This window comes from Cinclus cinclus, chromosome 6 (genome assembly GCF_963662255.1).
Source record: "Cinclus cinclus chromosome 6, bCinCin1.1, whole genome shotgun sequence".
NCBI lineage: Eukaryota > Metazoa > Chordata > Aves > Passeriformes > Cinclidae > Cinclus > Cinclus cinclus.
Window position 1 is genome coordinate 24,701,762 of NC_085051.1, and position 71,012 is coordinate 24,772,773.

Sequence of the window (71,012 nt, forward strand, 5' to 3'; positions counted from 1 at the left end):
CTCCAACAATCCTCTGCTTCTTCTGAAACAAAGATGGTATCTTTACTAATGGTTACTAGTGGCTTTCTCTTTCCCCATGAATTGGCCAAGTCTTTTTGAACTCAAACTGTTAGCACCCACAACTGAGGAAGAATTTGTCACAAAGCTAAGCAAGGTGTACACTTGTTCAATCTGCCATCTTGTACTTTAATCAAATATGCCAAATTCTAAATATGAATTAAAACAATGAACAGTCATTCCCTACTTGTCACACAGTTTTACCCACCTTTATAATTTCAGTTGGGAAAAGAGGCCAGAGCAGATTAATCCCAGCCTACTTAAAAGGTTTCTTGAAGGAAGCTTTTCTCTTATCTTTCTTTGGCTGGCCTGATGTGTCTGTGTCATTCCCAGTGCTACTACTTGAGCTGCAGCTCTTGCAAATACCACCATCCATATCCCAGGTACTGACAGAAACCTTGCAAATGTGAACTCCCCCACGTCCACAAAACCTTCTAGATCACTTAGGAGATGTAGCCTCCCCTCTCTTTGACTATTCATTCCCACAGATCCAGCCCCAAAGATTCAATTTAGCAAGTGAAATAATTTGGATGACAGCAAAAAGAGGGTTAAAGACATCTATAAAAAGTTTTATTTACAGACCATTGCCTAAGCATGAAACTCTCCAAATGACAGAAGTCACAATTTCTGTAACCTATGTGTACAAAGTGCATGTCTTTCCCCTTCCTTCTCTCTGCAGCAGAAGGTGAGGGTAGGGGAGTATCTTTTTTTCTTTATAGCCTTCTACCCCCAAGACAATGGGAGTAACAGCTGGATCATACTGAAGGGGACAAGACCTGTTGATGACTGGGTTAGCCACCAGGCAGATTATGAGTAGTAGTTTAGAAGAAAGTAAGGTTAGGAAAAGTGACTGTTTACTTGTTCACAGTCGGCCCAGTGGATTCTCTGCGGAAAAAGAACATAAGATCAATGACCCCAGGAATGAGAAACATTATTCAGCTATTCATTAAATTTATCCACAGACTCAATTCAACCACTTCAGGTTTCTCAGGTACATTCGACTCAAGTTTCTATTCGCAGCCCTGTTGCTCTAAGTTCAAACACAGGCTCCAAAACTGAATCTGATTATCCCAGTGGGAGACAACTCCTGTACTCCCCAAGCAGTTAGTTGCATAAGCTCACATATAGCCCCAGACTATCAGTGTCAGGCAGGGACGAAAGGTTTTGGACAGCAAATGAAAACAGTGCCAATAGCAGCCCACTGCACAGGACGAGTTACTCAATCTAATTCCTCTTGGAAACAGCCACAAGAGAGAATCTTTTGTAGTACTACTCCTCCTTGCACTCTTTGGTGGCAGGCAGAGGCGATCTGCCAGCACTGTGCTGACCTGACAAGTAACAGGACCCAGAAAGGAGTGTATGGTTAAGAGCCAGGAAAGCTTCACAATCACCTCGCTAGGTTACAAAGCACCAGCATGAATGCAAGTGGCAAGGAGGAGCAGTGGGCAGGTACAGGAGTTTACTGTGTGGAAATTAAAAACACAGATGCCAATACAGAAAAGAGCAAACAGAATGAGCACTGGACTCTGAGCTCGAGGAAGACTCACTTCAGGCAGCTGATGTGTAAGACATCCTCTATCAGTATGAGGCAATGCACAAGCTACACACCAGACACCATTTGAGAGCTCTCATTCAGGGAAGGAAATGTTGTAGAGTGCTGGGCCCAGGTGTAGCTTCCTTATTACTTGGATCAGATCTATTCTGAGATACTGCTTTACTTCTATCAAGGCATAATCTTATTCTCTGAAATATTCCTCCTTCTCAGAGTCACACAATCAGCTAGGTTGGAAAAGACCACTGAGATCGAGTCCAACCTATGACCTAACATCAATACGTCAACTAGAGCATGGCACTGAGTGCCACACACAATCTTTTCTTAAACACCTCTGGATGGTGACTCCACTGCCTCCCTGGGCAGCACATTCCAATGCCCAACCATTCTTTCTGTGAAGAGCTCTTTCTTAAGGTCCAGCCTTAACTTCCCCTGAGCAGCTTAAGACTGTGTCTTCTTGTCGTGCCACTGGTTGCCTGGGTAAAGAGACCAACCTCAACCTGACTACAACCTCCTTTCAGGGAGCTGTAGAGAGTTTCTCTTACCTAGATGTCAAACAGCTCTGAAGCCACCCATTCCAGGCAATTGCACTATGGCTTACCTTGCAGCAGCAAGGTTCTTTCGAAGGGAAAGTTTTAAGTGCCTTTCAAGTGTATCTATTCTTGTGCTACAGTTTACCTTCATTTTGTTTCCATCCCACGTAAGCATTACCTTGATTTACTCAGAAAGCATTTCCTTCCTTGTCAGCCTAGCCCAATGAAAGAAATACCAAGTTTTCCCTGTTCTCTGGTAGGATGGGTACTCTTTTTTTTGACAGTGTAGCAGTTTCCTTCTTAACTCCTACTATAATTTGAATTAATCAGCATACATCACTACCAAGTACTATTGATGAGAAAGGATGTTCACTGTTCCTGAGATGTGCAAATGCTGATTCCTACATCAGTGCATCAAGTCATGTGCACTGAGCCACTGTCAGAAAAGAAAGATACACCTGGGATTGAGCAAGTTGACAGAATGTTCTTGCCCTCTTCAATGTGGGCAGATTTTGGGCATGGCTGAGAAGAGATGTATTTGGCTCTCTGGAGACCAGAAAGCCAAATATTCCCAAGCACAAGTAATGCAGTGCCCTTTTGTGGCAGCTATTGGAATTACACAGTTATATGAGACCCTGGATTTTTCTGTTGCAGATGGCAAGTTCCAGTCCCTCTGTGACAGGAGTTCCTACTCTTCTGGTCACCTCTTCAGCACTCTCCCTCTTCACTTGCAAGGTGCTTGTTGCTGGCTGTAGGAGAAATTAAAAGAAAGAATTTGCCTTGACCTCCCCAGTCATACTGAGAAGTTGGCAGAACATGTGACCAGCTCCTTCCCCCCTGGGATCTGGAGCATTGCAGGCAGATGACCGGACCTGCTTGCTCTCCTGCTCTAGCCCATACCCTCACCAGACAGGAAAACCTGGCTGTGAGCCCACTCTGGAAGGAGAAGCAGCCTCACAAGGGCAAACTCACCAACAGTTGTGCTCTGTGACAGCTCCAGCAGCAGGGCACCGCTTTCCACCAATGGACAACAGAGCTAACAGTGTGTTACACAAAATCCAAATAACTGGTGGGCACACCACTGTTGTCCTTCTGGGCTGTGGAATTACACTTAGGAGCCCTACACATCCCTCCATAAGGAAGTCCATTTTGTTCATTAAAATGGTGGGAGTAAAGATTAAGCCTTGTTGGCTTCCAGAAGCAGGTAGTTTAAGCCAGATCACACTAGGAACTACTCACAATCATGAACTCTTCCCAGGGATCTCTGAAGCAGGGAGATCTGTCACTTTGGCTCGTTTGTACAGTTCTTCAGGGCATGGCTCTTCTGCTCCCTCGTGTTTGCGTTTTGGAGAAGCCTGGTCTGCTTGAGACAGCCTCACTGCTGCAGAAGGAAGAACAGTCACTGCAATGGTTTCCTCATGTTTAGATGGCCTCACAAGTACACCCTGGCCTAATCTGCCACAGAGCTTGGAGAAAGAAGACTGCACAAGCGCAGACACATTTGGTCAGTCTCCCTGAAAACTTTTACCAAAAAATCTTTGTTAAAAGCAGAACTAAGTCACCCAGAACAAACACAAAAGTATCTTCCTTTGATAGGGGACAGCTTAATTATACCTGATTAACCATATAGTGACCTGCACTTCTCCTTCGAGTGGCTGGCTGCATATGATCCCATACAGGCAACAAAAGATTCACATTAATAAGCTCTTACTCTTCAGGCCTTTTAGAAATGAAGGCTCACTAGGGACTTCTGAAGTGTAAAGGAATGTGAATGTAATCTATGTTTTCCTAGCTACACACCCTCTTCTTATTAGAAAAGGATCGTCTCCTGCCTATAACCTTTAAGGTGAAAATCAAAAGTACACAAATAGCTCCAACTCACCTGTAGTGGTGCTGCAGCCCTGCCCCAAAGCTGAGTCTGTAACCGGGCCACTGAGATCTTCCACACATGAAGGGACAGATGCCAGTAAACCTAGAGAATAGCAAGAGGATCTTAGTGAAAAAACAAAACACACCTGAGCTGGGAGAATCTTTTCACAGAAATACCTTCACGATCACCAACCACGACATCCATATCCCACAGCAGGAGGAGTTCCCAGTGCTGACTAGACACACACCATGATCCAGCAGTGAATTTATTTCCTGTATACTGCTTAGGTTTTCTTACAAAGTGAAAAATGGACCATTGGTGGTATATGGATGGTACCATACTATCAGCAGCTCTCAGATCTAAACAAGCTCCACTCTTAGCTATCTGAGAATATAATGGAGCTCTCCCTGGAAACTAATTGAGCAGGTTTGGCAGGCACTGCTTCCTCTTGCAAGGACAGGCCAGAGAGACAAGTAACACCTATTTTAAATCATGACCTTTCCTCACAGTATTTTATCTCCTATTGAAGACACAAACTTTTGCAATTGCTGGTACTTACAGAGGCCCCTATAGCGTGACAGCTGCTGGTAGATCTGCTTCATGCGCTCGATGTTCAGTCGGCTGGTCTCTGCGTGGTTCACCATGGGTTTGGGGTAGTCCACCCCAATGATGCACTTGGCTGCCTTCTGCACAGACTCTGGGGCATTCCATGGTTCATAGATATATCGTGAGGGGAAACCCTTTAGTTTGGGCAGATACCTCCTGCAACACAAATAAAAAGCAGTGTAGCACACACAATGCACAGAAAGCGCCGTGCACCTGTGAACCACTAACTGACTTCATCTTACAGACCCAGAAACAGAGATCAGCTCCAGTAACATCACTTACTTCACATAGTCACCACTGGGGTCTGTGCGACGTCCGAAGCCCACAGGACAGTAACAGTGGAAGAACTGCTGGAAGAACGCGCTGCACGACAGCCACATCCAGCTGCCTGCATTCACGCTGAAATCTGCATCCAGCAACAGTTCGTCAAACACCTGCAGCAATTGGAGGAAAAGGCACTGAGACCTTCCCTGGGCAGGACTTTGTGGCAGTAGGACCCAAGATGCTATTTCAAATGACAGGCACTGAGCTATGAGAACAGAGCAGCAGCACAGAGGTGATCTGCTGGCTGAAGTCAGCTGGCTGGTCAACGTATCTTACTTCCTGAAACTTTCACTTAGGGAGGCACGATCTGCTCACACTGATAAAGTGCTGGCTTATCTCTCATGCAGCTACAGACTAAATCACTACCCAGTGCTGCAGCAAGCTTTGGCTATTGATCCTAGCCTGGCAGGCATAACAAGAGTAAAGCAACAACCTTGGGAAGGAGAGGATGCTACACAGAAGAACAAGCACCAAAGCAAGAAGAAAAGAACCCCTCTGAAGGTCCCAGAGCACACTACCACTGAGAGGCAGAAAAGTTTCAGCAGTAATTCACTCACATCCATGCAGAGATGCTATGCTTTCAGCTGCATTTTCAATTATGCTTTTTGCTAGCTTTGTGATTAGATGTCCCTGCCTCCACTTATTCTGTAGGGCAGTACACTGGGTAGGCTCAAGCCGTCTGTCCCTTCAGATGGCCCAAGAGGAGGGTCTTTTACCTCTTTCCTTGAGAGACTCTAGACTCAGATTTCACAGTCATGGAGCGCTCCCTGACCGGCACAGTGATGGATTTTATAATGAGGAAAAAGGTCCAGTTAAGAAGTGACATTAAACTTGCAAAGAAAACAGATGGACTGAGAGAATTTTTACAAAAAAAACCCCGTAAAACTAAAAGGCCCCCCCAAAACCCAGAAGTCTGTATTTACCAGTGGGTCCCAAACACATCTAGTTATGGTTACTTGAGGCTTGTGATAGTCAGAGCCTTGCAGTGGAATGCAGGAAGGAATCAGGCTGTTGGCTGGCCAAGAGCCTGCTAGCAAATCCTCTCTTCCACGCACCTTTTACACATGAAGCAAAAGCCATACCTGTGTGCCTATCCTTGCAGCAAATGCCAGGGAGACTTTTGTTTACCTTATGGTCTTCTGCAAATATCTGAAAATGCCAGGACTCACCCTGACTCCTGACTCCCAGCTGATCCAGAGGTCACCCCTAGTCAGGAAGCAGGCCACTGCGTGCCTGGCCAGATGGTGGATCCACCCTTCTTGTCTCAGTTGGGTCATGATTGCATCGATCCAAGGGAAGCCTGTCTTGCCTTCTGCCCACTTTGCCAAGGCTTCAGGGTTCCTGTCCCAGGGGATTTGTATGCAGATGGGATTCCCCTCCATGCGATCAAACTTGGGGTTGTTGGTGGCTGCTGTGTAGAAGAACTCCCGCCACAGAAGCTGTCCATACAGAGACAAGGGGGGTGTGCTGTTCCGCTTCACCTGTGAAGAGGGAACACGGCTGTTCACAAGCACAGAAGGACTGGCTTCATGAAGCAGAGCTGTGAGGCACCCGTGCATTTACACACATTTCCCATGTCAGCTACTGACCACTGCCATAAAGGAGCTCAATGCCAGATCACCCCTTATCAGAAAGCCCAGATGGCAAAGTCAGAGCACTGACACAGGTTTCCTCAGTACAATGATAAGTGACTGGAATGATGTAAAACTAACAGTAAAAGGCTCTACATGGCTCATAACACAGAAGTCCAGACTGAAGAACAAGGTACCACCAGATTTAAGGCCTGAGTGAGTACATTCAGGAGAATTACTTTCTTACCCAAAAGCCTCCTGTTGTAGTAGCAACAAATTCAACCCAAAAATCAAATGCTAGGGAGGCAACTGTATCTTTTGCACCAATTCTGGCACAGTCTGGCAACCAGCATCATGCTATATATGCTCAAACCCCACCTGCCCTCCAGCTGAACCTTTTGCCTTACCTTCTTATACAGCTCCCAGAGACGGTAGTAGAACAAGCGGCAGGACAAGCAGCCAAAACGCAGGTAGGGACTGAGTCCTGTAGGGCTGGCCAGCAAAGAATTGGCATTCATCCTTGGTCGTTCGTAATTTGCAACCCATGCCTAAACAGATTCAGGAGAAATGAGCCAAAAACCCCTTGTATTTGTGGGACACAACTAAAAGGCAAGCCTCTGTGCAGGTGGTGAGGCCACTCACATCTGACAGCCAGTCTCTTCTATTCATTTCCAATTACTGCTGGGAGAGATCTCCAGCAAGCAATCCCAACCCCCATGTCCCATGCACCAAATGTAAAACCTTTGCTCCAGGATTTAAACCAGTCAGTTATTTTGCCCAAGATTAATTTGCTTTGCATACAGGAGTTAACAACCCTGAGAGTTCCTAGGGATACAAGCTAACACAACTGTTTATGTCCAGGTACGTCCATCTCATTTCACACACTGAACAAGAAAACTGGGGAAATTCCACCCTTTTGTGGAGCATTATGTTGATATTTTCCCTATTCAGCACAAGCATTTATGTTTTGATTTCCACAGCAGACATCAAGCCACCCAGCATTAAAGAAGTACAAAATGGTTAAAGTTAAGTCATGCCTTGGCAGCTGGGTCACCTTTCATTACTTTGAAATTGCTTGCCTTGTGCACTACAATCAAGAACACCAGCACCACTGAAAAAAATCGGAATATTTCAACAAGGGGCTCAAGGAATGCCAGCCAGTGAGACAACACATTAAGAAGCTGATAGACAAGGGGAAGGCATTCTTCTATATGCATCTACTCACACTAATACCTCGGGTAAAGATAAGAAGAGATGTTGTGCAGTGTGCAGCAGGGTCTGAACAACTTAACAGGAGAATTTCCAAGTTTGCACTCCTCTAAAGGAAACTGAGAGGTAGAAACAAGTGTGCTTCAAACAGCAGCATAAATAATATACTGTTCTAAATTTTTGGACCTGAGGAAGCCCATGAGCTCCCTGCTCCACACAAAATCTAAGATCACAGGAGTACTCCAACAATAGCATACACTCCTTTCCAGAGGTGAATGCTATGACCACTGCTAAAGAAGAGCAGGGGATGGGGTAATGGGCAACACTACATTTTTCATTTGGAGGCACAGTCTGCAGGAATCACCACTTAAGTAACGGGTTACCTTTCTTTCCAAGTGTTTATCCAGCCGTGCCAGAGCTTCTGTCTCCCCTCCTTGCCAAACTGCAGGGGCAAGACCATCTGTAGGAAAGCCTAAGAGAAAGAACTTTGTAAGATTTGAAGCCATGCCTAGACAAAGGGTGTATAGATGGGATTATGCATTAACAATAGCAAGACAGTACATACTACAGTTGCTAAATGTGGCTTACTTGCTGCTCTAATCCTTGTACAGCAGGCAAATCATGTAGGATATGGGGAGAGCCTGCTCATGACACTGCATTTCAAGGGCTTCTCCCTGCAATGCTTCAGGCAGCCTTATGGTGACTTTCCCCACTGCTCACAGCCAGCATTCTCTCTGGTGTGTCAGCACTACCCACAGGGCTCTGCTCCAAAGGCCAGAGCAGTTGGCAATGAAACATCTGTTCCACAGCTCTGCCTTACAGAACACCTTGCCATTGACATCAGCAGCTCACTAGGTAGCCCAGCTGCTCCCGGTGAGGCTCCTATTCTGCTGGGGCTGGTGCTGGGGAAGGCACTGGATTAGTGCAAAAGAACCACTGCAAAGGGGGAAGCAATAATGCAGTCTCCCTGCACTGCTCTGGGCAGACAGAGGAGCTTACCCTGGCAACAAGCAGAGCAGTGTAAAGTTACATGCAGTCTCACATTTGGCCAGACAATAAAGGAAGTAGATCCATGCAGGACTGCAGCCCTTAGGATACTCCTGTTGTGAAGCCCTATGCTTTTACATGAGTGTTGAAACTCTGCCTTAAGGCACCAGGAGATACTTCTTATAAAGGGGGTACCGAGTCTCCAGTCACAGACATGCAGACAGTGTTCTGCATTAGTCCTTTCTTCCCCTGCATTTAGATTCACTTCCTTGATGTAGGTCTTGCATTCTTCACACCTCAGCTATTAATTCTCCTTCTTCAAGTCTTACAGGACTGTAAGGCACAGCAGGGTGAGTGAAAGAGATTTTTGCAATACCTTTTGCCTTGTTAAGTTCCCAAATTGGTGCTGCTTGGCAATAAGTGAATTAAACGATCTAAACGTGGTATACAGTTAGTTTACCTTTTCAGGTCTGTTACACAATGTGCCTGAGACTGCAGTAGGAGGAAAGCAGCTGGTGAGGACATGAGATCCTAGTACAGTGGTTACATGCTCAGTATAGCAGAGAACACAAAGACAGATGCAAAGCACTTCAGAGCAATGCTAAAGGGGATGCTGGGCATCAACAGCAGTGCAAGGGACACAAGTGTGTTATCACAAGGTCTGGCACTTGCTGAAAAAATTAGGCCGTTCTATGGCTAGAGGTATCCCATGTCAGGTGAGAACATCTGCCAGCCACTGGAAACAGTTCCAGTAGATCCTGTTTCATCTGGCAGTAGTCCTTTCCTTCACTCTTGACACATACCCAGCTCTTCCAGGGATGGGACCCCATAGACATCGTCATGGTTTTCCTGGATGTCCACTTTACATGTTTCCATCTGCTGACTTATTACAGTGCTCACTGGCTTCTTTGGGAGCTCCATACGGCTAATGATGGCCTGGAAGCGCTTGTAGGTGAGGGGTGGCTTGTGGCCATTCAGCTCAATTATTCTGGAGATAAAATAAACAAGGTGAAACAACACAGCCTCACCACAGAAGACACAAGGAAATGACATCCAAACTGGACCCTGCTATCTCTGCTCAGGATAGTCTTTCAGTCTGGATACATAAATCATTACAGACCTACATTTCACTTGATGCATCCCTCAAAGGGATATTAAAACCAACCAACCAAAATCCTAAAATACATCAGAAGACAAAACATCACATACTTCCTCATCTCTGTAGTGGAAAAAAAAAACAAAAAACAACCAAAACAGCTCCAGTTGAATCAAGCTGAGCATCACATCTCTCTCCTGGAGCCCCTCATCAGACTCCTGTAGGAAATATCTATCTGATTTCTGCCTTTCTGTCTCACCATGGTGGCAAATCCTAGACCTGCATCTATTCTCCTGACATCTTTTGATATCCTAACCTGATTCTCACCTTACTTCCTTCTTGTCTGACACAGAAGACTAAACCTGTTAGTGACCCCTCCCCCACCTATCTTGGATGAGACAAATCCCAGTTTGCATCACTCCTCTCTCTGTGATTAGAATGATCACTATCCTCCTCCACACCATAATGTCACAAGCAGTCCTGTCTCATGGTAATGACCTGTGTCAGAACACACTATGGAAAAAGACAGTCAAGGTTCCCCATCCCTCTACTTCACCAAGCATCCACAGCCTGCTGGGGCCATGGAGTGTTATTTTTCCTGGGACAGACAGCTTTGATAAGCCCCCCCGGGCAAGGTAAACTTCCCCAGGCCAAAAGATGCCATTTTTAACGCCTCTTCTGCAGGGGTGGAAGGAGTTAACAGCAAAGCCGCCAGCACAGGGATCGCCAGCATTGCATAAAGCGGAGGCAGGCAACCGCACAGCTCACACAGGCGCTGCAGCACAGCAGCCTTTCTGTCCATTACAATCAACAGCTTATGCAAGGGGCCGGGCTTAAAGCCGAGTGTTCCGGCGGGCGCCATGTGCCGGCCGTTCCCCGGGGCCGCACGTGTGGCGGGGCGGAGTGACACGCCGGCGCCGGGCGCTCCCGCACGTGTGCTCCGCGGTGACCCGGCTTCCCCGCCGCACCGGGAGCGGCCCCGGCCGGCAGCCAGCCCTCCCACACACCCCGGCCCAGGGAAGCGGAGCCTTCCCCACGGGCAGCACGGCTGAACGGATTAAAAATTAAGCCTCCTGCAGTTTCCTCCCGGTTTTCTGCTTTTAAGTTGTAAACACTGGGAGATAAAGACATTAACGAACAGGACAGGGAGGGAGGGCCATCGGGATGTGCACGGAGTGCAAAGTACCGCACATTTTTAGTGCCGGGCAATAAACATGGCCACGGTGTGGGCACAGCACTCTGACATAGACATACACAGAGACAGATGTATTTGCATTTGCCTTACAGCCAACACGTTCTGTCCTGCATCACCACACCAGACTGCATCTCCTCTGCTTTCCTGCATACACTTTTTCACTGTCTCAATGTTCTACTCCAGAGATGGCAAGAAATGACAGAACTCATGAATACACCCACCACACTCTTCTCTGTGGCCGCTTTGTGAGTACTCAAGCAAGACCAGCCAAAGATACACAGAAAATGAGCACTTCCACTGGATGAGAAGCGAGGCATTTCCAGTTACAGCACTCTAGAGAAGCTCGCTTGTTTCCAGGAATTCAGAGCTTGGAAAAGTGACAAAGCTGCACCGTGTTTGCCCTGAGGTGCTTGGAATGGGGGCAGTGAAGTTACTTCTTTTTTCAGTTCCTGCTAAAGCTGTTGTTCAGTCTGAGATCCACACGATTATACAACATCCACAGCTAAAAACTCTGTGGACACCTAGCTACTTCGATCAAATCATCGTAACTAGCAGATGGATGCCAGTGTCTGTACTTGAAATCCTCAAGGATGTGAATTTGTGTGAAGTTACCTAGTACGGCCCCTGAATTTCTAAAGTTATTTGACCTGGGACACAAATATTTTAAGATAGGACTAGGACAAGTTGCACATTTCACAGCACCTGACACTAGCATTATGCACAAAATCTGGACCTTTCACAGTACTGCCAGGAAAAAAGTATTGAACATTGGGTATTGCACAATATGGAATATTGTACTACACTTATTGGGTACTGTAGCACTGTTCAGCCTTCTGTACAAAAAATTGTACAGGAAGCTCCCCAAGCAGGAGTCCTCTCCTTCCTCATACTGATCTTCTAATCCAAGCCACATATTTTTCACAGGACTTCCAAAAAATGAATGACAAAATGACAGAAAAAGGGAGGTCCCTCCCCAGGATTTAATACTTCATCCACCTCCCCCAGCCCAGTTTGCCACATGTGGCAGTTGTTCTAGTTTTCTTGAAGTGGAACAGATAATCACCGTATTCATCACACAGAACCTAACCTTAGTGAGCACACCCAAAACTGGCTGTGCTACCAAACTAGCATATGCTGCCAGCATTATCTGACAGTAGTACCTCGATGCCAGAAGTCATGAAGGTCTGTTTGACCATCAGTCACACTTCATCTCAGGAAAGCAGGCAACCCAAACCTGACCAAGCAATTCCAGCACTGCTACAATTATAAGGTATCCTACAGTCAGTCACCTGTGACAGCAGAGTGTCAGCAGACTCAAATGCATGCCCTCACAGGTGTCAGCTTCTGAATCATCTCCCCAGCAGTGCCCCTGCGAGATGGCTAATGGGCTTAGGAAAGCTGCTGGCCTCAAACACCTGACACCTCAGCTTGCTTGCAAACGACAAGGCAGGCTTCTGGCAATGGACTGAATGTGCTCCCCCACTTCCTTGCAGAAGGAAGAGCTGGCTGCCAGCACTCAGCACGCAGGCTGCCCAACACACCCCACTACCAATTCACGCGGACTATTTAATTAGCCTTGCCAGCTTATGCAATTGCTCTTATCCAAAACTCCGCTCCACAGAGCTCATGCAGGGCTCTGTGTACGTAGAACAAGATTCAGATTTCTACAGATTCTGAGGAGGTGGAGAGGTAACCAACTAATCTCTCCATTCAACAGATGCTGAACAAAGAACAAACAATTCAACTTCTGCAGAAACACATTTTAAGATGAGAGATAAAGAAGTGACTTGATGACAGGCTGGGTATCAGCTGCTGGCCCCAAACACCTAACACCAGAGAACCATGCAAGACAGGAGAGGATAACAAGATGTGGCAGGCAGAAGTTTGAGTAAACCTTCTTAGAAATAACTCACTTTTTTGGCATAGTGTACTGAACTGCAGAAGCACCAAGGCATGCATGCTTCCCCATGCTTGGTTCTTTTAAGTTAGTACGTGCTCCTGTGAGAACATATTCTACTGTCATTTTAGCCTCAGACAAGGGTATTTGAGGAGAAGCTGGTCCTGGTATATGCTACAAACACACAAGATCAGTGTTCTTTTCTGACCTAAACACTCCAACTGAACAACCCAGCCTGCCTGGGACTACAGAAACCACAGTGCTGACCATCAGTAAACACACTACAAAGGATTTAGATCCTAAGGATGAGAAAACAGGCAGATCCAGGGAAGAGACAAAATAATTGTCAAGTAAAGGCTTATGAGCAGGCTAAGATGATACACAAGAGATTATCTTTCCTGTCTGGCTTCTACAATCTGAACATTGCTACTCTTGACTGGGAATTCCCTGATTTTCTTAGGAGTATTTTCCAGCACTGATGTTCATTTTCTATAGCCCTCTCCTTGTTTTGGGGAAGAGGAGGTGAAAGACGCTCTGATAATCACACAGCTATGCTGGCAGTGCCAACAAGGGGCACATTGTAATCTTCCTACTGAGTAAAACGGATCAAATTCACAAGTTAACTGAACAGGCTCTTGCAAATGTTTAAAAGGAGATGATGGAGGTGGTAGCAGGAATACACTGCAGGGGACAAGGGAAGTGCTGGATTCATTTATGTAGTAGCAAAAGACTGTCAGCCCAGTTGCAAACAATTTAGATTAATCTCATCAGAAACCTGATTAAAGAAAGATGAGAAGTTGGATGCCACCACCAGGTATTATTACCACCTGCTAATTATGCTGGAAAAACATTAGGGTGAGCAGAGGGACAACACACACCATGAGTAAGAAGTCTGGGTAACACAGCTGGAGGAAGAGATACTCCAGGACTTCCAGGAGAAATACAGCATCAAAACTGTATTACCACCTGCTGAGAAATCTCAGAGATGCCAAGAACCAAGAAATGTCAGAGTAACTGGAGACTTCAAGTACATCCACACAGACTGGGTATCCATCACACTCCATCTCCTACCCAAACCCAGCTTTCTAGTTGCCATAAGTGACTGCTCCACGAAACAAAAAATCAAGAACCCACAAGGAGTGTCAATTCATGATTTAGTGTTAGACGCTGCTAAGGTATAGCTGAAAATATTAATTATCACTTGCCTGCTCTGTGATTTTAGCATGCATCAATTTAACACCCTTCCAGGAGCAACAATACCAGAGAGATGTGGAAAAGTATTTCAGAAAGATCACAAGAGTCAAAGCAATTAAAGAATATCACCAGCTAAGACAACAGAGGCAGAATCTTTTGGAATAATGAAGACAAAGATAGAAACCTACCAAACTTTGGCAGGTTAAATTAAAAACCACGGCCTTCTTGCACCTCCTAATCTAAATGAAAGTTTGAGAAACCTTTTAAAAAAACCGTCAGTAGTAAAAAAAAAATCAAAACCATCCCATTTACAGACACTTCAGGATATTTATAGGGCCAAGAGGTGATCTCATTAAAGAAAGAAGAGACTGTAATAGCACAAGAAAACCCCTGCATATATTTTTGCAGGTGTACTCACTATGAATATATCTAGGGAGGTTATGACTCTTGTTTAAAAAAAAAAAAAAAATTCTATCATATGCTGTGACAGACTGGGAGACCAGAAAAAGGTGCCACAAAACAATGCTATGCTTGAAAAGCTTGCCAGGGACACCAAATATTCACCAAGAAATTGTAAAGGATACAGTGAAATACACAAATTAATAGCTGCTGCCTGTAATATAAAACTGTCCAAATACTATGAGGGAAAAAAGAAAGTAAATACAACTCCATATTTTAAAAACATTTCAGAGGCATCGGAGGGATAAATGATAGACTGATATGAGCATTAGGCAGATGGGTAGAAAATACAAATGGAAACAGTGAATGCATGGATATATGCAATATGCTGGAGGGTTAATTTGGCCTTGGTAAAAGCGAGGTTGTGCCTGAAAATCTATTAGAGAAATTTGAGCCTGGAGCAAGGGAGATTCAGTTGATACACCCTATGTGAATTTTGAGAAGCCATCTGATGAGATCCCTCACTAAAAAAATTAAAGAAACCACAATAATTTGCAATAAAGGAGAAGGTCCATGCAGACAGAAAATTCTTGGATCTATAGAAATAGAGAAGGAATCTATCCAACAAGAAGAGAAATCCTACACAGAGCGAAGTTGGGCTTGTGCTGCTTAATACTTTTTTCACAAAAGATCTGGGAAGGGTTAAAAAAGAGCATGATGATAAAGTTTACTGATGCAATAAGTTATCTGGGATGGTTAAAGGTAAAAGGCAACTTAAAAATTTCCCTCTATACCACATAACCAGCTGCCAAAAATACTAGATGAAATTGCAATGTTAGCCATATTGTTTCTCCATATGCATAGCTATGCAACCCCAAACTTATTTATACAGCAACAGCCTTTCATATAGCTCTAACCATTCTGGAAGGAAGCCCTGGGGCATCAATTTAATGTTTAGCAGCACTCAGAAAAAGCAGAAATAATGCTAGTGACTGTTAGGAAAAGACAAGACACACAGCACTCTAAAAACCCATGCTGCTTCTACATTTTGCACACTAGTCGTTTTCACCACTGCTCTCCACTTCTAAAAATACCCAGAAGTATAAAGAAAGGTGATGAAACAAGAGATTTAGAACAGATTCCACCCAAAACTCTCCACTTTGGAAAAGACATAGGTGACATGAAGAAGAAGGCAATGGCCATTGACAGTGGAGGGGTGAGGACATAATAAACATTGGTACTAAATGTGGTCTTCTAATTCAGAATTAGAAAGCAGCACCTGCTCACAAGACAGGTTCAAGAATCCTCCTCACTCAAGCAACAAACATTTCCACATAGTATGTGCTAACTGCAAAGCTGCTTCCCATAGGAAATTATGGATGTTAAAGATTTATAGGAGAAAATCTACATTCAGCATTATTGACACAAGTCACATCAGAAAGAAAAGGGAAAAAACTAGGTAAGGAGAAAAAAGCAAGCAAACTGTAGAAACACTGTACTGACTTTGAAGTCAAGCATACCCTAGAGTCTTAGCTGAAAGACTGTCACCACCATTTAAAACCAAATGTATATAGAGAGATTATACATATAAGTAAATATATAAAAGCTCAACATCAAAACAAACACAGCAAACACACAACAAAGAGAAAGCATTCCGGTTTTAGAAAAAGGAAAGTTTGTCCCCATCTACCTTGTTTTACTTCTTCCAGCTGTCCTGACACATCCATCATTTAAAAGCCCTGCTTTCATAATCTGTTTGAGACAACAGCTCAACTACCTTTATTACAATGAAGAAAGAAAAAAAAAAAAGCAGCCCATACACTGAGAACATGCTTGAGGAAAGCAATCAATAGGACACAGCTGAGCGAATTAATTACACTTAAGTACAGAGTTTAATAAGCTTGAGGCAACACCTTTCTGTATATTCACGTCACTGTCAGCACTTTGACGTGCTCTAATCAAAAGTGGAGTGTGCAGAGTAATCCTTATAGGCTCACTCAGGATGACAGTGATCAGTGTAATGGAAAAGACTGAAGTCTTTGCAGACATGACAATCCCAGCCTAGCCCAGGAAGCACCTCTGCCCTTTCTCTCCCCATACCTGTCCAGGTCATAGAGGGTGTGGGAGTTCTCTATCACCACCTCCACACCAGCCTCCTTGGCCAGTTTGATGATAGCTGCATCTCTCTCCTTTCCAAATGGCTCCGAGTCGTATTCAAAGGTGAGACGAGTGACTCCCCATTCCTGCAAGAAAAACAATACACCCAAGCTGTCAAACAGAAGACTTTCTAACCAGCACAATTACAAATTAAGATTTCAGAATTCCTGAGCAGTTTGAAGTTCTGGAAGCTTTGAGAGTGTTGCTGTGAGAAACAGCAATCTGGATTTGAAATAACCAAAGAAGCAACAATTTTATCAGCTCTAGCAAACATCACATCTTCTATGCAAATTTGTAGATGCCAGGTTTAAAACACATCAGAGGAGGTTCAGTTCTGATCTATTACTGTTCTTAGGTTTCAGCTCAGTCCCTGAGCCAACCAAGACCACATTTTGTTGCATGTGCTGTCCTGAAGTAACCTTACCATCCTCTTCCAGCATTTGCAGAAAAAATTCAGAAGTCTTTCAAGAGAAGTCCTGCTCAATCCCCTGTGTTTTTATGTCGTGACATTAAGTAAAACAAATACATTCTCAATTTTTTTCTGATAACTCTTTAAAAACACCACACAATAGGAAACCAATGTCCAACCCAAACAGAAAGAAACAGGAAACTGCAGGACGTAGGACAGCAACCAAGTGAACCTTTCTGGTGTGCACAGTAAAGTATGATACTACAATTCAGATTTAAAGTCCTGTCTTTTTGGCGTTATTTTAGAATTGTAGAATTATAGAATTCTATATTCTATATAGAATGGGCCAGAAGGAACCTTAGAGATCACCTAGTTCCAAGCCCCCTAGTCAAGCCATGCACTTATTCTGATCTTCATATCTTTAATAGATCCATCACAAATTACATGGCATAGGCCTTATGAGGAGCACTCAGCCTCTTCCAGGCTTTACAGAGAACAGATTGTTCTCAAAGTCTATGGCCTAGTTTTCCTCAGAAAATGAATCCTATGAGAAGTGGTTTAATGGTTTCCACAGCGACCCTCCCAAGACATCAATCGAGCAGCAGCCCACAGATTTGTTTAGTAAACACAACCAGAAATCTACAGACATTTAAAAAAACCCCTCACACAACTAAGAACCACATTCTCCAAGTGAGAGAGTCTAAATCACCCCTGTATATACAAGAGATTTTTCTCCCTGCAAAACAGAAGCAAAGCATAAAGAACAAATGTGATTAGTTCCCTGAAGACCATTAAAAATAAAGCCAAAGATGGCAAAGGGGATTTAGAAGCAGAAAACAACTGTACACATTTCTAAACTTGCAGGTTCAGCCCTAAAATTAATTTTAGGAAGGACAGAGAAATTAACCAGTTACCAATGAATGTATATCTTAAAAAGATCCTCCACCCATTTTTCAAAGTAAGAACATGACAGCATCTATAACTCAGAGCAGGGGTCAGACAGACACATTCCAGACCCTGCCCTGCTCCTACATGATTTAACAGCTTTATTTTAAACTTTTCTTTCTTCTGTAAGAAAGCCAGTATCAACTGGAATGCTTGGAAAAGATGGATTTGGTCTCAAAGGAATACACATTACTACCTGGAAATAATAGAATGGAATAAAAAACTACTAAGGCTAACAGGAATTTTAGGTAAGCATCCAACACTTTAAATTCACGTATTTCCTACGGTTTTGAGAAGGCCACTGCTCTATCTGCTGCAGTAGTACATGGGAAGAAGAGCACAGCCAACCAGAAAACCTGTTACCTGTATGACAGTAAATTGCTGCAGATATACAAAAGAAAAGTCATGATTGACAACTTGCCTTTTAGTATCTAACCTAGAGCAAAGAAAAGCTGTAGGGGAAAAAAAACACCAAAGGGATTGTGAAAACACTTCAGTGAGCAAACAGTGCACTTTTATAGAAGAGGTAAAACTACAGATATTTATTCAGAAGAAGTGAGACAAAAAACTTCTGCAAAGGCTAACACATTGCTAGCAAGTACACTTGTCATGGTATCCATGCACAGTAGTGCCTTTGCAGTGTCTGTTAGTGACAACATAGCTCAGCTACTGGGAGCAAGAGCAGAAATTACATTAGGTCTAAGTATTGCAGTAGCAAATGTGACATAACTCTCCTCTCCACAAAAGCTGACAGCAAGGCACGAGCTGCTGCTGATTCAGTGTTCAGTGCAGCAGCTCTGCAGAGGCCTCAATCCCTACCAAAGACAAACATTTATCATGTAATACCATAAACTTCCCCCTACTTTTTTCATCTCTGCTACAGCACACCTGAGAAATTCATCAGCTCACCTGCCCAGACAAAACAGACTGCAGCAAAAACCAGTTCTGGCTGATTACACAATCAATCTCTCCAAAGCAGACTCTGACAACTAGTTTTTGTTCTTTAACCAAAATGAGCAATTTTCTCCAATAAAGTTTTAATTATCCTGTTAATACCCTGAACTAAAGAGGGCATGAACTACTATCAGCTGGAACTTATTTGCAGATCAAAAGATAAAAATAATCCAGACTCTGAAAAGGCTAAAACCAGCACACAGTTTGTGTCATGTGTTAAGATGCAGAAGCCAAAATAAGTATCAGTGCCCCTTCTCATCTGCAGAGTCCAGTTCCTCTCCCCAGTACTAACTACCCTCCTCCAGAAAATACACATCAGAACCATTTACAGAAGGAGGGTACAGATTCAAGTTTACCTCTCCTTCTCAGCAGCTGGTCTATAGTAGGATTTGGGGGACACTACTTTTGTACATATGTAAGGCACAGCTCACACAACAGCCTGAAGTCATAGGGCTATTGGGAGCCATGTTTTTTTTTTTTTTTCATTTAGTTCTGTAACACTATCAAAGACACGGTCAAAAAGCTTCAAAGACATTGGGAAATACAATCTTAGAGCAGGATGGAGAAAAATGATACTGTATGAGAAGCCCTGATATTCACGGAGATGCTTGCTAGCCCTGACATCTGCAGCACTGACATACCACTTTAGAAATGTACCCCACTCATCCATTATTGATCACCAAGGTAACTGCATATTCCATGTCCTAAACAGTACATCAGCAGGAATCTTGGACCCAAGCTATATCCATTCTGCTGCTGAAATGACTAAACTGCAGTCTTGAGCACAAAAAGAAAAGGAAAGTCAGTCCTGAATTTTGAAATTTTAACACAAAATCCCATTTGCAATTCACATACAGATCAGTGTGCTTTCTTCTGTTGTCTGTGAAGGTCTATGGACCCAGCAGTCTTCCCAAGTAAAAAGTGCAGTAAGCAAATAGCAACTAGAGGAGGAAGCTCTCAGCAAAGAAGGGTCTGTGTGTTACAGAGCAGCCCTGTGAGAACTGGCTTAGAGAAATAAAGTTCAGGACCACCATCCAAACAGAGAATTTTGAGCTGCCTGATACTAGGGTTACACCCTACCACTACATTTCTTTGCAAGTCTGAGTTTAGGCATCTGGCCCTTACAGATAGTAGTTAGTTAGCTGTAGTTAAGGAAGAAAGTTTGCTATAGTGAAGAACTAGTTGTAGTTAAAGAAATGCCAAGGGAATCAACAATCATTAGGGAGTGAAAGCAAGTTTAGCACCAGGTCATGAGTTTTTCTTCATGATACTCCAAAAATTATTCCCTTACTTTAAAGAGTCTTGGGAAGACATCTGTTGGCTGCCCTCGCACAACAAACAAGCGCGAGTTCAGTTTCCTTAAACTGTTGTCCAGATCTTCCAGGGACTGGAGAAGAAATCTGCAGAGAAGAAACAACAGCAGTTAGTGTCAGTCAGATGGGTTACAGCTAAAAGGCAAATGAGAATTTGCATGGAACCCCAGCAAACCTGCATCACCAAATCAAACTGGAAGCTTGGACAAGAACCAGAGAACAGTAATTCATATTTGTCTCTGGTCTGTCTAACAACTTTATGAGATTGCGGCACTAGCCAGCTCCCATTCACTCATATGGAATTTGTGCTTGTCCGGATCCAAGAGGTTTCCAGGATTTTCCTCTTACTGCAACCCACTTCCCACATTCTCCCTCAGAGGTGGGAGAACATCCTTGTCAACTCTTCTCTCTACAATACATCAAGAAAAGCATAAACCATGTAATTCCTTACTGTACATTTTTTCACAGCTTTTGGGGCAAAAAGGGGTTTTGCACATGAAGTAGAAAAATTTTGATGCGTTACTCCAAGGAAAGTAATGAAATATTGTAATATCTCTGCAGGTTTTACAGGTCTAGCTACAAATACACCATGTCACAGCAGAGAAATGTACTCTCCTAGCTCATCAGTAACACAAGATTGAGCACCAAGATCTCCCAAGGCAAGAATCATCTGTACTTTGAATAATTGCAAAGAGAACTGCAATTCACCTTGCACCATGAAGACAGAGATGAGAGCATACCAAGACATTCACCTATTCCCTCTCACCCCAAAGCTCTTAAAAAGCCATGCAAGTGCTTTCTGCATTTAATGGTATGTTGTACTGATCCCCTACTAAGCTATCAACCACCAAATATATATTTGGTATAATATATAATATTTGTATATTTGCTTTCCCAGTCAAATATCACCCCATCTACATAGTAACTTCATTTTGTTTGACTCTGCAGAAGACACCAGCTTTAACACTTTAGCATCTCCACAGCACCTGGCACTGCTGGCAAACACACAACCCTCTATAAGTGAGCCTGCCAACCCTTACCTTTCCCTCAGCCCCCCATGCCCCACTCTGCAGTGTGATCTCCCAGAAGCCAGTATCCACCTCAGCTCCCTAAAGACCACCCACGGCTAATGAAAGCCAAGTCACAACTGCACTGCAAAGCGGCAACTTCTCTCTCCTCGGCTGCACCGCCCATAATGTGAACTGTGAGCTTCCAGATAGAACAAGGTCGCTCTGCACTTCTGGAGAGATAAAAGGGTGCAGGGTTCACAGAAGAAAGGGCACTCTATCACAAAGGAGAACAACCAGGTCCAGGTAACCTAAACAAAACCCTTGAGCCCCAGTCCACTCCCCATTTATTGAGTATAAGCATTGGCTGTCCCAGGTGTTCTCAAAATTTAAACAAGCATTAGTCCCATATGGCTCACACATGCTGTGCAGTTAAATAACAAGGGATTTTCAACATAATAAATTTGTGAAAACCAGGTAAAACATAAGCATTTGCCTTTGAAGAACAGAACTCTGAATATAAATACCCAGATTAAAAAATTAGCAAAACAAAGCCAAGGCTCACAATGGAAACGAATGGAACTTTGGCCAACATAAGTAACTTGTTAATATATTTTCTGCCTAAGAGCCAGTGGTTCTCGTTTTCTGACATCTACAGTAGCTCCACACCGCCAAGAAAACATTATTTTATAAGACTTTGCTTGCTCATATATTTCATGATTATAACATAAAGAAGACCCCTAACTGTTTCCCCTCCCTTCACAACGTTGGTGGAAACAAACAAGGATTAAAAAGATGAGAAATTTATCTGTTGTGGCACCACTTTGGTTCTTCCAAATGAGGACAGTCAGTAGCAGCAGCATGTGAAAAGCATTTTTGTCTGCTGCTGCCTGTAGAAAGTCTGGTCTGTGGCAAGATCAATTCAGACTCCTATAACAGAATTACTATTTTTCTCTACTTTGATGATTATACTGATGTAACTTCTGCACATTTACAATTTTTAAGCTATCCTCTGCTGTGGGATTCCAGGAGCACGTAGAAATGACCCATACAATCCCATTCCTTGAGATGAAGCTAAGGTGCACAGCAGAAGCAAGCAATTACAACTACAGTTTCCCTAGTGCACAGCCACGTGACATTTCCAAGAGCCCTCAAAGCATCCTGAGCCAGGCGGTTGTGTGTCGACTTCCTCTGAGGGGGTAGTGGGAGATCTGCTTCACTTGTATGCAGGGGTCTTGCCCAGGAGAATCCCTATCGGGACTGGGGTACCAAATGTTTAGGCTGTTGAGACTTCACACAACAACATTATATAATGTTACTGGCTACAGATACACGAGGTCTTGATGTTTGCACAGACATGACTCACGCTATACATTTTTCCATTTGCAGAGATGAAGAAGAGCCCATAAAGCTTCATCTCTAGTTTCGTAGCAGCAGCCGATGTGTATTTTCCTGAAAAACCTGAGTGATGTGAGGAACGGAGCTGCGTGCGCACATGCCTACGCGCGCCCGGCAGCCCAAGGACACAGGGGAGGGGTGTGCAGCCACGAAGCTGATGAGGATTCTTTGCACTCCTCTCTAAATTCAAGGCAAAGGGTTTCCCAAAGCTAAATACCCATCGGTGGCTGCTCTCCTACACTCGCCCCACAGATAAAGTCTAATAACATTACGTAAAGCTGAAGGCATCCTCCCACACAGTCGGGCAGCACCGCTGAGGAAACCGCGGCGAGGCCAAGCGGACAAGGCAGAGCCGCTCTCCTGCGGGAGGGCCGAGGGGAGCAGTCAGTGAGCCCTACACGGAAACGCGCGCTGCTGCGGCCTGGCCGACACGGCCCACACCGCGCCCAGAGCGCTCCGGTGCCGCGGGAGCCTCCTCGCCCCGCACGGTCCCACCCGCGGCCCGCAGGCCCGGTGCCACTCACCGCCAGCGGTTGATGCCCACGGCGGAGGAGGCGGCGAACCAGGGGTCCAGGATATATATACAACGGAGGGACGTGGCGTCCCGCAGCGCTTCCTGCAGCGCCGGGTTGTCGTGGAGCCGCAGTCCGCGGCGGAACCAGTGCACGGAGCGACACAGGGCCGGCGCCGGGCCCAGCGCGGCCGCCGCCATCGCCGCCGCCCGAGCCGCAGCCTCCGCCCCGCCCCTCCGCGTGATTGGCGCGCGCGGCGACAGCCAATCAGCGCCGCGGGGCGGGGCGGGCGGGGGCACCGCGCTGCCCCCCAGCGGCCGAGGCCGCAGCTGCCGCCCCGGAAATGTCGCTGCCATCCCCAGAGAGCCTGAGAGCGACCCCCGAATTTAGTCAGCAGGGTTGGCCGTTACAGGTCAACCTTAAAAATCTGCCTTTCCATTAAAAAAAGAAAACACAACAAAAAATGTTCAAGGATCCCATATGGCTGCCTGCATCGAAAAGGTACCCGTGGCCATGAAACCTGGAACACCCCCAAATTCAACAGGAACATATTCTGGGCAGAAATGGAGTGTTCTTCGGTAGCTGTGACCAGACATCGCCCACGGGGCACGGGACATCATGTAGGATCCATGGAGCAGGATATGAAGCAATGGCATGGACTGCCCAGGATTGCCACCTGAGTAACTTCATGTTTAAAAGGGCCAGGGATTTTGAAAGCTGGCGCAACATCACAGCTTGCCACAGGATGTTGCTCCTAACCCCAGCAATCAGAAATCTAGACACAGACATACTCTAATTGCATAGAACCAGACCGGGGGGGGGGGCGGGGGGGGGTGGTGGACAGAGATTCCTGCATATCTGTTCAGCAGCAGGTTCCAAGCAAAGGGATTGATGCAGTTGAGCAAAACTCACTGCATTGAAGGGTTCACCGAGCAGGCCACTGGGATGTTTAAAAGGAACAAATGGAAAGGCACAAACACTAGAGGAGCTACAAAGTAAATATGGAACAAATCCCCTGAAACCAGGGAATGGGTAACAACCACATTTTCAGTACAAACCCACCCCCTACAGAGAGGGTGAAGAAGTGTTGGGAATCCCCCAGTGAACTGGGATCCCCACCCTAGAGCAGCAAGTGTTTTAGAGTAACTTTTTTGCTCCTGCCTGTCACCAAGTGACACAGAGACCAAGTTCACTCCTCCAGGAGAAAGGCCGCTCAACAGAGCATGCTCTCCCTCACTGGACACAAGGCAGAGCGAAGGAGAAGTTTAATTCCTGAGTCTTAGCATGCTTCCTCAAGATGAGAAACTAGATGTAAAGCAACACAGGATAAAAACCTCAGAAGGGCGTGATACTGACTCTTTGGAAAGGTGTTTTGGAGGCACTGCTGTTACTTAGACTTGTACATAGCCAGAAGGGAGAGAATTTCCATCCTCTGCGCTGAATGGAGCAACAGGAAGAACAGCTGTTGCAAAAACCTTATACAGTAGAACAGTTTACTGAAGCCTAACCCAAACAGTCTGGCTACTTGCCTCTTTCCTTATCTGCACGTTCAGGATTTTATAACTTCAGATTGCATTCATTCTGTTAATTCTAGATCCCTAACTTCACAAAGCTCCCATTCCAGTCTTTGCCTGATATGAGCCCACCCCTCCCCTCCCCCCTGAGATGCAAATTTCCCAGATTAGGTAAAGAACAACATCCATTTTAAAAAACAATCACAAAAATCCCCAGTTGATCTCTACAACACATGCTTTCCCCAACTCTGACACAGGGTGAGATAAAACGTGATCCAGTCAGGTCTTTGGCTCTGGTTCCTGACACAGTTCCCCATACACTTTGCAGGTGATTTTTTTTCCTGCTCCTTGCTCTTCTCCCCAGGAGGAAAGGAGCACCAAAGGTTATCCCCCCCCAGGCCCAAAAATAGAGGCACAGGAGCTGCCTACACACCAGTCTCATTTCTTTCACCGCTTTTGACATTAGGATCCTCTTGCACCTTTCTCATCTCCAGTCCTTTCACCCACGTGTAAGCGAAGGAGCCCCCGAGAACCATCAGGTTACTTGTCCACCACAAGAAGCTCTTTGTCTCCTCAAAGTAGATAACAGCCAGCACTGTTTGTGCGCAGGCCTTGGCTGTCCCTGACACGTTGTGGGTCAGTGGGCTAGTGAACTTAATCTGAAGTCCAGTCACGTACCCAATGGCAAAGCCAAACACTCCCCCCAGGGTCATCATGCCCCAAAAACTGGGGCTCCCCAGCTTGTCAAAGTGGTAGAGGGTGCGGAACTCGCCCAGCAGCACCATAAGGGGGAAGAACAGGACACAAGCGTTGATGTTGTTGTAGAAGGTGAGGCGCCAGATGCTACCATCCACCACAGGCAGCACCTTCTTGGTGTAGATGGCATTGAGAGAGACACAAAGGCTTGCTAAGATCCCAAAGAATATACCTGTCCATGACAGAGTGCCCTCTGCTCCTTCCTGGTCAACACCCAGCCAGAAGCCACCTGCAACCAAAGAAATCAGGCATCATCTGAACAACTGCTGAAAGGCTCAAAATATACAGTCAAAGATTCATAATTTACTTTATAGTGAACAACAACAACAAGAGAAAGGCTTAAGGGCTTCCCCTTCTATTAAGTGAACCCACAAAATGTCATGACTAGTGTCCTGGGAAGATTTATTTTGGGAGTGGAGGAAATTTACTGTGCAGGTAATTTGACCTCAGAGGACTAATTCCCACACTGAGCAGGCAGCACTAGTTCAGAAACTACTATTCCAGCTAGTCTTTGCACATACATAGGCAATTTTCAGATTACTTTTTTTTTTTAATTGAAAAGGCTGAAAACTGACACACAGGTAGAAAATATATTCTTCAAAGTTTGAAAAAACCCTATCTTTATAGACTTTGCTATTAAGAAGAAGGGAAATATAGGTCAGAGAAGAAGATGGAAATATAGTAGAAACATGGATGTAATATTACGCATGATCAAAAAAAAAAAAAAAAAGACACAAACTGTGTGCAGTATCTTCATGCTAAACTTTGATGGGCAAAGCACTGTCTAACCACCTCCAAAACAGGAGCTACAGGCTTTGCATCTCCAGGGCAGAGAGAGAGAGAAACACCTCTCCCCATGCAGCTCATAAGCAAAACATAAAAGGGAGATGAGATACTGAAGGAGCACTGCACCACATTTCCATTAGCTGTTTCTTGTTGGAGGTTGTCTGGGAAATTGCCTGAAAAGCATCTAACATGCTTGAAACTAAGCCCAGCTACAAATGGGTTTGATGCACAGACAGGAGGGGCTTTGTGTCAGGCCACAGAGGATACTCAGCTATGCTGCTACAGGCACATAGACAATGCTCTCACAGCAAAAGGAGATGGAGCCAGGAGGACAGAGTCTTCATCTTAGAGAAACCTTGTCAGGTTGCCAGGCACCACACTCCTGAGCAATGCCTAAACAAAAGATTAGCTGAAGGCAACTCCTTGCATCGCTTGTAGAAAATACAGAAGCTTTCTCTGTTCCTCTTCACCTTGTCTGTGGAGATGAGATTCTCTTATTTTCATCTGATTCCACCCAGTTGTTTAACACTGAGCGAATGCATGAAATCAACAGTCTGCCACTCTTGGCATCCAAATGGCCCTTTAGTGGAAGGTACCTTTTGGGACTACTTTGACTTTGGAATGGACAACTTAGAAGCACTCCTTTTAAACCACTCAATGCCTTGCCCTACATCATAACCACACAATTTTCTGGCATTGTTTTATGCTTGGCTTGATCAGCTAACCCTTCATCACATGCCTTCAGCCTATTGTAAAAACCAATTGGTTGGCTCCATTGTATGGTCCTAGCAGTGCTGACATAAATGTTATTGTTGCCAAAGCTAATCATCAACAAGGACTTGGGAGCAGGGAGAAAGCCACCTGCTATTTTATGGCCTGTACAGGGGGAAGAAACAAAAAGGTAAGGCAAATTAAACTTCCTAAGAGAGTAGATACACTTTAGTGCTCAAAGGAAAAAGGGAACTATGTCAAATGAGAGTAATTTCTTCTCCTACTGAGTCACCTACATCCTCCAGACGTACAAATTTGGTTGCCGCACAGAGCAAGGCATGAGACCTGAGCTACCCCACCTCACCAGGGAGCTGCCATGCAGGAGTGGATGACTTCCCAAAGGAAAGGCACCTCATCACTGTCTCTCCGAGGCTGGCTGTCAGATGGGTGCAGCCCTTCTTGCTCCCCCTCACCTATGATGACTCCGCAGGCCAGAAGGGCATAGAGGGAGGTGGTCTGCTTGAGGAGGAGGTAGGACAGCAGCACGTTGAACACGGTGGTGAGGGAGCGCCCCACGTTGTAGAAGGCCACGCCGACATGCTTGAGGCAGAGGTTGTTGGAGGTGACCATGCCGATGAAGACGGCGGAGAGGGGCAGGACGCTGCGGGACACCTTGGGGTCGAGGCGGAGGGTGGGCAGGCCGGCGCAGGGGGGCCCGCAGGCCGCCCCCAGGCTGAGGCCCAGGCAGAGGGCGGCCGTCAGGGCGCACTGGAAGAAGGTGACGAAGAGGGGGGCGTCGAGGCGCAGCGAGGGGCTGTCCAGCAGGTACTTGTTGAGGAAGACCATGGCGATGGAGGTGAACCAGTAGAGGCAGACCACCACGGCGATGCGCAGCGCCCGCAGCAGGAAGGGGGCCCGCCGGTCCCCGCCGCCCTCCGCCGGCAGCAGCGGGTCGGCGTCGGCGCCGCCGCCGCCCAGCGCCATCCGCAGGATCCCCGTCCGCGTCAGCTGCGCTCTGCTCATGGCGGGCCGGGCCCCCAGCGACGGCCCCCGCCTCCTCCTCCCACCGCCGGCCCCGCTCACCCGCCCGCAGCGCCGGACCCGCGCGTCCCGGAGCGTCGCGGCCCCGCCCGCCGTCCTTTATTCGGGCCCCGCGGGCGCCGCTCGGCACCGCCCCGGCCGCGCCGCCATGTCGGGGGAAGGCCCGGCCCGGCCCCCGCCGCCCGCTCCGCCCCGGGGCAGCGCCAGCGCGGCTCTTGCCCGTTATGAAATTAATAAAAAAATTCTTGAGAAAGGATGCTCTCTGATATTTGAACTTTGTGTACTTCCAGGCGGAATCAACAAGAAAGGAGATTTAATCAGTGGAACGGAGAGCAGTGAACAAGCAAGCTCTAAGTGATTCCCGGCTGTCAAAAAGAAACCACTTGTCGGCAGAATAGCCTTGTTAAGGTTTAGGTCTTGACACGTTTCAGCGACCTCAGACCCAGGTGGAAGTTAACAAAGCTTGGCGGGCAAGCTGACAGGACACACAAAGAATATAGAATTTACAGGCCCTAAGGACGTTTGTCAGGACCCCTAAGATAAGGAAGAAACCAATAAAGACAACTCGGCAACTGTACTGAGATCAGCTCCAGCTGGGTAAAAGGTAATTCCAACAGGGGGAGATTATACCCACCAACTCACTGACCACTAACTCAGGAAACCCATTGACCCAAAAGAAGAGAAAGACTGAGCATGCAGACTAATAACCAAGAGAAGCGAGAAAATCATCAGTCAGTAGAAGATAGAATATTAATCAATAAAATACCTAGGTAACTTGCGGCCCATGAATTAGCTTTGTTCTATAGCAAACAATGCCTTTGTTTGCAAAAATGTGTGAAGAGTGAAAAGTTTTGGTTGCTGTCACACTGGCCTTGTGGATTTGCTGCCCAGCACCCCTTTCCCTGCAAAACTGCAAATAAATCAAATACCTCAACTCTGTGTGTGGATTGGTGTCTTGCACACTGGGTGGAATAACCTATTTTGGGACAGCAGGGGCAGATAGCAACTGAGGCAGTTTAACGAAGAGCAGTCACCCAAGGACAGCCCTTGGGTATCCTCCACAGCCAGGAGGAAGGGTCTTGCTGTGGGACCGCTGGGGAAGGGCTGCCACACTCATGGATATTAATGGTGACCAGCACTGTATCCACCTGGCAGTGAGTGGCAGGAGGGAACTGGTGGCAGTCCTTGAGTCAGGAACCACACTGCTCTGCTGGCTTGTGTCAGCATCTTTCATGTGCTGGTTGGAGCAAGTGGGGTCTGGGTGTTGGACGTGCAGTTGTTTGCTAGCGTGGATTTTGCCCACATCGCATCAAAGGCACAGTGTGCTTGCTCTGCTGCCTAAGTCTTCTGTACAGAAAACAGGTTTGCATTTTTGTGGAGGTAAATAAAACCTTCCCAATACAACTTAAACAAAGTAGGCATGATGACATGTGCAAGCACGGACAGCACAGGCAAGAGTCAGCTGCCTAGTTCCCATTCCTCCATCAATAATTTTGATATCTAACCAGGAGAATGTCTCTGCCAATGCCATTTACCTCTCGAGTACTGAGCTACAGTCTGTACTGACTTGTGCACTACCCTGCTACATTGCAAGCAATGCAGGGACCAAATGCTTTCAATGTAGCCTGGGTGTTAGGATAGGATGCACACATTCTCATGCTAATGTAGTTATCTCACAGTCCCACATCATCATTCCAGGTATAAAACACCCATCTGCCCATAATCACATGCCAAAACATCCCATGTTCTCTTAATGATGCTCTATAACAAAGAAGACTTTCAATAAGAAACTCTAGCCTGTTGTGAATTCAAACTGCTGGACAGGATGAAATAAATTAAAATTAATGCCAGATTCCATGTAGTGCAGGAGGCAGCAGTGAGCTCTGTCAAACATTGGTCAGTATGACCCTCACTTATTTTAGTGGAGGCTGCTGCAAAGTGTCTGGTTTACAATGTCCTGGGGCCCAGTAATTTGCACAGGGCATAATTAAGAGGATTTTGGAAGCAAAGCCAGCAGCGTTAATTGTCCCCCATAGCAATCTTTGCTTCTCTTACAGTTAGGAAGGACAGAAGCATAGTAGGGGTTGTGGGGAGGAAAGTGATGTACTTAATTGGGTCAATTGGTGCAGCTGGAAGATGTTTCAGGCATAACATGCTTTTCTCAAATCTCTGAAGTCACATTTGATTTTTTTTCCTCCCAGGTGCATCAGTTGGTTTAGTAAACGATGCTGCCCTTCCTCACAACCCTTGCCTTTCTAAGCAGCATCTGGGCTCAGTTGGGAATCGCGTTCTCTCTGGACAAAGACAGCTGGTGCTGGTGTGCTTGCTTTGGACTACCCAAGTGCCCTGCAGGGTGAGGGAGTGTTCAGGTTTATATTCTGAGCAACATCTCTCAGCCCTGCACCTTATGATATGTGCCTGGTAGTGCCCCTGTAACCCCAAGTGAGTTTTGCCCGCTCACCTCTCCCCACTCTGCCTGCACAGCCGGGGGAGCCACCCCGTGCATGATGCTTGCCCGAGCTCACAAGGGGTGTGACATCCCGTGGATGCAGCTCCTGCCATGGAAACAGCAGACTGTGACTCTGCAGAGGGGCTGGCAATAAGGCAGGGAAAGAAAGCTGTTATCGAAATGACCAGCGGGTGTTCCCTGTAGCTCAGCCACAATTTCCTCCTGCTGCTAGAATTCAGCTAGCGCTTACTCATTACTTCATGTCCTGTGTTCCTTCCCAAACACCTTCTTCCAGTGCCTGGCCCAGCACTCCTCTCATAAGTGGTGTCAGTCAGAATAAAAAAGAAAGCAGTCTGTGTGCGGAGCACTCGCTTGTTTCCATAGGTCCTCGTGGCCTGTTATACACACCTGTGGCTTCAGCATCACAAAATTTGGCTTGCATTTCAAGGAATTTGACATCTCTTATCACTATTGTTGCAAGAATGACAGTGCCTTTGGCAGAATCAGAGTCAGATACAAATATCTTTATTTTTTCTGTTACTTTCTAGGGTTGTTCAAAGTGCCTTCTCTAAACTAAACATAGGAGTTGGAGAAGGCAAAAAAATCCTCCCTCTGCATCTTGTCCACTCATTCAGTGCACAGAAGATTGCTTTGGCCTGCAGAAGTTTGAAATATCCCAATCAATAAAATCCTCATTGCTTATCCTGGGGGATTATCCTACAGCCCTATCACACATGTATGGCACGTCTGCATGGGAAAATCAACCAGAATAACTCTCTCACCTCTGCCAATATAACTCCCTGGTGCTGACAGTGTATTCCAAAATAAAAGTGATTTGTTCTTGAATAATGAGGTAGTTCTGTGATAGTTGTGCTGGTTTGTCTCCCTAGGCAGAGCTTGTCTACGGCATAGCAATAGTTTTGACAAGTGCTTTGAGTAAAGGCTTTGCTAGGTGCAAAAACTGACCAGCAGAATTACTCTGCCATAGCCCTGCCTGCCTATCTGCCTCACAAGGATGCTTTGCTTTGGGGGGAAGGTGGTTTAACGTTGTAGATTTAGAAATTTCAGAGTAAAGGTAGGAAAAAGGGGATTATAATGCTAATATAAGCTGTTTATACAATGTAGCCTGGCCTCCTGCACAGTGTCAGTCTTAGGCTTCCCTGAATTAAATCTTACTTGAATTAAACCTGATCTTCTATGAGAAAAAAAATAATCATTTTTTATTAAAAATACTTCCAGAGACTGAATTCAACAGGGCACTAGCAATGTTACTCTGATGGTTGGTTCTTTCCCACTAAATAATGCACACTCCTTTTCATGCTTGGCATTGCTAGGTTCAAGTTTTCAGGCCTCTGGATCTTGTTACCGCTTTGCTGAGTATTTTACAAGCAAGCAGTTACAGGCAGATGAAGTTACCATTTAGCCTTGGTTTTGGAGAAGATGAATAATTTTAACTTCGTTACAGAGCATGTTTATTGTGCTACAACAGCAAAGATTCACTTCTTTATGCAGATGAGACCTCAGTGTTTTCCTGCCCTGCTGCCTGGTTGTGTATTAACATGGTAGCACATATTGTGAGGAGCCAGCACAGAATTATTCGTGGCTTAGGAGTGTGCTGCTTCATGTTGCCTGAGTACTTACAAAATAAACAATTATCACCAGTGGAGGTCTGAGGCTGGAAAACAAGCAGCTTTGACAGGTTCTTTGTGTAAGGAAATCTGGCTGGTAGTGTCCTTGTTCCCATGTCTTGTGAGGTGCCTGCACTAATGCTGGTGTCTGGCATGCCTGATGCCCTGCCTGCTACTGGCATATACACACACACACACACACACACACACACACACACACACACTCCTGCATCCTATTTACTTCTTTCCTGTGTGATCAGAAAACCTTTTTAACTATGAGAGGTGCTGTACCTCTGAGGGGAGAGCTCTCCCCACTAAAATCAGGTGACCTACTTGAAAGCATGCAAATCAGCTGATAGCCAGTAGCCTGGCTGATAAAACAGCAATGGGTTTGGGGTGTATGTCAAACCTGGTAGTGCGACAGCACAGATTGCATTTCCTGGCCACACAAGGGACCTGGGCATATCGGCTGCTGTGTTATTGTAGGAATAGGCCCCCTGCAAGTCATGTGGAAAAGCAAACAAAGCAGCAGAAAACATTTCCAATTTTGTTTCTGGGTTTGGGGTTAGAAACAGGACTCATTCCACTACCTAGAATGAGACATAGGAAAAAATCCACTCAGCAGTGAGGTCATTCCAGTGTATTTAAGAATTTATTGTTCCTTACAAGTATAGGTATCTGATTTCCAGTTAATACAAACATCATTGATGCTGACATTTACAAAGTACGGAGCTTGTAAGTTAAAGATATCAATCTAGATTCACACATGTATCAACACATGCATATACAAGCATGTAAGTATATTTAGATCTGTACATATGCATATGTGTGTGAATATACTCAGACTATGTACAGGTGGTGTGGTGCCACAGTGGTGTCCAAGCAAACACCAACAACCAGGAGGGTTCATCTGTGACAGGAGTATTACTTTATTGTGACAGGGGTGTTACTTTACTGGATCTACTGGTGATTCCTCTGGTTTGCTGTGTATCTCATCAGAATTAGCTTGAGCTTTCCAGGTTTCAAGTTTGAGCTGCAGATATCGCCTGGTTAACAACAGGTCTCAGCTGTCATACCATTATTCAGTATTTGCTGATAATCAATACAGGAGAAGAAGGCCAATGCAAAATCTAAGATTGATGTCAGATCAGATTAGCTGAATCAGGTCTCTCTCTGCTAGGGTAGTAAACATGAATCTGGGGAGACAATTGAGTAATCTCTTAGTATTGTCCTCAAACAGCACCTATTTCTAGCACTGGTGTTTCCCATTACAATACAGCTTCTTTCCAGACTCCCCCGGTGTGTAGGAGAAATGGCCTTGACAGAGTTTTACTGCTGTAGCCCTCCTCCCGCTGTAGCAGGATAATAGATGTTGCTGCAGTTCCATTGTGGAAAAAAAATGGAACTCCAGGGGAGTCCAGTGTAGAGGAGGACTGGTGTCACTGCGGAATTGGAACAGTTTTGGTCTGGGTGGATTTTTAGCTGTGGTTCTGTGCCAGCTTTGTTGGCCCAGACAGCTTCTGCAAAGATGCTTTGGTGCCTCCCCCACATGGTCTCTTCCAGCAGCCTGGTGACACTAGCTGGAACGTGCTTGGATCAACCTGCACCCAGTTCAGACACCTTCCTGGACCCTAGAACATGGGGCACTCACATAGAATCTGCTGGAGCTCAGCCCAGAAGGGGCTAAGACCCAGCTGGATCCAAACTAACTTTGAAGCTGGATCAAAACCAGCACTGCCTGGGCTCTTCCATCTCTGGACATCTGGTGCCAGGTCCCTGGAGCAGTCATGCTGACTCAGCTCTGTGGAGAGGCAACAAGACCTCTACAAGGGCTCTACCATATCAAAGCAGTCCCGAGTTTTGCAAATCTGTGTTATTTCTGGAAGCAGTGCAGGTGTCCCATAAAATTGGCCACAACTTAGACTTTCTGTGCATCTGGGGCACGCTGTATCCCCAGCTGGGATAGTCTCACTGTACATAAGTGGAAGTGCATAAGAAAGAGTTAATGAAGGTTTCTCCTACTTGTCTTGTCCCCTCCTGGCTTCCTCAGAATTTTGCCTGGACTGTGGATATGGTGGGTACCTGCTCTTACCATGAGCCGAGACTGGAGGTAAAAGGTAGTACCGAGTTCCTTCCACCCCAAATTACATCATCATCTGGCAAATATCTGAACCTGGATCCTTCCCCTTTCCTGCTACCCTGGCGGGAGAGCCAAGCTCTGCCTGAAACAGTTACATCGAAGTCCCGACTGCACATCTGTACCAGCGGTGCTGGGGGAACGAGCTGGATTACGAGGAGTGGCTGTGGCAGAAGTGACACTAGAGGGCAGGGCTGGCACACGGTTGGAGCCTTCCCAGGCGGGGGGAGGAACAAGCCTGGGTCTGGGCTGGGGGGCATGTGGGCAGGACTGGGGCGAGGCTGGGGCAGCGGTGGAGGGGGACCCTGGTCATGCTGTCCTGTTTTGCCGCCCGCTTGCAGCCGTGGGAGGCAGGAGTGGGTGTGCACAATGCAGCAAGGGCTGGGAGCTCTGCGACTGCTTTCTGGGGTGCATGGGGATGATAAGGCATGGGATGCATGTCTAGCTGCCCATGCTGGCCTCTGTCACCACCCAAGAACGGTATGGAATCAATCCTTAAAGACCCAGATTAGAAATTAGAAAATCACAACATGACACAAAACATCACAGATTAAATACATTGTCAGCTTCTGAATATTTCCTGGGCACCTCCCCCCCCCAGAATTCATTGCATCCCTGTGGGCTGCAGGAGCCTCTGCTTTCCACTTCTGCCAGGCAGGAGCTGCTGGCTGGGACCTGACTGTCTGCACAGCAGAAATTGCTCTACAAGCAGGGTGAAAAACAGCAGCCTACAGGAAAAAAAAAAAATGAAGAAGATGCTCCTTTGTCCCTCTGTCTCTGAAGAAGAGGGGATAACCTTGAAGGAAGGTGGATAGCATCCCAGGGTGACCCTCAGTTCAAAAGGATGGCTGAGCTCTCTGCCTGTAGCTGAAAATGCCCTGATGCCTAGGGGTGCCAGATCAGGTGAGGGAGTAGTAGCCCAGCCCCTTAGGAGCAGAGCAGGCAGGTAGTGGACTGTGATTTATGAGGCAAGCCTTTGGAAACTCTCCAAACCCACTGCTTAAGTGCTTCTGAATGGCAGCATTAATTACTATTAAAAACATACATTTATATCTCTCTCACCTGCTTTAAATCCTGTGAAATTAGATTTCCTACCCAACCCTTCCAGCCTTTGTGGCAGCTCTGGGTGTTTTATAGGCCTATAAAGCCCCACAGTACCTGCTGTCTACATGGGCTTTTATTTATGAGGCCTTTTACAGTCTTCCTGGCTGCACCATCTGAGCTCCCTAATCATTTCATTTCGTGCCTTGGAGGGAGTGGTCCCTTCAGCCACCCCAACAGCCATTCCTCCCCACAGGGACTGGCTTATTCAGAGACCCAGGCACCTGGGATGGGAGTGAGGCTGTGCTGGGGCATCCTGATGAACCCATTTCCAGCATTTGGGCGAGCTTCTCTGGTTTTACACAGAAAAGGGATTCAGTGAGACAAGCTCCCCATGACAATGTTGTGCATGTCCTTGCTTGTGTGTCTTTTACAGCTAAGAAATGCCAGGCATCACCAAAAGCCACCCAGAACCTCACAGGGTTGGGCTAAAACCCCAGATTTACTGAGCACAGAGACAATAGTTTATATACATAAAAAGCAAATGCAATTCCATAGATTATCCTTTCTTTTGGATGCAAACTATGTAGAAGTATCTTAAAATAGCCAGTTTTCTCTAATGGACTGCAGCCATTTTGCAGCTCATCCTGTTTTAGATACCTTAACGGCATGTTTAAAAATGTGGTGTGCCTTTGGACTGAGACATGAACCCCATTTTTCTGGGGGTCCACTTGTTCCCAGATCACAAAGGACAGGGTAGACTGGAGTTAGGAGCTCCATTCTTCTCCAGGTCTCTTCCATGTAATATTCCCACCTGCCTCCCCAGCACTTGTGGGCTGTCAGATCTGCTGGAGACAGGATGATGCTCTGGGGAACAGTCCAAATTTCTGTGCCTGTATCAGCCTGCCGGGGAGGAAGTGATAGATATCTCTGCCTCCTGACTCCCAGGCTGAGCATGCTAATTTATAGATTGTATCTGTCACTCCTGATAAATGATGTCTTACTTCCCTAATGCCACCTTCAAATTGAGTTTTTAAGGCTAGGTCAGGTGGAGAAACCAAAGGGTGATTCTGCTTTTGCTTTGCTCTAACTTTGTTTTCCGCAGTTGAGCTGAAGTTGGCTTTTCAGGTAAGAGGTGGATCTGCGGTGACATCTGCTTTGCTGGCCATTTGGGCAGACTGTCTGCCCCTAACTGGGCTCTGAAAACTCCTGCCTGGCTCCCTCAGGTGTTTAGTTTGTTCTGATGTGTTTTTGGGGAGGGCCAGCTGAGGCATCTCCCTCCTCAACCTGCTCCATCCAGCTGTGTTTGCAGTCTCTTCTAGCACTGCTGAGCTGGCTGAGATGGTAGAGGTGGACCCAAGGCATTGCTAAAGAGGGTGCCAGAGGCTGAGCTTCTTCAGGAGCACAAGGCATTAACAGAAAGCTCCCAGCATTGGCTCCTGCCCACACTTGAAGCACACAGCATGCCCACACCACTCTACAGGGAAATGTGGCATTTTCCTTTCTCTGCACATTTCAGGTGGGATCTGTTGAGCAGTAATTTCTTAAGGTGTTGTGTTTGAATGAGTGCAAGGAAAGCTTTGGTGAGCATCCTTCTCCAGCAGCAGAGAGGACCGTTTTCTGGAGCACAGCCAATAGCTTAGAGCTGTACATACGTGAGCAGCTTTGTTCCTCCTCCAGGGAGCTGACTAACGAAGTTAAGAGTTGGCCAAGCAGGCCAGGATTAAGCATATCATTGCTTTAACCCTCCTGGGATTACGGTGGTTAACAGCATGTGAGTAAGACCTGTTTCTCTTATCATTATTAAGCCCTGAATATTTTCTTCTCCCCCAAGAACAGAGTTTGTTGAAGTTACCTCTTTATGCCCTTTATGCCTGAATGTCACGGCAGTAACACAAAATAAATCAACCCAGTGAATACCTTCCACAGGTAGAATAAACCATTGTCTCACAGAGGCAGTAACTTTACTGCTAGGTAGCCTTTCAGAGGGCTAACTCTGAAACCTGGTAAACCGTCATCCCAACTACACCACAGCCCTTGCACAATTTCTAGCAGCCACAGTCAAAATTTCCCTGCATAACAATTACAGCCATTTGAGATCGCAAATCCTGCAGCACGCTGGAAACTAAAAATGATGGTGCTGGGAACAATAAACAGAATTCATACTTCCAGTGAAAGAAACACAGAGAAGATGGCTGTGATTTGATTCAGATTTAATTCAATCCCTGTTTCTCCCTTTCAAGGTTTATTTTTTTCCTCCAGCTGCTGCAGACTCTCCTATCCACTGCAATTCAAGCTGCAGAATAAACCTTGCTGTAGAATTTAGGTCAAGCTTGGCTGAGAATACACTGGGCCTTGGTTATTATTGAATGAATATGCATAGCATGAAGGCCATGCTGCAAATGCAGGAGTGGATGCTTTAAAGCCAGCACCTAGTTCTGTTGCACCTGAAGGACCTGTGAGCAATTGAGGGAGGACAGGAGCTGGAACGGGACACAGGGGATCAAATTGGATCTTCCAAAACTAATAAGTTGAAATCCTCAACCTCTCTATAAGTTTGGGATCTTGGTACTGAGGAAGGACTAGCCCAAGTCAAGAACAAGTCCTGATCAGAGGAACCCAGGGCAGAGTGGAGGCTGACAGCAAAGTTCTATCCAGCTGCCTCCTCCCCTGCCATTCCAGTTGGCTGCACAGGAGAATTTGCATTATATTGTGTTTGTGCTTTTTAACCTCTGGCTCCTGTTGACATGATGTTGAACATTTTCACATCCAGAATGTTGATAAGAAGATTGAAGGACCCCATGAGTCCAGCACTCATGAACGAATGGGAGGAAATGGGGCAAGGAACTCTGACCTCCCAAACTTCTTGGAGCAGCAGGAAAGCAACCGAGGGCTGCCAACAGGCAGGAGCTGCTTCTGGATGTCCATCTGTGTTTAATGAAGTCTTTGTCTCCATCTTCAACACAGATGAGGGTCAAAGGGGGTCTCAAACCCCTGAGCTGGAGGACCATGACTGTGAGGACGATCACTTCCCAGTTGATCCTGAAATTGTGCAGGATCTGCTGCTCCAGCTGGATACCTACAAATCTATGAGGCCTGATGGGATTCCTCCAAGAAGCTCAATGAGCTGCTGATGTCATCATAAAACCTCTCTCAATGTTTTTTGAGTAGTCTTGGGAATCCAGAGAGGTCTGAGTTGACTGGGACCTGGCAAATGTTATCCTGATTTTCAAGAAGGGCAAAAAGAAGAACTCCAGGAATTACAGGCCTGTCAATCTCACATCAGAGCCTGGTAAAGTTATGGAGAAGACTGTTCTGGGAGGTATTGAATGACAAGTGAAAGAACACAGTCACTGGCCATAGCCAGAGAGCTTCATGAGAGGAAATTCCTGCTTATCAAACCTGTTTTCCTTTTATTGACAAGGTAACACACCTTATTGATCAAGGCAAGCCAGTTGATGGAATCTTTTTGGATTTCAGTAAGGTTGAGCCCTGTGTGCAGTTTTGGGTGCCACAATATAAGAAAGACATGGAAGTATTAGAGTGTCCAAAGGAGGGCCACAAGGATGATGAAGAGCCTTGAGGGGAAGCTGTATGAGGAGAGGCTGAGATCACTTGCTCTGTTCAGCCTGGAGAAGAGGAGACTGAGGGGATACCTCACTGCAGTCTGCAACTTCCTCATGAGGGGAAAAGGAGGGGCAGACACTGATCTCTTGTCTGTGGTGATTAGTGACAGAATCCAAGGGAATGGCCTGAAGCTGTGCCAGGGGCGGTTTAGATTGGGTATTCTCACCCAGAAGGTGGTTGGGCACTGGAACAGGCTCCCCAAGAAAGTGGTCCCAGCACTAGCCTGACAGAGTTCAAGAGGTCTGGACAATACACTTGGACACATGCATGACTTCTGGGGATGATCCTGTGCGGGACCAGGAGCTGGGCTTGATGATCCTTGTGGGGCCCTTCCAACTCACCAATCTTCTGTGATTCTGTGTAAATAGAAAGGCAAAATGCAATTGAGGAGAAGCCTATGTGAGGCTGGAAGGCAGGCTCAGGCTGGGCATGGGGCCAGGAAGGTGGCTCAGTGCTCCCGCTGCGGTGAAACTGAAACAATCCCTTTTATCTTTCTGTGTGTATCAAGAACACAGGATATGAGCAGCGAGAGGGCTGCCGACAGTGCTCCAATGCACAGCAAGTTGCAGCCTGAAAATTATTCCATGGATTAAAGCATACAAGGGCCAGTTTACGCCTCACAGAGGAGCTGTTGGCTACTGTAACATAACCCAGGAGCTGCAGGGCTCCTTGCAGCAGCTTGTATTCCAATGACAGAAATGCATCTTGTGGCATTGCCTCCCTGCTGCCCTGTTCTGTGTAGGTCCACATAGTAAGAACCAAAAGGTGAGCACCCCTTCTTTGCTTCCACTTATTCATCAAAGGTTATAAAGAGAGTATAAAGATAATTACCAAGAGCTCACAGAACACAAGCATTCAACTTCTGCTCCACTCCAGCTCTGTCTGATTTCCAGGATCCCCTGCTAGACTGGCAGACAGGCTAGAGAAAAACAAGTACCAAAGGCTGGAGGGGAATCATCTCACCGGTACAGCCAGTCCCACAAAATGTTCCACATTAACTGGTCCTGATGCAGGTGCCTGGGGGCTGACAGGGAGAGGAGTGAGGTCTGTTGGTGTGCATCTTATCCCCACCTCATCCCTTGTTCATACTTCCCATCAGACTTGGAATGGCATCACCCTGATCCCCCCAGGATCACTAGCCATTCTCTTTGTTACACACCCCGTGCTGAGCTCTACATTCCCCAGCACGTGGGTTCTCATTTGGCATTTTGTGCTAGTGGGGCTGCTGATGTGACTTTGATTGCCTGATAAATGTAACTGAAGTGAGTGGTTTACCCCGGTGTTATTACCTGGAGCTGCTGGTGGGAGTTAACAGTAGCTGGAGTACAGCTGTGGTGCCTCCTGCCTTTGCAGCAGCACAGGGGACTCCTGGGCAGTCAGTGCTGTGCTGTGGATCACTCCCCTCCTGCCTCCTCCAAGCTGTATCCAGCTAGCTCAGACAGTCCTTTAAGATGCATCTTTTTGATTTGGTAGACTCTCCCTCACTTACACACTTGAAGGAAGCCCTTTAATGCATTTATGTTTTATTACTTGTCCTTTTCCACATGCCTCTAGCTTGTTACTCTATGTGAGGCCAAACTCTCCTGCACCACTTGCCAACAATATTGTGCTGTGGCAGACAATTAAACAAAAAAGCCTCTCAAAGAAGTCTTCAGGCAAGGTTACATCTCAAAATCTGTTGGTAAAAGAGGAGACCAGAGCATGTGCAGGATTATTGTATCAGGCATAAAGGAGTGGAAGGTATGTGACTGTAGAGCATGGACTTGGGAAAGTGCTTGTTCTCCAGCATCCCAAGGGGTTAGTGGCAGGATTATGAGCATTATTCTGCATCAGGATCATTTGAGTGTAGAGTTTGTTAGTCAACAAGCTAAGCAGCAGTGTTAAAATAAGGTGTGAAGGTCCACATTCCTGCAGAGTAGGGGTTGGACATGCCATGCCGTGCCAGCCCCACACAGAGCAGTCTGTCACTGCTGCTCCCACATGGACAGCTGGCACTTTGCTGTCACATCAGCCATGACCATGCTGCAACATCCCTGTCCTCAGCAGGCAGTGACTTTGCATGTTCCCATCTGCAGTGTTGACCCAAAACAAAGATCACCATCTTCAGCCTTTCTTCCCTGGGAGGTGCAGAGCTCACAAGCTCTTGGAGCAGGGATGTTGTGAGGCTGTCCTTCCCTGGGTAGGGAAAGCAAAGCTGGAAGAGCCAAAGCAAGAGCATGGGCATTTCTCCATCCCTGAGCTTCTTCTGCGCTATTTGTTTCTTGCTGTCTTTGCCAGACTTGGCCATCTTATGTGGCCAAGGCCCACCTAGCAAAAAAACCAGCAAACACGGGGTGGAGGAAGGGTACATGACACCAGTCCCAGGCTGAAAAACTCTGCCCCCCACTCCCCTTTGCCTTGTAGGGCTGGTCCTATCCCCTCCCAGGAAGTCCCAGGCTCTTCATTTAACTCTCAAAGCACCTGAGGCAGCTCAGCTCACAGAAGTCCCTACCTTTATGGAAACCTTTTTATTATTTTTTTTAAATTTCTGTTTTTATAGAGTCCTTTGAAGATGCTTGTTGCCTTGGAAACATGCTTTAAAGAGTGCCTTTTCCCTTCCCTGTCTTGAGAACTTCTGTTGCCATAACAGCTGCATCCAGCTCCTCCCTTCTCCCTGCCAGCTGCCCCACTATGGGATGCAGTGAGGTTGTGCCTTGGGGGTCCATGAGCCCCCTGTGGTCAAGGCCAGAGGAGATATTTATACTCTTGCAGGTGTTTGGTGTCCTTCCTCATGCCTCTGTGTGCTGGGTGTGGAAGAGACAGCCTGCTGAAAGAGCATCTCTGGACCATGCAGTGCCTGCAAACCCCTTTCTTACAAAAGGGAGGGGCTCTGCCCTCACCCTTGGCTCTCATATCCCACATCAGTGACACCAGCTGGTTTTTTGAACCATTTCTCCTAAAGCCGTTGATTGAACCATTCCCCTACAGCTCAGGGGGCAGCACTGTGGCTGAGCTGAAAGGGAGCACCTGTGATTAGGGTGGCTCTGATCTCTGCAGAACACAGTGTTAGCAGCTTCATTTGTTTTCTGGGCCCCACACAGAGCAGGGTAGGGTCCCTCATCTTGGTGACAGCCTTCCCTGGGCAGTGGTGCATCCCTGGTGGATGGGACATGCTTGCTTCAGGAACATTCATCTCCAGAGCAGCCCAGCCCACGACACACAGCAGGGAGGATGGCACAGGTGGTCACTGGCTGCTGCCCATCTCCTTAGCACCCCGTTCCAGCCCTGCTCATGTCATTGTCACTATAGACAAACTACAGCAACTAATCTCTTTCTTTTCAATTCACTTTGCAACCATTAGATCCTGTGGCTACAGCTCCCAGCTCCTCCACGGTGGCAGAGAAACCTTGGACTGTGCTGTGATCCCTTTGATCTGGCAAGTCCAGGCTAACCCAAAGCATCTCTGCTCTAGCAGCTTGGCAGGGTGGCCCCAGGCAAGATCTGAGGCCATAGGCAGTAGGACCTGAACCACGTCTGGCTGTGCTCTGCCCCTCTATCCTGCTGCACCTTCAGCCAGCCAGGTCTGCAGCCACTCCCCAGCTCTGAAAGGCCAAATTTCTGCGTTGACAGCCCTGAGCTCCCTCCTCAGTACTGCTTACACCCCTTGCTTCTGGCCTGCATCACCTCCCTCTTCTCCCACTCTCACGTGTTGCCTGAGTAATATCTTCCCTTGCATCAATGAGTCATTTGGGGACAGGGTGCTGCAACATCCCCCCAGGGCCTGCGGTACCTCCAAGCACGATTCTAGAACAGGTGGGAGGAGAGGGGGCGAAAAGGGGGGCTGCAGATCCCCCGCCCCTCCCTGCTGGGCATGCACATGCCTGTCACAGATGGCTGCTTGCCTCCCACCCTGTGGCTGCGTCAGCCACTTGCATCTCTTTGGCAGGACTGTCCACCGGGCAGGGATCCCCCAGCATACATCAGCAAAGCCAGTTCCAAGTGCTGGATAAGGCACAGCCCACACCAGCGGGGTGAGGAGCCGCAGTGAGTGGCAGAGGTTTAGTTAACAATGCTCAGAGTACCCAGAGGGAGACAGGTTTCCCATCTGCCCCCTTGTAGTGCCTTGCCCGAAGCATCACTGTAGCAAAGCAGACTCTGTCCCTTGTCCCCCTGTCTTTCCTGCTTTCCCACAGGCTGCTGCAGAGCCAAGCCTAATGGAGAGCACCTTGCTGGCTGCTGTCATCTCAATTAATGTAGCCCTGCTTGCTTTGGCAATTACCTGCCAATACCTCACAGCCCACTTCCAGCTCGAGACCTCCTGCCAGCATCTACAGCTGATGAGTAGAAGTGGGGAGCAGATATGGAGCACCTTCATCCATGGATGCTCTGAGGGCTGGATGCCCTCTCTGTGAAAGACACCCGTGTGCCTAGGACAGGCTGCTGGGACTAGGACAGGAACCACTGCCCACCAGAGAGCTCTAGGTGAGTGCATTAGCCCTTGGCCAGACTATAAATTAGTCATTGTGGCCAGAGAAGGGTGGCAAGGCTCTCAGAACAGGTACAGCTTCTGTGGCTGCATCCATGTTCATGATAAATCTCTGCATCAGGAAAGGATGTCAGTGAGAGCAGTGCTATGGTCTCCCACAGGCAGTAAGTGTTGGCTGGCAGGTGACAGCATTAGTCAGCCACTGGGACCACTGAACATCCTCAGGAAAGGGCACAGAGGCCACACTGGCTTCTTCTGCACTGGCATCACAACTCCAAATCCCCCAGAAGCATTAGCCTTGAAAGGAAAGAGGAAAAAAAAAATCCTCCCGAATCAGGGCAAGAAGGGTTAGGAGATTGCTGGGCTTTTTTCTTAAATGTGATTTTTTTAAGTTAGAAGAGAAAATGCTCTTTTTATTTACTTCCTGCTTTCTGAGCTTTTAGGGTGCATCAGGGTCAGGTTTTCAAAGTGTTTCTCCAAGCAGTGAGGGATAGAAGCTTATTTAAAAGTGAAGTGAGGTGGTAGAGAGAGAAAAACATGCTCCTGCCATTGGGAAATGGGTTTGCAGAAGAAACAGCAAGTCCTGATAAAAGCACAGCAACGGGGGTCACCCTTTACAGCTCTCCAGCTTGCTGTGAGTCTCAAAACCTTGTCCCCAAATCCAAGTGACCCTTTTCCCAAGTGTCTCCTACTACCTTCCTTCACCACTGTGGCTTTCCCTGCAAGGCCCAGTGTGTGGGCTGCAGCACTTCAAACCCATCCCAAAACCCCTTCCTCCTCTGGAGCTCAACTCTCCAGTAGCCCTGTATGAGCTAAAGTGCTCATGCAAAACAGTCACAGACACAAATGTTCCAGAAGAGAGAGAAGTATCTCCAGCCTTCTCCAGAGGGCGGTAGCAGCGGACATTCAAATAGCCACAATGTAATTTCCCCATGGTGCTGAAAACTCTCTCTTGGCTTCGATTTTATACTGAACAGAACTCTTTACAGAGCATTAGCACTTGCTCTGCACCGTAGCAAGGTCTCGCCACACTTAACTCGATCAGCGCGGTTCCCTGTGGCTGTGCACGCGTGAGGGCCGTGTGTCTGTGTGCACAGAGCCAAACAAAACACCTCTCTGGCTAAAAATAATTTTTGCCACACAAATATTTTGATTTTGCTACTGATCACCGTGACCAGGAAAGTCATGGTTTAAAGAAGAGGTTTGGTGTACCTGCACATCCCAGAATACTTCTGTGCCATGATATTCCATAGTCCCCGAGCCATTCTGCAGGCTGGGGAGCATCTCAGAGCAGGCTGCTCATGTGCTGTCCTACTTCCTCCATCAGAGAGGGAATGGACTTTAAGAAATAGCTGTATTTTCATCAAAAGCTGTCACAGGTGCATTAGGCTCTTTGCACAGTGATGTCAATCAACTCTTCCTAGTGTTGTATGTCTGCTTTGGGGTGGAGGACAGTGGGTGATGGGGATGTGTGCAGTCCTGAAAGCAGCCCTGTTGTGGCACACCAGGGAATAAAGAAGCTCCACACCTGGCTCTGGGGGTGTAAGATTTCAGCAGGAGGCATGGATGCTGCAGAAAGCAGCCTCAGAGTTAGTGCTTGCAGCCTCTATTCTTCTGGCCAGCTCCAGATTCACCAGCCCAGCTGCCCTGGCCACGCATGACAGAGGCAGCTGTGCCAGCCCAAGACCCGGCTGTACCCAGGTGACAGACTGTCCTGTGAGGCCATCTCTAATATTTGCATATTTGAAAGGTATGGCTATCAAGCAGCTGGTTTGTGCTGCTACCCCAGAAGAAGCTGGAGGGAGGCATACCGGCCAGGTTGCACCAGGAGAGGCAGCAGTAAGATCCTTTGGGATCACTGTGCTTCCGAGTGGGGAGCTCCAAGCCACAAGCTGGCAGACAAAAGGATGCTGCTTGTGTTTGCTATGACACAGGAGTACCAGGCCCCTCACACAGATCAGAGGGGCAGCAGCTGGGCTTCCTGTAGCAGGGTTTGGCTGGAAGTCCCCAGAGATCAGTTTACACAAGCACCTGGGTGCTTTTCAACCAACAGGTTTCCTCCCTACCTCTCAGCTTGCTCAGAAACTAAACCTGATCATAGAGCTGAAAGAGAAATGCCAGCTTTGTGCATTGTGGAGGAGTTGATGCTTGCTACTGTCAGTTCTGTGCAAAGCAGTCCCATGTGCTGAGGACACCAGGACTCCAAGGGGTTGGATAGCAGGGGACCAGCTGGGAGGAACCTCAGCTCTGGCTGGGGCTCACAGGACAGCCAGCTGGTCTGTCAGGCTGCACAGAGGCCAGAGGGCCAACCCCTCCAGAGCCAGCTGGGACTCCGAAGAGGCTCATCTCCTGCTCTGTTTACCACATCTTTCCTGCCAAGGATTTTCTTGGCCAAGCAGTGGCTAGGTCTCGGTGCTGCTGCCCAATGCTGTTTGGCTGAAACAGAGCTACCCTGAGAGGGAGGGAGACCTGGCAGCCATGGATGTGCTTTGCCAGCCTTTCCAGGCTGGCTGCTGAGTGTGTGGCTGCATCTCTCGGGCCTGTGCTGGCACCAGATTGATGTCCTTTTTGTTCCTGATAAGGATCCGAAGTCTCCTCTGGGTTCCAGCAGCAATTCTTTTATCCTTCCTGATTGTGGCATCCGCGCTCCCGGAGTCCCCGGAGATGCATCAATCGTGGAGCTGCAGGCTCTGCGGCTGCTATCGGCAGAGATGATGGAAAAGCTACAGGAGCAGCTGTCATTTCTCCCTGTTTGCGTTTTGTTCTTGGCCTATCAGTAGGATGTTTTCCACCAGACACCTATCAATCTGCCGCAGTGGAGCTCAGCCTTGTCTGTGTGCCTGCCACTGCCAGTGCCAAAGCCTGCCTGCAGCTTCCTGCCTGTGGCCAGCTCATCACCATGCCTTCTCCTCTGCCCATCCTGCAGCACTGGGAGTGCAGGGCTCCATCCCAGGGCCAGGGCAGCAAGTGAGGCATTGGGATGTAGCCAGGGACTTCCGTGCTTGCTCTGGCCCTTGGCCTGTCCCCATGTGGCACTTGCTGCTCCTGTCCTTAGGGTTTTGTTTCAGCAGCCCCCTGCTTTGGGCTGGCTGAGGTGTGTCCTTCAGGTTCCAGGAGATGAGGGGAGAAGGGCACTGGTGTCTGGCAGCAGGGAAACCTATCCCAGCCCCTGGACAAGAAGGAGCAGAGGGGCACTGTAGAAGGCAGCATGGAAGCCCATGTGCCAAGCGGGACGGTGGCCCCTGAGACAAGCTCTGCAGAGCCTAGCATTAGGGCTGGGGATTGCCCATCCACCCTCTACCACTCTGGGCTCCTGTGGAAGTACTGCCCTGGTAGGAGGAGCTGCAGCTCTGAACAGGGTGAGTCAAGCCCATCCCTGTGACATCAGAGCTGACAGCACCGAAGGAAGAGGGTCACAGGGACATAAGTGGCAGGGGGAAAATCTTTTAGCTCTATGTATTGAGATAGAGTACCTCATATGAAAAAAAGCTTTGATTTGACTTTTTCTTCCTCAAATTCTTTTGAATTGAGGATGTACATAAGAAGAATTTTTAGTAAGCCAGGTTTACAGGACCTCCAAACACATTTCCTTTCAGAAGAGACCTTCCAGAGCACCATGGAGCAAAGAGGGCTGTGGGGTCTGTGGTGCCCCTGGCCCCTTCTGCACTCTGTTGCTAGCATTACCTGACTCCAGGCCAGCAAAGGCAGCAGATCCCATGGCCTTAGTGCTCAGCATTTATGTCACCCACACTGTGATGGCTAAAGACAAGATAAAGACAGGCACTGAGTCCCATTTAATGCCACTCTCTATCCATCACTGAGCTCACAGGCATATCGTGCCTCATTATTTAAAACCCTCAGCCTGCTCCTGCCCTGTACAGGAGTCAGCACTGAAAGTGACACCTGCAGTAATCCAAATCTGCCTTCAGAGCTGGTCAGGGAAAGTCACTGTCCCCTTGCTGCTCCCTGAAAATGGCCAGAGGAGGACACAGTTCTTATTCTACAGCCAGCAGGCATCTGCCATCTGGGACCTCTGTCCCTTGCCATCCACCCTGTCCCGCTGGTGATTTCACATCCTTCTGTCCTGGGTTTTTCTCTTCGTGTAATTCTGTCTCCCTCCCTCTTCCCAGCCTTGACTTTGCTTCTTGCCCCTCATCAGCTCCTTGCCATGGTGTCCCTCAGTAGCTGTGCCCAGGCCCCAGAATGCCACTGCTCTGCTACCAGGTCTGAGCAGATGCCCAGTTTCTTTCTGTGAGGCTGAAAACACCTGATATGGCAAAAATTCACATGCAGACATCTGCAGGTTTTTGTGGTATCTTCATATCTCTTAGCTGTTGGTATGGCTGATGTACAACTGCATAGCTGGGCTGTCGGTGCCATCACAGAGCAGCTGGGAGCATGTTGCAACCCCAGCTGGATGACCCTGCCCCTTCTGATGCAGCTGAGGCAGCTCCTGGTTTTGCTCTGAGGAGTGTCCTTGTCTTTGGGCTGGCAGGTGCCAGTTGGCATCACCACTTTCCTCCCGCTCCAGGTTTGGTTGGGGTGTTTTCAGGCAGAGACTAAATGTTCCAGACACTGGCTGAGAAAGCAGACTATTCTAAATACAAATACATGTTTCTTTCTCTTTGTTTTGTTTTGGTTTTGTTTTTTTTTTAAGCTTCACTTAACTGACTGACATATACTGCTTTTGGTGAAAAACCACAGTTTCCTGCCTTACTTGGTCTTGCATGTTGCTGTGATGGCCCCTAACTTTTCCTCCTCAGGCTAAAATATCTCATGTCAAAGCCAAGAGCTGATTGCCCTGCTAGTGCCACATTAGAAAGCCTCTTCTGGCTCCTCATGCAGGAGTGATCAAGCTGTCTCAGTGAGGCAGGTTCTTTGGATGCAGTCTGCTCTCCTGGGGTGCCCAGTGTCCAGCTCTGCATTAACCTGACTTCCCAGTGAAGCCTTTCCATCCAAGCCTGTGTTACAGTGGTGCTAACTAAACAAATACATTTCAATTCTGGTTAAAATCTACATGTAAATCGTTGTGATGTTTCACAGCAGGCTGCATTTTAGCAGTAGGCTCTGCAATTTCTTATGTCTCCTCAGAGAGTGCATGGTCCATGAACCTTAGTGGAGGTTGAAACCTCCCAAGCCCTCCTGCTTGGGAGACAGGACTCTTGCTGTCTTCATACCCTGCCAAACCCAGCTCTTCATCCTTGCCTCCCTGCACAGGACTGTGTGCTTTTTTCCTTGGCACCTCATTGATTAAGTCATGCTTTCTTTTTGTGCAAGAGCAGATCGACTGCCTCTTCAGCTGGGACAAAAACTTCAGGTACAAGGTAAAGGCTGAGCTGTGGCACCCAGGCTCCATCTGCAATGCCCAGGACAACACAGGATTTTTCCACTACACAGCCTGACTGAGCCACACAGTGCTGCAGCTTGTTTGCTTTCCTCTCTTTTCTGGCAAATGAACAGAAAGGAAAGAAAGAGAAGGCTTTTTAACTTGTTTATAGACTCAAAGTAATTATAAATAGAAAGGTTGCCTGCCTTTTTTGGGGAAGGTAAACTTCTTGAGACACAGCCTTTGTGCATACTGAGCACTGAAGCTCTCTCCCACTGCATGGAAGGCAGAGAGGATGCACACTGCACATATCAAAGGCACTAAATACAGCTAAGATGCTACAGGGGGTACTATGAACTATACCAATGACATTTTCATCTTGGGGAAAAAAACAGAAAGAGTGCAAAAAATTCTGACTAAAATTTCTGCCTAAGAGGATGAATTTGCAAATGGGTCTGATCATGAAAGGGAGTTTTTTGGGGCACTGCCCCCTGAGGTTACCCCCTACTTCTTCCTACCAGCACTCCAGCTGGCACCAGCAGTTCTGGATCTCCTACTCCACCACCAGCTCTGCTCTCATTAGCATTTAAATTTTCCCTGCAAATGCAGAGCTTGGGTGATGAAAGGCTAGTGGGATGCTTCTGTTGATGTTTGTCCCTGCCAAGCCACCCCAAGCACTCCTGCTCCTTTCACCAAGGCTGTAGTGAGGTGGGGCTTGATCTCTTCCTCCAAGTAACAAGTGTTAGGACAAGAGGCAATGGCCACAAGCTGTGCCAGGGGATCTTTAAGTTGGATATAAGGAAGAAATTTCTTCACTGAAGGTGTTGTCAATCATTGAGATAGGCTGCCCAAAGAAGCATTGGAGTCCGCATCCCTGGAAGTATTTAAAAGATGTGTAGATGTGGCACTTAAGGATGTGTTTTAGTGGTGGACTTGGTGGTGCTAGGTTAATGGCTGGACTTGGTGATCTTAAAGGTCTTTTCCAACATGAACAATTCCATGAGTCTGTGATTTCCAGCCTGCCCTCACGCTGTGGTGGTTTGGGAAGCTGTCTGCTGCAAGCTGTTTGTCAGCCATGCATGCTGGCTTGCACCCATGCACTGACTGACAGCAGCTTTGGAGCAGCTGGCTGTGATGTGGCAGGGTGTTTGGGGAAAGGTTCTGAAGCCCAGTGGGGCTAGAAACCACTTGGCCACCGTTGCTGTGCCAGAGCAAGATCCTGAGGACCAAGACCCAAGACCCCGAGCATTAGCACCAGTGAGGTTCCCCCCTGCTTTGCTGTGCTGCCACGTTGCCTGCTGTAGGGGCATGGATTTACCTCTGGCATGTTCGTCCTATCCACCGTCCATACGAGCAAAAGGAACCCGAGGAGGGAAGAGCCAGGGTTTCTCCCAGAATGGCACTTCCTGGCTCAAGTGGCTTCTGGGCTTTCTCCATGTCTCTGTCTGTAGCTGGATGGGACTCCAAGCAGTGGTGATGGTCCCTCACTGCTGCTCTGCACCTTGCTCACAGCAGTCACAGGCAGTGATGAGATGTGGCTGTGATGAGATTAACTATGTAGGCGCTGTCTCTCTACTTTCTTTCTCCTCCTCCCATCACCACTTACTTCTTCATCCTTGTGCTCTAAGTAAGGAACTTCATCTCTTGCCAAATCCCCCGTCTGTGTTGGGGGATTGGGGTGAGCCAGGCGTAAAATGAAAATAAATCACTAATTCCTCCTAATAATGCCTGATTTCCTGATTTGATATCCCACATTAATTCTAATTACTCACCCAGAGTCAGGGCATTAATCAACACGTTAAAACTTCTCCTCGCTTAGCAACACTGACGTGCCAGGCATCTGGCACAGCCGGGGCGCTGGGGATTTGTCTGTCACACTGGCCCCATCTGCAGCAGCTCTGTGAGGGGCTGGTGAGAAGGAAGCCCTCTCCTGGCTGGGCACATGGGGGGCACAAGTGTGTCACTGCAGCTTTGAGGTGCTTGGGAACTGTGCCCAGGCACCCAACATCCCACTTCCCTTCTTGCAAGGGTGAGGACCTGGTGAGGGTATTGCCAACCGTGCAGTTCCATGGCATGATCCAGCAGTGTGGCATCCTAGGTCAAATGGAAATCCTTGCTCAATAATGTCTCTTCAGTAGAAGTACTGATAGATGATCCACTCATCTCACAGCCTTCTTTCGAAAAATATAAACTAGGTACAACACCTCTCTGTGGAGAGAGGTGAAAAGGTAGTGAGGGGGAATCACACCCGCCGCAATCCCTGATCTGCCACCATCATCGCTTTCCTCAGCAAACTGCTTCCAGGCAGGAAGGATGAATTGATTTCAATTCAAGTTGATCTAAATCTGTAAACAGGAAGCCTTTAAATAATCCACTCTAATCTTGTTTCACATTTGAGCTACTTCCCTGTTTTCCTGAAGCAAGTTGACTGGTGCTGGTCAGCAAAACCCAATACTTGCTTTTTGCCAGCTTCCACTGTAGTTAAACCATCTTATTAGAGCTATTAAATGTAATTAACATTTATTCAGATTTTTTTTTTCACTTTGTGTTGAAAGGCTTAATATTGCATTTATTCACTAGATGATTTTTTAAAAATTCATCAGTTGAATAAGGTTTAATTTGGATGGTAATTAACCGAAACATGTGCAAAGTCAGAATCTGCATTCAATTTTATGATCCTGCCTTACCTGTCCTAGATACAAGACAAAAGAGGTCTCTCAAAATATGCTTGCATTTAAAAGCCATACAATTTATTAAAGGCAGCATTAGAGGCAGTTAATGAACTCAGCTTGTTTGTGGCTATGGGGTCCTTGTGGACTTTCAGCAGTATAGATTTCAACCTTGCAGGTGTCACTGCTAGGACAAGGGTGGAAAATGAGCCTTCCTCCTTTTTTGGTATTTGCAGCAGATTCTCAAATGTGACCAAGCTCATCCTTGAGCCAAGGACAGTCCTTTAGCTGCACTTAGCCCATTGCTGCTGCCATATTCTGGTGCTGTGTTTAATTCCAGGTTTTGTGTGCCTCCTGAGTTCTTGGCTTAGCGTTAACTTTTGAGCAATAAACATGCATATTGTGAGTACTTACATTTACATGAGGTTTATCAACCCACAGTTATTTTATGCCTTGACTAAGAGTTTCCAATCAAGAGAACTAATTTTTAGGAGAAATACAGACTTAAAATACTCCCAATTAGCAGTAATATTTAAATACATCCTGCTCCTAGGGCTCAGGCAGTAGCAGCCATCTGAGCTTGAGAAAGAAGCTGAGTCCTCCCACGCTCAAACCTAAAACTGGGTTGTTGCTTGATGGTATCAAACCACATTTGCTTCTGTTTCCTGACCCAGGCTGAGACCCAGTGGCTGTCCTCATGCTGGTGGCAGCCACCAGACCTCTGAAATTTTCCTTTGAAGAGAAATCAAACATTAATGGTTAGAAGATAAACTGAAAATCATACTGTAGACAATGTGCAGTGGAGCCCAGTGTGTGCCGAGCCTCATGCTGCGCCAGACCCTGGCAAGGACTGGACATCTGCCTGTTCCCAGCATCTCAGGGATCATGCAGCCCTCGGCCTGATGGTGCCAGGTTTATACTGGCTGGCAGGCAGGGGTTTCTAAACTAATAGTCTGCCCAGGTACCTTTGGAGTGCAGAGCTTTATCTGAGTGCAAATCACAGTGCTGCCCTCTCATTTCCCTCCCCTACAAGCTGCAGGTCGGTGGTTTACAGCTGGGGGTCAATGGATCCCGAGAGTGCTGTGGGCTATTTCTAAAAGTAAGAAAAGTGAGCCTCTTGTTGGCAGCCTTTCAGTTCCTCTACAGGAATTTGTGATTCTGTGGGAATATTTTTAGGAGATATACAACTGGGAAAGCTCACAAAGCTCAAATCAAGATGGATGCATTCACCCTGGAGAGTTTTACAGCCTTCATACTCAAACTCCCCTCTACCTGCTGGGTAGTGCACAGAATTCATGATACTTCACCAATGCTGAGACTGCCCTATAGCAGCTGAAGCGCTGCCATCCAGCCCAGCTGGACAAATTCATACCCCAGAGCCCCGCACCACGTGCAGAAGGATGGACTATGCTTGGTTCCATCAGGCAAAAGGGAACTGGGGATTTTAGCTGTGGCCCTGCCCAGGTGACAGCACATGAGTGCTAACAGGGGCTTCATTAATGTGCACAGCCTCTCTTCCCTATCTCGAGGTCTCTACTTACCACTAAATCATCTGGTTTGGAACAAATTCACTGGGAAGAACTATAGCAAGTCAAGCAGAGGTCTTGGGCACGGGGAACAACGGCCCATAAAGCAAACATGCAGCAGTGTGCTCAGCTGCTGGGGATGCTGCTGGCACATGTACTCAGGAAGATTAATATGCACTGAACAACCAGGAGTGGGGAGGGAAGCTTGCAAGGTTCCTCTCATTAGCTCATCATTCCAGCTGAATTAATGACTCACAAGTTTCACCCAGCCTTTGCTGGGTCTGTTAATAAATAGCACCACAGATTAGTGGAGAGTTGAGTGCATGCCTATGTGAGAGGAGCTTAAAAGCCTCTTAGACCCTCTGTGGGGAGAATGAGGGAGAGATGCACTCTCAAGATGCTGAGATCAAGTGCAGAGCGGTGGGGGGGGGGGGGGGGGGAGAAGTGCCATACTCTGCCAGCATCCTTCATTTCTCCCTTCCCTCTCATGCAGGGATGCAGGCAGAGGAGTCTGTGTGCCCTGAGCAGCTAGAGGAAATCACAGATGAATTAAAAATGAACCTGCTTCGGGCAGAAGAAAGGAAGCTTGTCAGAGAATATGCATATGGAAGCAGGGAATAAGTATGGGCAGTATGGGAAATATGGGTATTAACAACTGACACATTCCCTGCATGTACAGAGAGACTTTTAAGGGCCTATTATCAGTGGCACCATACCTGCAGCCAGCTCCAAGGGAAAGCAATGTCCCTGCTGAGATGACCCAGCAAGACAGCAGAAGCTTGGCTGAAGATCCTATGTCCTGCTGATGCCAAGGGACATGATAGGGAAGTGAACAGAGAGTACCTGCATGGACACAGAGTGTGCCTGGAGGGCTCCAGCAAGGCTCTGGTTTCAAGGCAGAATTTATTAAGGCAGAAACTACAGTATGGCAAAGTAAAACTGGGACAAAGCAGACTCCTGCAGAAGGCTCTGGGATGTCCAGTGGGGCAGGAGTTTGGAGCTAAGCCAAGCAGGAGGGGTACTGTATGCCAAAGCTATTTTTTATGGTCGCAAGCTAAATGCAAAGAAGGAGCTTGATGGGGATTAGGAATAATACATTTGCCTTGCAACTCAAGGCAGAATGTTGCCAGATCTTGCTTCAGGCCTGGCTGCTTGGCAGGTGCTACCCAGGGACAATGTGGGTGTTCATCCATATAATCTAGAGCATCACTGTATCTGAGCAGTTTAATCCCTGTGATAGTCTCCATGGGGAGCACTCCAGGGTCGGAGCAGGGACTGAGATCCAGGAAGCACTCACAGAGGTGGCTCCCAAGACGAGGGAGCCACGAGTCCTTGAAGGGTGGGCTTGGGCAGCAGGGCAGAGCACAGGACAGGTCAGGAATCCCTGTGGGTGGCTTTGCATAGCATTAGTGGTACAACAAGGTGCCTCACAGTACTGGGAAGAGGCAAAACTAATACCTCCCCTGCATGGGTGAAAGGAGGAGTTTAGCTTGTGCCACATCAACTTACTAGCCAAAGGGTCAAGGCATCTGGTTGGAAGCTCAGCAAAGCCAGTGGCTCCTTCAGTCATGTCCTGCCAAGTGCTGCTGGGTTCCCTGGTGTGTCCTAGCCCCTGCAGCCCTCCAGCTGTCCACCTCCTCTTCATTACTGCTCACCTCCAGCCACTTGGGCTTTGCTTTCCAGCACCAGGCAATGCCCTTTGACTGCCTCCTCTTGTGGCTCAGAGAAGATCAGCCCTACAGAAAAGCCATGAGCAGATGTTCTCCCTTGTCATCCTCTCAGATATTCCTTTCCTGCCTCCTCTCCCCCACCTTCTCCTCCTCCTTTATTCTCTGACTCAAGAGCTAAAATGAAAACACCTCCTTCTCCAACAGCCCCCAACAGCAGCAGGAGAGATACCAGCTCCATTCTTTTGATTTGCAAAAAAAAAAAAAAAAGGAAATACAGAGAAACATCTTGATAGCATTGTATCAAAAAGCGGATGCTGCGCTGTGCTCAGATGTCTCAGGAGACTGGATCTCAGCTCCTTTGACTGTTTGAAGACTTGCTGAGTCTCCAGGGATCTCAGCAGCTCCAAAGCTGCCATGGTAAAGTGAGAAAAATCAGACAAATCCACTACTGGAAAAGGCTTCCTCTGCAGATATCAAAGGAAGCAGCACAGGACTGGCATATATTGAGTATGGCCAAGGAGCAAGAAGACTGGGAGGGGAAGCTCTGGGAGCTAAACTTACACACTCAGTAACAGGGCTGGAGAAGTGATGACTTCTCTCTTGTTCCTGCAACTATCATCCAAGGAACAGTCCAGAGAGAGGAGGGAAGAGGTGAGGTCAGCCTCAGCTGATCAAAGGACTTGGAAGACTGAGCTGGGAGCAAGAGGAAAAGCCAGAATATGAGAAACCTTGACTACTGGAGGAAGGAGAGGTCCTTGAGTGGCATGCCTTAGAAGCACAAAAGCCGGGATACTGAAATACACGGTGATGGGTAAATCAGATTACCTTCTTGCTCCTCTTTGCACCATTCATTAAGAGAAGTCCTACTGTGCACACTACTTTCACCATGTATTTTCACATTATGTTTCCTGGCCCTTGAGAAGACTGTGATTCGGGGACATCATTCCTGTCATCTGCAGATTTGCTGCAGCCTCTGGAAAACTTTATACAAGAGTGCAAAAATCACCTGCAAAAATCCCCCAGCAACAGGCCCTGTCCTATTTCTGGTACTCTCTGCACATTCTTCCTCTGTCTAAACCATAATTGTTCATATTCAAAAGTCCTTGCTGAGATTTTCCTGCCAGAGAAGCAAGCCCTTCCAATGTGTCAGGCTCCCTTTGCTTCTGACTTCTCCTGGGCTTTGACAACAGCACAAAGAGGCACTAGGTGTTTGAGCAGAGTCTTTGCCACACTCACCTTCAGCAGCCATGTGTCCTGGCAGCACACCAACAGTGCTACCTGGTGCAAGGTTGTTGTCTTTGAGAGCAGGAGCACAGGAAGAGAAGAGAACTGACCATCCTGATAAAGGTTTTATATCTTTCCCTCCCTGCTGTGAGCCCAAGTGTGCTGAGGTGAGCTTGGGATTGCTGCTGGAGAATTCCTGCCTCCTGTGTTGCCAAGTGTGCTCCTGCCCACATTTCCTCCATGTGTATTCTCCAGCTCACTCACTTTATTCCCTCCCGAATAGGATGAAGTCACCCCAAGACAGACTTGGCAGGAAGTCAAACAAGCTACACTCCAAAACTGCCAGTTTTTTTACTCTGTGTATTCATGCAGAGTAGAGAGTTGGTACAGATGTAAGTAAACAGGACATCCACGGTGTCTTCAAGAGGAAGCTGATTTCCCACAGGTATCCCAGGGCTGCTTGTGGCATCAGAGACTTGCTCTCCCCATGACCTCACTAGAATCAAGGATGAAAGAAATGTTTTAACAGGCTGGAGCTGCTCTCCTGGAGCTGACAAAATATCTCCTGTCCACTGATGCTCGGCATGGGCTGGAGAGTGACCATGTTCCCTGGGAGGGGAGAAAGTCTCTCTCCCTCAGTTCTAAATAACACCAGCAGATAACTTGGTATCAGGGAACAAACAGATGATGAGAAGGAAGAAGAGAAGGATGTAATGGAGCTGAGGGTCAGGGTGAGACATGGGATCACTCCTGCCTTGCTTCTGATCCCAGGTGGGATACCAGTGAGGGACCAAAGCAGACACAGGTAATGTAGGGCATTCACTGTGATGCCCAGAAAGGAACCAACCGGTTGCGCTGGAGGAAATGTCATGCTGAAGCTTTCCAGATGTTTCCTAGCAGGTGGGCTGGGATGGGAAATAGGCTCATCAAAGCTCCCTCTTACATCTCTGGAATAGTTTGCTCTTTCTGAAATTGATGTAGCAGCTGCAGCGGGGTGCAGAGGCAACACAAGTCCTTCTCCACCCTCCTGCACTCTGCTGTCATGTTCCTTCACCTGGACCTAACCTGCAGAGTGGACTGATGGATCACATCACATCCCCCCTGGCCTGGAAAGGCTGAGACCTGATGGTTCTGTGATCTTTGGGAAGGATTAGTGCTAGAGGTTTTTCAAAGCTATGCTATAGTGATCTACCATTGTACACATGCTGTTACTGCCTTAATAGGCAAGAGCATCAGGTAATCAGCCACGTTCATTAGGAGCTCATTAGCTTTCTGGAAACTTCCACCTCACTGCAGACTCAGTTGTGCCTCCTTACAAACACATTACAGCGTTTGCTCTGCAAACAGCTCCAGCAAAATCGATAGGAGCAGTCCCATGGAAAGACACTTTGTGGAATGAAGGAAGGTGTTACTGTCTGGCCAGATGGAAGCACAACACACTACCACTCTAGTGGTAAAAAAGCACCTTCTTGTATTCAAAAACTCAGTCACCAACATCTTAAATTACTTGAATGACTAAGTCAGCTACTGCTTCAAGGGCAATAATATTTCATAAACAACACATGGAATTCTTTGCTCGTCTTCATTGTACCAACTGCAAGGCTTGCATTGTTGTTTTCTTAGAGATCCCATTACGTTTTTTTAAGATTCCCTCAAAAGCTGCTGTAAGACCACAGTTTTAAACATAACATAATTCTCTCTAGAGCTTTCATTCTTCCATTGCTCAGCTTTTTCCAAAGGGCTCAGAGTGTTACTCCCTTTGAAGCCATATGCTTTTAACTTTCATGGGTGTGCATGTCACAGCAGCTTCTCATGGACCAGCAACCTTCTGCTGTTGACCCTCCAGCTTCTCAAGTCTTAGAGGAGACATCAGCAACAGAGCTGAGTTGCAAAGGATGATGCCCTCTGTGACTATGGGAGTCCTGTCTCTCTCTGAAAGCATCTTACAGTCTCTCCTGCTCCTCCTACAAAGGCCTTTTTTTGTCCAGAAAAGATGTAATGTTACCCAAAAAGGGAGCAGGAAGTAACCCAAATCTTTTGCTTTGCTCTGTGGGCACCAAATTTCATACCAAGAGAGCTCTATGGATGCTGAGAAAGGAGTATACATTGGCTTATGCTGGGGTATACCAGAGAGCACAACCACAGAGAAGTGTGAATGACTCCCGGGGGAACCCTGCTGTAGGGACTTGCCCTGGCTGGCAGGAACACTGGGAGGGAGGGAGGGAGCTGCTGTACGCCCCAGTGAGCTGAAATCAAATCCTTTCCATTTTGACATTTTTGGGACAGGCTGAAAGAGGAACATTTTGTGTATGTTGAGAAATTCCCCACCTTTCTACTGGTGAGTGTCACAGTTGCTCTGAGCTCCAGCATCTATGGCTCTCTCTCACATTACTGCAGACCCCCTCCATCTGCACCCCACAAACCACGGCCCCTCCAGGTGGCTGAACTTCCCACCATCAGTGAGCCAGGGGTGCAGAGCTGGGCTGGTGACAGCAGGTGAGGACAGCCTCTGCTCAGCCATCACCAGGCAAGTCCATGCTCCAGCTGGAAAGCCAAGCCAGTGGTTCAGGGTTTGTGGGCTGGTGCAGATCAAAGCTGTAGTGTGGCTCAAGCAGGAACGGAGGGCTGAGCTAATTCCAGGGCAGCCCTCTGCCTTCCTCCTCTCCCCTATGCCAGCCCTGCTGTGGGCATGGAAGGTGAGGTGCTGGGTTAAAGCTGGGACACACAGGGGGTTAGAAAGGCTCGGCTGTGGCTGACACAGGTGCAAAAGAGCCAGCTGCCCAGAGAGCCACATGAGTCACACCTTGTCAACATGCCTGGCCACACATTTGACCAGGATTAGAGAATGTGCTGCCAGACCCAAACCACCATAATTCTGCCAGCAGAAAATCACTTAATATTCTTTCTCACCAATTCACTCCTCACCACCTTACTGGCATGATGAGCCAAGCCGGGGATGCCAGTCCTCCACGATTAGATGCTCTACTTCTCTGTCTAGGGATGACGCAGGCTGCTCCAGGATGCTCCAGGCTGTCCCTCCTGTGGGGCAGTGCCACAGGGAAAAGCTTCCTGGGGATGCTTGCGGGAAAGTCTTCCCTGGTCCCTGTTAATGGCTCTGGCTTCTTGCATGCCGGATCAGGTCCTGTACCTCCGCCCATGCTCTCTCTGGCACGGGGCTGGGGCTGGCCTTGGGGCAGTGGTCACGGCCCTGGGCTGCTCTCGGGATGCTCCTGCACCAAAGCCCCGCAGGCACAGCCAGAGCCGTCCCAGCAGCCAAGGCTGCTGTTATTTCTCAGTCTCTGGATTTTTCCAGCACCGACATCTCTTTTCCTGGTGTTGCCATAACAACTGGCGTTAAGAGCTTGTTGACATTGCCCTATTGTACTAATTGCACAATTTCCTGTCACTGTTACATGCCAGTTATTTCTTTAGAAGGGCTGAAATTGCTTTCGGCCACCTCGTCTGCTCCCTTGCTGCCTCCTTGGGCCTAGTTAGGGAGTTTGAGCGAGAGAGAAAATGTTCCTGAAATGCCCCAGGGAAGTGTCATTTAACCAGGTCCAGAGCAGCGGGTGACTCTGTAGCTGAAATGCAGGTAGTTTGTGCTGTTTTGCCTACACTGATGCTTTCACTGGTTTGCTGGCTGCAGGTATGACACCTGCAGCAGCAGGAAAACTCAGGGATGTGTGGCTGCTGTGTGGGAGGTCCATAACAGAGCTTGGGTACCATCACAACCACGCCTTTCTCCTGCCAGCACCACTGCCCCATGCCAGAACACCCATCTCAGGGGTGGGTGAAGCAGTGTGGAAGGGATGCACTTTCTCCTGTGCCAGGGTCTGACACTCCACACTGCCCTATGTCCCTTCCCCTGGGAGTGCAAGCTCTGGCACACCATGAAGGAGCTGGAGGTGTCACAGAGGCCCACATCCACAAGGATGGGGTCCCTGTGCTCCTGGATGGTCCCTGGAACACTGTGGCAGGAGGCTGATGGGTTGTCTGTGAGCTCAGGAGTTTTGCTCCATGTTTTGCTGGAGAGGAAATGATTAGGAGGATCAATAGCATTGATCCAGCCTAGTTTTCAAAGGATGCTCAGTTCACCTTGAAATGTTGTCCTAGTTCATGGAAACCCAGTCATCCTCCAACCAGAGCTCTTCAAGGTTGCTCTCTGGCCTCACCTGAACCTCTTTTTTCTTTGTACCCAGCACATGCTGCAGACTGCGTGGAACACACTGATCCCACTCCAGGGTCCCTCACAGCACTTCATGGCTCTAAGCAGCCTCACTCTTCAAACTGAGGGTGGAGGGGAGAAAACAGCTCAGTCAGAGGCACCCTGAAGTTTGGCTAGGAAAAGTGAGGAGCCTCCTTCCCAATACTGTACTTCTATCAGTCCCACAAACCAAGATTCACCTAGGGATGCTGGATGAAGGGCATGGGCAGACTGGATGAAAAGGGAGCTCCCAGTCCCCATCCAGAGCTCTAAGACAAGCAGTAAGGCTGCCCTGTTTTGTTCCTTAGTAATTTATCACCAAGACATTCACTTTATAAATATTAAATGAAGGGCTCTATAAATTTTTAAAGTAGAAATAAAACTGCATTTGGTGAAGAAAAGAAACACCCCACTCCTCCCCACTCCTTACCCCTTCCTGCTGTCTTTCTTCCCTTGCCTGGCCTTGCCAATGGTGGAACACATTGCTGCACCCACAGCTGCTGATGTGTGCATGGAGCTGATATTTCTGCAGGGTGGGTTTATCTGCACAAGAGCACTATGTTAGCACACCTCTCCAAGCTGCTGGGTATTGAGGGGGTCACACTGCAGAGAGTCACACTCTATTGTGTCATTAAATGTAGTCACAAAATGCTGTGTCCTTGACTGTCATCCAAAGTGACCCAGTGTGTCCTCAGCTTGTACCCTCCCAAGTCACCAGTGCCCATGTAACACCCATGCCTGGCACCACTCTTCAGTACTTGCATCATCACTTTCCCCCAGCACACCCACCAGCATGTCACTGCCTGTGATAAGTTTTTGCTTGTCCATTCAAGCTAGGGCTTGCTGATGGTGTGCTCTTACCCTTTCTGCCAGGTGTCCCCATTCCTGGACCTCTGGACATGGGTGAGAAGAAGGTGGCCACCACTGACTGCAGCTGTGGAGGCCAGCTGGCCAATTTCAAACTGGGCAGATAAGTGTTTTGAACCTGTCCCTTTGCAGGAGCTGCTAACGAGGGTCGAAGCACTCCAGGCACAATCGGCACACCCCTGGGAGCTATGGAAACACATCACTCCTCACTGGCCAGCCTGCTGCAATGAAGAGCACGGATGAATCATTAGGACAAGTGCTACTACATCCCAAGTGAAAATCAGGGAAGACTAGACCTTTGGCAAATAATAGCTCTTTGCTCAAGCATGCTACTCTTCTGTATTCAACTCTGGGCCCTTATGCTGACCTCATCTCAGGGGATGTGTGGCGAAACAGGTCACAGTGCCACCCCTCAAGGTCCCAGACACATACCCCTGCAGTCCAGCTGAAACTCAGTCACCCCTGATGGACAGCAGAGGAATAGCCAGTGGTCAAACTGGCCCTGAAGATGGCTGGTTATATTGCATCAGGCACTGCAGTATCTCAGTATTGTAATGCTGCTTATGAGTAGAAAATGGACCTTGGCTAGAAAAGCCTGATGCCAGATTACACCATGCCTCCTGTTCTCCCTGAAACCTCTGTGGGACCCACTTTCTCTTCTCACAGTTCTCTGTGAAGTGCAAATGCCAGCAAAACCCTCCTCCTGCAATCATTAACTGCAGGGAGGAAAATAATGTCAGCAGCTTTCTGATTGGATTGGATTGGATTGGATAAGGCGGATTTTGCCTGGACTTCCCTCAGCCAGGCAGGAATGAATGGGAATCCCACTGAGCTTTCTTCCTTCTGCTGAGTCCCATGATGGAGTCATCTCAGGCTCTATGCTGCAGAGGGACTCTCAATTTGCAGCCAGCTTCAGAAATATCTGTAAGAGTTTTTCAATGATTTGATGAACTCCAATATTTTGGCAAAATTTTGTTGTTTCTCTGCAAGTGAGAAATATCAGAGTGAATGTTTACAATGCCATGTTGATGCAAAGGGATTTATTGCCCACGAGCTCCAACTGAGGAAGGTAAGACTGAGATGCAACATTCACTCCATGTACCAAGTGCTGCCCTCCTGCAGCCAAGAAACCTCAAAAGTGTGAATGATGCTGCATCCACCACCTCTGGATGCCTCCAGGCTGAATCAGCCCTCTGCACCTACCAGTCTCCCTGGCCAAGGCCCCTGATCCCACCATAAGCTGCCTTCACCGTGGCTCCTCAGTCACCTCAAGCATCACCCCTGTGGCTGGGGTTGGCAGGGAGGACAGGGAAGCAGGTTGTGCTGGGTGCTGATGTCTCACAGCCTGGCATGTAGAAGAAGATTTCCAAGCCCCCAGCTGCCAATCTGCCCAACAGAGTCAGACATTAAACAAAACAAAAACTCATAAAAGTGATTTAAAAAATAATAATGACAACACAAGTTATTAAAATCTGCACTCAGCTGGGCATGGGGCTTATTGAGTATTTTCCTGGCATTTTGTCAGACTGTGGGATTGCCCCAGACACCAGGGCAGGGTGTATGACAAGGAGAGACAATGATCAATTTTTAATATTGCATATTTAAGCAGGCTCGGGCTCCAATCCATCATATCCCCTGGCTTTCCCTAAAATTAATCTTCAATAGCTTATCGAGGACTTCAGAAAATTAATATCCTACCACTTCACCTTAGGGGAACAGCACTTTTTCTGGCTGAATATGCATGCAAGAGCAAAGGAGCAAGAGATGACGTGTCTCCTTGCAAAACTTCAGGTTTAAAAGATTTTAGCAGAGCCATCCACCACCTCCACAGGGTTCCAGCTCTGTGGGCACTGCTGGAGAGCCAAGGAGAGGCACTGCAGGAAAAGCTGACAGAAAAGAGCACCCTGGGAGCCAGTCAGAGCCTGCATTGAACCCACTACCCTGTGATTCCATGCATTCTGTGGCCTTACTCCCACTGAGGAGGGATGCGGGGTGATGAGCAAGGCAGAAAAGATGTGAGCTTTCCCAGGCAATTCAGGACACTTCACCTTTCTGTTTCCTATCCGGGCTAGCAAATGATTGAATCTGCCCTTAGTGTCAGTCCAGGGAAGCATGAAGAGGAACAGGAACAGGTTGTTTCCCTGTTGTCTGGCTCCAAGGAGCTGAACATCTGTGCTCTCACTCCCAAATTCAGTGGAGGGTAAAGGCTCCTGCTGGGAACTTGCAGGGCATGGTAGCATCCAAACCCCATCAGCCTTTCAGAGAAGGATGGTGGGAAGCCAATAAGGAAGCGTAGTCTGTCAGTCGGACACTGTCCTCAGAAGACCACACTGCTTGGCTGTGTGGCTCCCAGGAACAACTTGTTCATGAATCAGTGGCTTTACAGCCACAGAGGAGGGTTGGAGTCCTCTGTGGTCTAGCAGCAACCCAGCAAGACTTGGCAAGGCACCAGCAATGACTTGCCCAGCCAAGCCAGTGTGGATCCCTCACAAACAGAGAACCCATCCCCAAGGAGTGCTTTGAGCTGCAGAATGCTCCCAGGAAAGCTGCTCAAGCAAACCCTCAGCAGTGTGTGTGTAACTGCACATCAGGGTCAATGCTTCCTGCCCCACTCCTCTGGAAATACAAATGCAAACGTGTGCCAGCACCAGCAGGAACAACAAGGTGGATGCGTTTCCAGTTGACCAAAGCGAGGAGGACCCAGCCCCCATGGCTGTGATCTGCTCTGGCCCCTGGATGAGTGGCCTGCTCACTAGCAAGGAGGAGAACAGTGGGGGAGATCTGGTACTGTAAACCCACCTGCTTTTCTATCAGGTCTAGTTCTGAAATGTATAACCCAAATTTCCTCCCACTGCTGACTGGCTGCTTCTCCATGCACCAGCCTCCTTCCTGAAAGCTGGGGCATGAGGGATGGCTGCTCTGCTCTCCCCCTCCAGCTGTGTCCATCACAATCACCCCTCTCCAAAGCAGAGCAAAGCTTGCAGAACTGGTGTCTAGCTCGTGTAGACAGATAGATCACCTCACAGCTGCCCAGTAAATGTGCCTGGAGCTGGATCCCCCTTCCCTTCCTGCTCTTTACTTCTGGGCTGAAGGTCTCTCTCAGTCAGTGGGGAAGAAAGAGAGCTGAGAAGAAAAGGGGGAGAAATAGGGTATGTCAGTGCCAGATCCATGCCAGCAGGAGTGGAGGAGGCAAGTGGGGCAGACAAAGAGCTGGGGCCCAGAGGGATGCCCGAAGCCATTTCACAGAAGCTCTCACCAGCTTCCTCATTAAACTGGTTCTGTGGCAATAGGATTAAGGGGTCAGGGAGCATGGGACCACAGCCGAGACTGGATTATCTGAAAAAGAATTAAATGGAGATTAACTACAACCTAGCACGCACTGCACTGCCAGGTCGCTGTGCTTTTTAAACCTCCCTCTCAGGCAGGCCCCTGTGCCCTGGAGCTCTGGCAACCCAGGTCCCCCATCATCACAAGGGCTGGATTTAAATCTCTCCCATGTCTCTTGCCTAGGTTCAGTATGGGAGACTCTAGGGGCTACAAGCTTGTCTGTGGTTCCTCACGTCAGAGCAGGGCTGAAGGAATTTGTTATTAGTAATTAAGGTCCCACAGAGTATAAGCAGAGGAGGGCTGCAGCACACCATGGGACACAGAGCATCCCAGGAGTGTGAGATTCAGCATCTCCTAGGGGAGGCCAATGCTGAGCAGGTGACCACTGAGCCACAGATGTGGCTGTTTACAAGGAGAACCCTTGCATCTGGGATGCTCCGGGGACACAAATGTAAGGCTTGGATATGGAGAGGATTTTCCAGGGCTGCAGAGGCATGGACAAGTCCAGGAATAGCTAGGACTGGGGTCTTTGAGACTGGCACCTGGCCCCACAGGGAATGCCCTCCAGGTGCCAGAGCTCTTTGGCCAGATACCGACACCTCCATCCTGCTGTGTTTCTTTCCTTTGTTCACCCATTTCCTGAGAGGAAATTGTGTCTCCTCGAGGAGACACAGCCAACTGCCCCCCTCCTCACAGAAGGTCTGTCTGTACCAGCCCTGTTAGCTGCCTCTGCCTCACACCAGCAGCTGCCTGAGAGGAGCAATTACATCTCTCTGTAAAGAGGGCACTTACGACATGTTCATCTTCCCCAGAACCTCCTGACTGCACTCTACAAGCACTAATTAATTAAGGTGTATACCTGGAGCTGCAGTGGGATCAGTGTCTGCCTGCTACAGCGGGGAAGCCCAGATGGGGTTATAGCAGAAAGGGTTTGGCTGCAGAGTGGATCGCTGTCACAGCTCAGACTGGGCTCCGTGTACCTGCAGCTCAGCTGCAGCACACAGGGGTGCTCCCAAATGGGGAAATCAAAACCTTGCCTGGCAACAAGAAATTACAGCAGGTAACAAGAAAGAAAAAAATGAGGCAAAATGGATTTCTGGAGAGCAGATGGCTGAAGGTGTAAAAACAAAAAAACAATAAGAAGAAATTCTTCCCCCCCAAAAAACCAAATAGCAGATAGTTGGTAGCAAATGTTACACTGACAATAAAAATGAAGCCTCCACGGGTAATTTGGGGAATTACAGATCAGTAAATTGCACATCTGTGTGCACCAAATTGATTGGAATGATAATTAAAAACAGAACATCTCATAATACAGCCCAGTGTGCATGTCTCAGAGGAAAACCATGTCTCACTAATCTCCCAGATTTCCTTGAATGTATCAGCCCAGCGGCGGATGCAGAACAACGAAGTGGCTATTTATTTAGAGCTCCTCCGACAAAAGATTGTCCAGACAGCTGCTAAAAAAAGCTAATTAGCCAGAGGGCAAAAGGCCCCATCTTTTTCTTGTATGGGAACCTGGCAAGCAGTCCCAAAGCAGAGAGGATAAATAGTTTGGGTTTATAATGGCAGAAGATTAGCAGTGGTGAAGTCGGGACACGTGCTAGGCTTCCTGCTATGCAGGGGTGTTATTGACAGCCTGGATGGAGGAACGGAGACGGGGAGGCAGGAACAAGTGCAAAATTTTTCACGTGATTCGTGAGCACAGGATGCAGCAAGGAGCGTCAGAGAGTCCCGAAAGTACTGTGGGGTTGGGTACTACGGCGACAAATTGTATCGATGCAAAGAAACGCGCTTTGCAGCACAAAACTTGCAGGCTTTTGTAAACCCGGGGAGGTTTCTGTACCATCCTCCAGAAGAAGCTGGGAACACCCCCAGGAACACCTCGGGCCATAATCCCTGCTGACAGAGCAGAAGCAGCCGGTGAAGCCTCGATGCAGCCGGGACAGGTCGGGTGATGTGCAGAGAGAGCACCACAGGGACCGGCACCAGGCTGCAGGGCTGCAGTGGGGACAGCGAGAGGAGGGGGAGACCGAGGGATGGGGACCCCGGCTGCCAGGGAGGGGAGGCACTAGCCAGCCTTACAAATTAACAAGGGGCAGAGAGAAAATGTGAAAGCTGAGTTTTTCCTGTTGGCTAGCAGAAGGGCTGGTCAGTGAAACAAAAGCAGGGATGGAGAGGGGAAACACTGCTTCACCTAATGTGAGATTAAATAACCGTGGTTTTGACACAGGAAATAGCTGTTTGAGGCCAGAGACTCAATGAGATCCGACGCTGTATTAGATAAACATGTAACCCAGAACATCACTTACTGGTGACATTTTGTACATTTGTGCCTTGTGCTCGGGGCTCTGACTGACCTGGGGGACCAGATTGCCCCATGTTTGCTGTGCCAGCCTCGCTCCTTGCTCCTCACCCTGCCCCAGGTCTGCATCCACGAAGAAGCAACTCCTACCTGAACAGACCTTGCTATCAAGAGTTAATACTGCGCTGCTGAATGGGACAATGAATGCACAGCAGGAGGGTGGCACAAGGAAAACTCCCAGGAACAAAAATTCTCCTCCTTGGCATCCTGCGCCTGCAAACTTTTGACAGTCTTAAATCTCAGCACAGAGCATCCCATAGCAGGGGAACTGCCCCAGACATGCCCTTCAGCCCGCTCTGCACGACAGCTGCATACCTGTCACGGCCGCCCATGGGGAATGCCTCACCGGGAACACCTTCCACCTGCGCCGGGAAGAAACCTCCGCTGCGAGAAGGCAGGCAGCTGGCTTCAGCTCTCCCGCCTGCTGGAAGGGACAAAACCTTTGAGCGGAGACAAAATAGGAAGCGGAAAGCCCTAAGGAAATGTGTGAGGGCTCACACGCAGCCCCCGGCAGTGCCGGCTTCTCCCCATCCACTCCTCACACTGGGATCAGCCCCAACCTGCCACTCCTGCTTTTTCTCTGCCTCTGAGCCTCCGAAGAGGCAGCTGTGCTTGTGGACATTTTTTTTTCTTTTCGACGCCAACAAGCAGAGCCAGTGCTCAGCGAGTGAACCCTGCAGACACCCTGCCGGGGGTGAAGCCCAGGCTCAGAAAGGGCTCGTAGGGGGGACAGGTGAGTGCATCAGCCAGTGGAATCTTCATCCCTCACGCCCTCCTTCAGAAAGGTCGAAATGGTCCTAATATTTTTCTTTGGCTCCTATCAGCCACAAAACTATTTCCCATTGCAACAAGAAGATTTGATTTTCCTTTTTTTTTTTCTCCAGCAACACCAGCCCCGTGGCTCACCTTGCCACAACACAATACAGGACACAAGTTATTACAGTGGGAATATACTCCTCCAATCTCCTGGTGCTTCTTTCACACTAGTTTTTAATCAAGGGAGGAAAGAGTCCATTTCTGCCCTGGGAACATATCCCTTATACATCTGTGTCTGTACATTTTAAGAGCAAAGAGACTCTTCCCCTCCATTTACTTCCCAACTTCTCTCCCCTACATCCATCATCATTAGTGACTGTAAACATCAGACCTGCAGCCATTAGGCTGCTATTCCTAGATAAATAATACTTTTCATATTCAATTTACAAGTGGTTGTGGAGCTTCTTTGGGGTGCTCAGGGTTAATTAAGAGCTGAATTAGATGGAAATGCTTCTCCCCGAAGAAACTCAATTAAACTATCCTGAACTAAAAACAAGGATGGTCAGGATTTCTCCCCAAAAACGATGCTGTGCTAGCCACCCCAACGGCTATGTCCCTTCTTCCTGGGGATAGAGCCTCTTCTCCTGCCTAATGCCACATACACCTGTGCCAACACTGCTGGTGGGAGCAGCTGGCTGCCCTTAACCCCTTGGGAAAGGGAATGAGACACTGAGCAGGGGAGGTAAAGAACAGGCAATGAAGAGGGACAGGACTGAGGAGCACCCAGCACCTGCCTGGGACACACACTGTAACAGCTCCTCCTTTTTGATCATGAATACTGAGATCCCCCATATTTCAGTCAGATATGACAGTGATGATGCTCCTGCTTCACAGTGTGCCAAATACTCCTCAGGAAAGTGATGTCCAAAACAGGAGGAGTACTAGACCTTGCTATGCATGTGAAGGAAGACCCTGGCCTCCTCATCCCAGGCATCTGCTCACCAAGGCAAGCCATGCCAGGTCCCATGTGAACTATACATCCTTCTTGTGCTGGTTCATGGGTAGCAGCTCCCTTTCTTCCCAAGAAAAAGAGCTCTGGATAGAGCAGCATTGCTGGAAGAAATGAAACAAACACAGAAGTTCAGAAAACCCTCTAAAGAAGGAAGTGAGATCTTTTGGGATGACTGGAAAGTTTGTTTATGTGGACTTTTTGCTCTGATCCCAGCAAATAAGGAAGGGAGCACATACCTGGCTCATTAGACAAGATGAAAATACTAAAATTCAAGTGCTCAATATCCACTTACAACACATTGTAAGGACCTGTCAATCCAAGGAAGTGTTTGATGGCCATAATCAGCTCTTTGAACTAATGCTCATTTAAACCTACTGTTATTCTTCTATGTGTGTCTTTTCAACAGTCAAATCCGAGACAGAAAAGGTCTAATGGCACCACTGTGCACCCTACCCCCAGTGGCTTCAGCTTTGACAAGGTGGAGGACTGCTACCAGGAGTTTCACTCAGCTGCAGGTGTTGATCTTAGGGACCTGCATGTCCTGCAGCTCCTTCCCTGCCTCCATACCCTCATGACACTGGCAGAAGCCCTACCTGAGAGTGATTCAGCTGTTCCCCTGACTCTTAGAGCACGTGGAAGATGAATACCATGTCATCCCTTCTAATATCAACCTCACTATTTGATGTGATTACCTGCTGTGTTCACTTGGCACTTGAACATTCATACCTATCAATTTAATCTTAATTGTGCCCTTAATTTGATCACTGTGTTTTCTACCTCTAACTGGCTTAAAGGAACCTGGTAGTAAATTTGCCTTGCAATATGATCAACTTATGTGTATCTTTGGTCGGCTTTTATATAAAGTTTGGGAGGCACAGCACAGAAATCAGTTTATTTTGTTGACTGGCAGCATGGATAATGAACTTGGAGGGTAGAATTCCCTTTGGTAACGTGCTCTGCTACCAAACCAGAGCTCCAGTATTTCGGAAAGCCTTCCCTGTTCTTCCCATGGCCATGGAGATGCTCAGACAGAGATAGCTGCTGGGGAGCCAGGCAGGGTGAGGGAGTCAGGAAGTCCTTCCTCAGCTGAGGGAGTGCATGTATTCCTGTTCAGATAGAGTTACATCCTCCAAAAGCATTTCCAAGTGTGCCTGGATAGGGAGGAAAAGAGAGCCAGGTATTTGCTACACCTCCACCAGAGAGTTTTTCCCTCTTGTGTCTCAGCTTGTGGGCTCTTAGCTACAGGCAGCCCCTAACAATATCTCTCAGTGCCCTGTGTAACTGGGAGGATGATCAAGGGAGAAAAATCAAGCCTTAGAAATTATTTTGTCCCCTTTCCCCAGAAGCTTCAAATCCTTGTCTCCTTGAGACCATCTGCTTCAGGTTATCCACACAAACACAGGCTCCATGGAAGCAGGAGGAGCTGAGAGAAAGTAGGAGCAGAGCAGAAGAAATCCTGGGCATCACATTCCTTATCCCAGAACTTTGCAAAGCCTACACAGACTTCCCTCAGCTTTTCAGAAGTGAAACTGAGTGCCTGCCAGACAAACCCCACCTGGGCTGCCTGCTCAGCCTGCCGGTAAGTGGATGGGCTAAACCGAGTGTTCAAAACAAGTCTCTTGCTGACAAAACCCTCAAGAGCCTGGCAAGGACAGAATCCCAGTAAGCACACTGTGTCCAGACATGCAGAGAGAGCCAAGGATGTCCTGGCACGCCGTCTTCCCTGTCCCCTGGGAAATTTTTATATTTAATTAGGAGAGAGTTAAGGAGAAAGACAAGTGCATGTGTAGGAGTAAACCACCACCCGGGTAGCTGATTTCCTCCGTGCAGGAGACAGAAGCAAAGGAACATTTAATCCTGCTGTCTGAGCATGGCCAAATTGAGATCTACAGGGACTTCTCTGTGCAAATGCCGTACGGCAACAAACAGCCTGGGTAACAGGGTAAGCTTTATCTGAACAATCAGTCACTTCAGTGCAGCCTTCCAGGGCCACTGGAACTGGCCAGCAAGGGGTCGCCTGGGGACAACTCCTCCAGGCTGGCAGGAGAGTCAAGAAAAGGAACTGCTGCAGAGCAGCCTGGGATGTGGCTGGGTTTGGGCAACATTGCCAAAAATCTTCAGTGAGACCCCCGTTTGCCTAGAAAGTGCTCTGTTACCTCCCCACCTTGACAAAGACCTTCTGCTGTCACCCCAGGGCACGAAGCTGAGGATTGCCCTCCCTGCCCATCACCTCAGCGCAGCCCAGGTGCCCTCAGCACATCGAGCAGGGCTTTTGCCTCAGCTGCTGCCAGCGTCCCAGCCCGTGACCCGCCTGCCTTCTGGGAGCCCTTGTGAGCGCAGGGATATTAATGATGCTGCCTTTTGATATGCAAACGGAGTGCTCATTACGCCTCTGCCCCACATCCTCTGAGTGGTTAATTAAAGAGTGTGCAGAAGGCAGAAAATTATCGTCGCCTGCAAAATAAACCAACAGCACTCGGATGGCTTTACTCTTCCCCTCCACAGCACATACAGCCAGCCCTGGCAGCAGCAGGATGGATGGACAGGTGGATCCACGTTGACTGGTGCCCAGGCAGGTGAATCCCACAGCTCCTGTGCCTGCACAGCCATAACCTGCAGTGTGGAAAGCTGCAGCCAGGACATGATGGATGGAACCAGACAGGTTCAGGACAGCTGTGGCACATGGGACAAACACACAGCTCTGGGACCACAAAGGCACCAGTGCC

At 47.8% G+C, this 71,012-nt stretch overlaps 2 protein-coding genes across 4 annotated transcripts; both read right to left on the reverse strand.

Annotated features, from left to right (window-relative positions):
- Nucleotides 1–600: 600 nt before the first annotated feature.
- Nucleotides 601–25,686, reverse strand: CRY2 (cryptochrome circadian regulator 2). Of its 3 annotated transcripts, none has more exons than XM_062495915.1 (12): nt 25,628–25,686; nt 20,247–20,355; nt 16,591–16,733; nt 9,513–9,697; nt 8,106–8,194; nt 6,921–7,061; nt 6,112–6,423; nt 4,901–5,052; nt 4,572–4,774; nt 4,025–4,114; nt 3,382–3,523; nt 601–2,891 (listed from the first exon to the last, which is right to left on the reverse strand). In XM_062495915.1, the coding sequence occupies exons 1-11, from the start codon at nt 25,633–25,635 to the stop codon at nt 3,384–3,386; spliced, it is 1,572 nt and encodes a 523-aa protein (XP_062351899.1). In that variant the 5' UTR covers nt 25,636–25,686; the 3' UTR covers nt 601–2,891; nt 3,382–3,383. The 3 variants fall into 3 exon arrangements, with proteins under 3 accessions (XP_062351899.1, XP_062351896.1, XP_062351895.1); XM_062495912.1 differs by lacking the exon at nt 25,628–25,686 and adding an exon at nt 23,198–23,506 and having other exon boundaries at nt 3,382–3,520; XM_062495911.1 differs by lacking the exon at nt 25,628–25,686 and adding an exon at nt 23,198–23,506.
- On the reverse strand, nt 24,891–27,975 carry SLC35C1 (solute carrier family 35 member C1). The gene is made up of 2 exons (XM_062495916.1): nt 27,426–27,975; nt 24,891–25,684 (listed from the first exon to the last, which is right to left on the reverse strand). The coding sequence occupies exons 1-2, from the start codon at nt 27,973–27,975 to the stop codon at nt 25,125–25,127; spliced, it is 1,110 nt and encodes a 369-aa protein (XP_062351900.1). The 3' UTR covers nt 24,891–25,124.
- Between the last annotated feature and the right edge of the window lie 43,037 nt (nt 27,976–71,012).

Excerpts from the sequence above, each read along its gene's own strand:
- SLC35C1 (XM_062495916.1), bottom strand. The coding sequence starts at position 27,975 with ATGAGCAGAGCGCAGCTGACGCGGACGGGGATCCTGCGGATGGCGCTG. Across the intron at positions 25,685-27,425 it reads GGCCTGCGGAGTCATCATAG|GTGGCTTCTGGCTGGGTGTT; the intron begins GTGAGGGGGAGC and ends CTTTGGTTGCAG.
- CRY2 (XM_062495911.1), bottom strand. The coding sequence starts at position 23,385 with ATGGCGGCGGCCGCGCTGGGCCCGGCGCCGGCCCTGTGTCGCTCCGTG. Across the intron at positions 4,115-4,571 it reads GTCACGCTATAGGGGCCTCT|GTTTACTGGCATCTGTCCCT; the intron begins GTAAGTACCAGC and ends GCTATTCTCTAG. Across the intron at positions 3,524-4,024 it reads GGGCTGCAGCACCACTACAG|CAGTGAGGCTGTCTCAAGCA; the intron begins GTGAGTTGGAGC and ends TTCCTTCTGCAG.